The 72089-nt window shown below is 38.8% G+C and overlaps 1 long non-coding RNA gene across 1 annotated transcript; it reads right to left on the reverse strand.

Moving 5' to 3' along the window:
• Positions 1 to 19937: 19937 nt before the first annotated feature.
• Positions 19938 to 43414, reverse strand: LOC104969595 (uncharacterized). Its single transcript, XR_808874.4, has 4 exons — positions 43229 to 43414; positions 37199 to 37336; positions 29836 to 29978; positions 19938 to 23061 (listed from the first exon to the last, which is right to left on the reverse strand). It is a non-coding gene; the product is annotated as an uncharacterized lncRNA (long non-coding RNA).
• Between the last annotated feature and the right edge of the window lie 28675 nt (positions 43415 to 72089).

The following is a 72089-nucleotide window of genomic DNA, read 5'->3' on the forward strand; positions in this document are numbered from 1 at the left end:
AAGTCTGTTGCTCTTCTTGAGGTCTAGATTAAATCAATGTGCAAGTGGTCACTACTATAATTTGTGTCTTCTGTAGAATATAGTTTTTTGCTCAGATTCTCCCTATAATTGCCAAAGCAGTAAACCCTTTAATTACAAATACACAATAATGCCTCAAAGTATAGTGCTGTAGTTAGAATAAATTTTAAGATGGCCTAATGGAATGCATGTTAGAAAAAGGGCAGGGGGAGTTTAACATTGTCATGTTCATACAGGCTTAAAGGTAACATGGATGATATTTTTCCTCTGGCAATAAAGAAAAAGAGGTCTTTCCCCATCTTTTTTGGTGCTTCTTGAATTCCTGCCAATACACGTGAATTATATAAAAACAAGTTCTCTCTCCCTCTTTTTCACATGAGTGTTTGTGTGTGTGTGTGTGTGTGTACACACACACACACACATCCATGGGAACATCAGTGGAAAGTACGAGCATTTCTCCTGTAGAGGCTGACTGATCACTGGGAACTGTGACTATGGAACTAGGCTTCTCTATGCACTAAGGAAGGCTGATTTTAAATATGGGCTCATGCTGGAGTTTTGAGAGGCTGGTTTGAGGGAACATAGAAGGGGATCAGTATTACTCTGGACAGCATGGTACTTGCTCTCGTAGCACCATAACTTATAGCTGTGCAGTCTCAGAAAAGCACAATATCCTATTCTGTAATGGGAACATACACATTTTGCCTTCATTATGGAATTGTCAGTAATAAATTAAAATATTCACTTCTGTGCTCTGTAGAGTCTCAGAAAGTAATCTATTTATTTTATTTTTGAAGGTGGGTGGGTCGATAGTTTTTTATCAAATGAAGATAAGGGAATATTTGAATGAGTAAAAGTGAAAAAAGCAAGTGGGAATCATTTACAAGGATAATAGGAGAGATTTTTGAATTCTAGATTAACAGACGTTAGAATTAGAGTATAGGAATTAGTAAAAGTCAAGTCATGTAAAAATAACCCTTTTATCCTCATAAAGCAAAACATAAATAATTAATTCTCTAAGGATTGTATTTACATAGGAATCGAGAAAAATAACTATCAATGAGACTAAAACAGATTTATAGAAGCAGTGCTAACAAAGGCTGGTACCTCTGTTCCCTTAAAGAGTTTACAAAATCAAAACAGTCCCCTGGTGCAATGACATCTACTTAAAATATTATTTTTTTTGTCAGGTGTTTTCACTGGGACAAATTTCTTTCTTATTAGTTTTCCCAGCCAACATTGGCAGTGTGTTAGTTGCTCAGTCCTGTCTGACTCTGGGAATCCGTGGACTGAGCCCACCAGGCTCCAGTGTCTATGGAATTCTCCAGGCAATATTAAAAGCATCTAGTGTCTGCTAACATTAAAAGAATCAACCAGAGTCACAAAAAACATTAGGTGATGGCAGATGACAGTTAAGTAAAGGGACCTTATGTGTTTTATCTCCAGGGTGGCCCAGAAGGGTATCATAGTGGAGGTGAAGGACCTGGGTCCGTGAAGACTCCTGTTTTCCACTCACTGTCATTTCTGAAGCCTCAGTAACTGCAAGACCCCAGGGTAGGGGAATAAGGCAGTGGTTCAGGATTAGTGAACTTCCAGTGGCAGCAGGGAACCTGGCTGGTCTTCAACAGTAGATGTACATGGAGAACAGGTACATGTCTTGCTTAAGGCAGTTGAAAAGGTGGAAATTCCACCATGACATAGGGAAAAGGGCCCATGATATGATTAAGAGCCCTTTCTACAATATCTTTCAGCTGTGGGACTTCTTAAAAATATCTTGGCCCTGTATTTTTACTAATCTTTAACATGAGGGTGCATACACGCCTGTGTATGTTTTAACAAGCCAAGAAGCCACTTTGATGAATTCAAATGTTGCATAATTAAACTTTCTTTTTCCACATAAAAATTATTTTCACATGGAAAACATGGCTATAGACAGAAGATTAGTCTCTGAAAAATCAGTTTCTTGAGTACCTTAAAACAGTGGAAAAAATACAAGAAATTGGTAGAAGTGTAAGTTTTATATTTATTTTTGGATGCATATTAACAAATATCTACTTTTTCAATTTGCTTCTAGGGTGCTGATTAAATTAATTCTGCTATATAATGTTTGACTTTTAAAAAGAGGCCATAGGTTTAAAAATATAAAACCTATATTCCTTCTATATTACAAATTATAATTTCCACAAAATGATTATTATCTTTGCCTTTCTCCACAACATATACAGCCATTAGGGAACATAGATAAGAAAATATAGTATATTGATTTATAAAACCCTCCTTTATTTGGATTTATTTAATGCATACCAGAAACACGAATTATAAAGCCAATTTATATATATTGTATATAAACAAAAAAATAAAAGCAGATACACTGAAGGAAGAAATAATAAAAATGTTACAGCACTTACCATTTTCAGTACTGTTGTTTTCATTTTTTTTTGATAATATTTTCCAAAATGTATAGTACCAAACTTGGGATATTGCATTGAAGGGAATTTGTTTCAAGTAAACGCTTAAGAAGCAGGAAATATCCTTTAGTTTGTTGTCACACCACAATAAGAATAGTTATTTACCTAAAGCATAAATAAATACAGGTTTCTCCATTATTCAAAAGTAGAGAGTTGAGTTGAACCCTTCCATAAAACGAAAGTGAAGAAGCAATTACCTTAAGACCCATCTTGCTAAAGCATGCACAAAATAAATCAAGATAAAGCAGAGAGCCTCCTTGACACGGTTCAAAGCTATGGTGGCTTGATGCTGAGATGCTAGGGGTAGTTCCCAGGGAAGGAACTTGGGAGAGTCACTGTCGAGGCCTCTGTAACAGCTTGGGGCAAAACAAACTGACCACTATTTTCACTTTTTTTCATAAAAGCAAAAATCTTCTTTGTATTTCTTTTAGTTAGTGAAGATATGTATTAATGTAGGTCTTTTGTGAAAGTGGGGCTTCCCTGGTGGCTCAGATGGTAAAGAATCTACCTGCAATGTAGGAGACCTGGGTTTGATCCCTGGGTCAGGAAGATCCCCTGGAGAAGGTAATGGCAACCCACTTCAGTATACTTGCCTGGAAAATTCCATGGATAGAGGAGCCAGAAGACTACAGTCCATAGGGTAGCAAAGAGTTGGACACGACTGAGCAACTAACACTATCTTTTTTTTGTGAAAGTGAAGTAGTCTAAAGAGAACTTTTGAAGAGTAGAGGATACCTGTAATTCTTAGACCCCTCCTTTTGGACCTCCATTTTACTAATACAGACATGATGAGAGCATTTTTTTTTATTAAAATAAAATGCAAAACCTTGGACTTACACTCTAAATCATTTACTCATTCTTGCTTTATATGTTGTGTTGTGGGGTTGGAAAATCAGGAGCATATGGGCACACATCTTAGAGGGAACCCTGAGGGCAGAAGGTGGACTAGGCTCCCGACTGATAGCAGGAACTGACAATGGGAGTGTCCATGTGGCTGTCCTAATGGAAAATTAATTTATTGCATCTTTCTTTTCATGTTCTGGTTGTTCTCTTTCCTCTCTAATATTTCTGCTTTTGTGTGTGTGTGTGTGTATGTTTTTTAAGCCTGTATTGGTTGTGTTCATGAGAGAGGGAATTGATACTTATCAGAGGAAGGACTCTGAAGAGTTTTAAAGAGAATAACTAACGTTTTTTGAATGCTAGGTATCAGGTACTTCATTGAATCCTTCATCTGTAATGGCACTCACTCTTTTCTTTATTCAATGCCTTGGGCAAAGAAGGAAGTTTTATCAAAATTGCAAGTGATACAAAATAAAAAGGATTAGCTAATGACTTGGAAAGCAAAAAGAAATGTGCCAACAGTATTTTATAAGGAAGATTTTTAAGAACAAAGAAGCTGAAATGTAACAGTATAAAGGACAAAAAACTTACATTTAAATTCAGATCATCAATCTCTGGGTTTACAGTGATAAAAATCTGATTTGGTAATAAGTGTAAAAATATTTTAGGTTTTAACACAAGTTCATGTAACCCAAGAGCGTGGCTTAATGCTAAACACCGAACTCAGTCATATCCTCTATTAATTGCAACATAGTGTACACATTAAGGGAATTATTAGCCTAACCTCCTTCACTGCCAGGCACACAGGAAGTGCTATATGGAGTCCTGGACACCACATTTTAGTGGAGAAGCTGACAGCAAACTGGACTGTGTTCAAAGGAAGGATGGTAAAGTGTCTGGAAACCATATCATATAAGGAATACCTGGAGGAATGTGTTCATTTAACCTGAAAAATGACAAGTTGCGTTAAAATTTCAAAGTCTGTTCTACAGAAGAGGAGGTTGATTTTTCAGCAGAGTTCCAGAACTAAAGATGAATGGGGTTAGTCACAGGGTGGTAAGTTTGGGCTCACAGAATAAAATACTTTTCTGACAATTAAAATGGTCACCCACAGGCTGAGACAATAATAGCCAGCTGCTGGCTGCTGGGGGTGTGGGCAGGTTTGTGTGCCCACTTGTCAGAGCAGTAAAATAAGCTGGTCAGGGCTGCAAAGTCCTTTGGAATCAAGGTAGAATCTATAGCAATATTTTTTGGTTACTTCCTCTAAGAAACATAGGGTCTCAGGCAAAATTTTTTCTTTAGTAATGAAAGTCCTTCTTCGTTCTGATGATAACCCACTCAGAATAATTTTATTCCTTTGCGGAGAGAGTTCAGTTCAGTCACTCAGTCGTGTCCGACTCTTTGCGACCCCATGAACCGCAGCATGCCTGGCTTCCCTGTTCATCACCAACTTCCGGAGTCCACCCAAACCCATGTCCATCGAGTCAGTGATGCCATCCAACCATCTCATCCTCTGTCGTCCCCTTCTCCTCCTGCCCTCAATCTTTCCCAGCATCAGGTTCTTTTCCAATGAGTCAGCTCTTCGCATCAGGTGGCCAAAGTATTGGAGTTTCAGCTTCAACATCAGTCCTTCCAATGAACACCCAGGACTAATCTCCTTTAGGAGGGACTGGTTGGATCTCCTTGCAGTCCAAGGGACTCTCAAGAGTCTTCTCCAACATTACAGTTCAAAAGCATCAATTCTTCGGCACTCAGCCTTCTTCACAGTCCAACTCTCACATCCATACATGACCACTGGAAAAACCATAGCCTTGACTAGACGGACCTTTGTTGGCAAAGTAATGTCTCTGCTTTTTAATATGCTGTCTAGGTTAGTCATAACTTTCCTTCCAAGTTCAGTTCAGTTCAGTCGCTCAGTCGTGTCCGATTCTTTGCGACCCCATGAATCACAGCACGCCTGTCCATCACCAACTCCCAGAGTTCACTGAGACTCACGTCCATCGAGTCAGTGATGCCATCCAGTCATCTCATCCTCTGTCGTCCCCTTCTCCTCCTGCCCCCAATCCCTCCCAGCATCAGAGTCTTTTCCAATGAGTCAACTCTTCACATGAGGTGAGCGTCTTTTAATTTCATGGCTGCAATACCCATCTGTAGTGATTTTGGAGCCCAGAAAAATAAAGTCAGTCACTGTTTCCACTGTTTCACCATCTATTTGCCATGAAGTGATGGGACCAGATGCCATGATCTTAGTTTTCTGAATGTTGAGCTTTAAGCCAACTTTTTCACTCTCCTCTTTGACTTTCATCAAGAGGCTCTTCAGTTCTTCTTCGCTTTCTGTGGTGTCATAGGTTCCCTAAAGGTGAGGCTCCCTCCAATACACACAGACACACACTCACACACACACTCCCACTCTACACTTAGATTTTTACATCTTACATCCTTTTTCCTTTGCCATCTCTCTCTTATCTTTTCTAAAAGAGTTGCAAGTTAAGTTTTATTTGGGGGCGAAATGAGGACTGCAGTCTGGGAGACAGCACCTCAGATAGCTCTGAGAGACTGCTTCCTGATATCTCTTAATTTTTAAAAATAGGGACAAAGTCAGTAGATGAGTAACAGTAGAACACGTTTAAATCAAAGTCGCATTCAACAACTGTAGCAGAAATATTTCTCCCAGGTGTATTTCTGGTTCTCACTGCAATGGTTCACAATCTAGAGTGACACACATCAGCCAGACTGTTGCCTTGTGCTCTGTGTGGGAAAAGGTGTCCTGGAGACAGAGTAAGATGTGAAGGTTAACGTTTGTTCTATACCAAAATTATGAAGGTGTAACATTCAGTTCGGAGAAGGCAATGGCACCCCACTCCAGTACTCTTGCCTGGAAAACCCCATGGACGGAGGAGCCTGGTGGGCTGCAGTCCATGGGGTTGCTGAGGGTCGGACAGGACTGAGTGACGTCATTTTCACTTTTCACTTTCGTGCATTGGAGAAGGAAATGGCAACCCAGTCCAGTGTTCTTGCCTGGAGAATCCCAGGGATGGGGGAGCCAGGTGGGCTGCCATCTATGGGGTCGCACAGAGTCGGACACGATTGAAGTGACAGCAGCAGCAGCAGTAGCAACATTCAGTTCAGTTCAGTCGCTCAGTCGTGTCCGACTCTTTGCAACTCCATGACTCGCAGAACTCCAGGCCTCCCTGTCCATTACCAACTCCCAGAGTTCACTCAAAATCACGTCCATTGAGTCCGTGATGCCATCCAGCCATCTCATCCTCTGTTGTCTCCTTCTCCTCCTGCCCCCAATCCCTCCCAGCATCAGAGTCTTTTGCAATGAGTCAACTCTTTGCATGAGGTGGCCAAAGTATTGGAGCTTCAGCTTTAGCATCATTCCTTCCAAAGAACACCCAGGACTGATCTCCTTTAGGATGGACTGGTTGGATGTCATTGAAGTCCAAGGGACTCTCAAGAGACTTCTCCAACACCACAGTTCACAAGCATCAATTCTTCGGCACTCAGCTTTCTTCACGATCCAACTCTGACTACTGGAAAAACCATAGCCTTGACTAGATGGATCTTTGTTGGTAAAGTAATGTCTCTGCTTTTGAATATGCTATCTAGATTGGTCATAACTTTCCTTCCAAGGAGTAAGCGTCTTTTAATTTCATGGCTGCAATCACCATCTGCAGTGATTTTGGAGCCCAAAAACACAAAGTCTGCCACTGTTTCCACATCTATTTCCCATGAAGAGGTGTAATATTAGATCACAGCAAATAACTGTTGCAGATGCATGTGTATTTCCTTGGGGATTGTACAGTAGAAACAATGTTTAAAAAGATTAAAATGCCAATATGAAATAAAAATTGTAAAATACTAAAATGCACTTTTGTCAGCCTCTATCTTTATCCAGTTCTCTGAGGCTTGGAGGCATGTGTTCACTGACTATTGTGTTCTTCAGTGTAAACCCTGCATTCATGCTTTACCAGGTCATGTATTTATGAATTGAGAAACAGACACTGTGGAGTTGAGATTGTCTCTTGATTCCTCCCTCCCTCCTTCTTCTTCTCTTATTTTTCTTCTTCTAACAGAGTGGCACAATTTTTTTTTTTAAGTCCCCGCACCACCCGCAGCTGATCTTCAGTCCAGAGCTTAAGGTTTTTTGGGGTTAGGTCTGGCCTTTTAACTTTTTTCTGTGCATTGCTCTTTGCTGACTCCGCAGCTTTACAGTGTCTTTTCTTTTTGTAAAACAAACAGGAGAGCATAAACTATGGAGAAATTATTAATAAAGCTTCAAAAAAATCAGCTCAGCACGAATTGGATAATGAACACAGAATGTTTTCCTATTGTTGTGCTGTTCCGCCGGGCAGCCCTGGCCTGAGTGGCTCAGCTCAGCTTGCCCGGTGTGGTTTGGGGCCTTTAACCACGGGGCAAGTCATTAACCGGCTGGTGAAGCAGCAGCACATTGTTCTGTTATTTTCAAACCACAACAGCCTCTGTGGAATCCAAGAGCCATAAAGACATAGTTCTGATGCTGCCTGACACAGGCATAATTCATGAACTCTATAATTTAAAGGGATTTCAATGCAATTGTGAAACTAATAAAAAATGAAGTGCACTGGGGGAACACTGGTATCTTTTTTAATCAGTTGATGCTACTCATTTAAAAAAAAAAAATGCTGTCAACCTGGTAGGTGAGTGTGTGTAAGTGTGTGTGTGTGTGTGTGTGTGTGTAAGGTAAGTCAGATTAAATCTGATAGCAGTAGTTTCAAGTAAGTTCATAACATGGCTGTCAGACCCTAGAGAAAAAGCAGAAAAGAAAGAAAAATCCCAGAACAATTTATGGCCTGGAGCCAGTAACAAAGTGTTTCTCCCTGTACCTTTTTATCATTTCCCCCTCAAATGTTGATTATCCCGGAGTTAAAAAAATTGGATGGGGGGTGGGTAACTTTCTAGAAGGTTTAGATTTCAGTCTGGATTTTTTTTTAAAGCCTCAAATGAAAGACTCTCTTTAATCAGAATATTGAATAGCCAGTAATTTTAGCCCGTCTGTGACACACCAGTTGGCAGGTACAGAGGTATGCAGTCCCGAGTCCTCGCCTCCTTTCCCCCTTCTCTGCCCCCTGGGACTGTCACTCAGCTTCCCTGTCTTACTGCCAGTCCCCAGAGACTGTCCCCAAACATTTTGATGTTCAAAAAGGGAGCGCCAGCTGTCAGAGGTGACCAAGCAGATGGCACAAAGGGGACTCCATCACCCACCTGGGGAGACAGTAGGGCCTCACCAAACAGCTGTCTTACATCCACAGCACCCACCTTTCAAACTGATCCCCAGTTTCCTGAAAGCCTGGTTCTGAAGTTGTTTGGGAGGCTTTGGTGGGGCTTTAGATACAAGCACATTATTACCTCCTCTATTTTAAGTCTCCACTGTGAGTAATGGCAGCTCAAAAATGCCCTCTATAATGTCACGTCACAAAAGCCTCAGAAAATTATCCCTTAGCCCCATTGTCTGCCTGTTTTCTTTTATTCCTTCTCTACTCATCACGTTCCCTGGCAGCCATGAATGAAATGTAACATGCTAAATGACTGACATCCATTAAAGCTCCTCGACAAACCTTGGACTGGGTTTTGAAAGGCCCTTGGAAGAAAAAGGATTGTGTGCTCTTTGAATCTTGGTCTGCTGAACGGCTGCCAAGTGAGTGCTGCTCCATTCAAAGGGCTGAGTGAATAAATGAGAATAACATCCTTGGGGACCTGCAGGATCGGTTTACTCTGAAAATGCTCAGCTTCACAAAGGGTCAGAGTCACAAGGTAAATGAAAATGGCTAGGAGGGGACTTTGATGGCCGAAATACGGTAACAGTAGAGGACTTGAAAGAAAACTTTACTTAAAAAAATAAAAAAGAGGAAAAGAAAGAAGAGGGGGTGGGGAAATTGCAGAACTGCAAACTCGATTGATAAGAGCAAACACTTTGACGACAACATCCAGGAATATGTGTTTGTAAGTTGTACACGAGACGTATGCAAACACGAATGTATGCTTATAAAATTGTATAAACTCCCAATCTGCCCACATATGTAAGAAGCATGAATTAATTTTATTTTTCACAAGAATAAAAACTGGGTCAAAGTTTGTTAGTTTGATTTCTTGATGGGCTATGGCCTAAGTGCTCGAACTTTACTCTTAGCTGTAAGCAACAAAATCGGGGGCTTCCCAGGTGGCGCTAGTGGTAAAGAACCCACCTGCCAATGCAGGAGACATAAGTGACGTAGGTTAGATCCCTGAGTCTGAAAGATCCCCCGGAGGAGAAAATGGCAACCTACTCCAGTATTCTTGTCTGGCGAATCCCATGGACAGAGGGGCCTGGGGTTTACAGTCCATGGGATTGAAAAGAGTTGGACATGACTGAAGCGACTTAGCACGTGCATGCACAACAAAATCTAGTGAGCCATCAAACATACCATTTGTTTGGATCACTCCTTGTTTTATTCTCCAAACTCGACTTCTCAATTAGAATAATTTCTGTGAGAGCACTTCAATGAAGGTGCATTAAAAGCAGTTTCTAGGCAAGGAAGTAAAAAATACCACAGAAATTCTTGACGCATATTCCATCCTAACCTGCCACAGGGTTACTCCTAGGAAAGCTCTTTGGCCCCTGACTTTCATTTTTAGAGATGTAGGCTGTGGTGGCATAAAGAAATCTTACAGAATAAGTTACATCAAATTGTCTGCAGTGAAGATGTAAATGGAGTTCTGTTCCCTCCCTTTATTCAGCAGATGACAATCGTGATGGAGGCAGTGGCTGAAGACATGTGGCCAATGGCTGCCCAGCCCCAGTAATTGTGATAGCCAGCAGGGCTGAGATGTTACCATACAAGCTCAGAGGATACAGTGGATTGAACGGTGACCCCCATTGCTCAAGAAAGATATGTCCACCCAGTATCTAGGAATCTGAATTTATTTGGGAAAAGGGTTTTTGAATCTGTAGTTAAGTTAAGGAATTCATGATACGGTCATCATGGATTAGGGTGTGCTCTAAATCCAATGACAACTGTCCTTTGAAGAGAAGAGAAGGGAAGAGGGAATGTAAAGACAGCAGCAGAGATGAAGCAGCTGTGTCTGTAAAGGGATGCTAAGAGTTGCCAGCAGCCACCAGAAACTGCCCAGGTGGCACTAGTGGTAAAGAGCTTGCCTGCCAATGCAGGAGATTAAGAGATATGGGTTCAATCTCTGGGTGGGGAAGATCCCCTGGAGAAGGAAATGGCAGCTTACTCTAGAATCCTTGCCTGGAGAATCCCACAGACAGAGGAGCCTGGCGGGCTACGGTCCTTAGGGTTGCAAAGAGTCGGACGCGACAGAAGTGACTTAGCACACACACCAGAAACTAGGAGGGAAAGTAGAACAGATTCTCTGTAGAGCCTCAGAAGGACCTACCCTGCTGACACCTTGATTTCAGACTCCTGGCTTCCAGAACTGTGAGAAAATAATATTTTCTTGTTAAGCCACCATGCTTGTGGTAATTTGTTACTGCAGCTTCAGAAAACTAAGACAGATGGCAGTGGCCATGTGCTATCACAATCACAAAGTTGTCCAGCTTGGGCTTGCTGCTCTCCAGTAAAAGGGAAATAAGTTCCCAGTGAGGCAGCCTATGGAGTTATTGGGTCACTCTGCCCAAGTTCTCCCATTAGCATTTTCTCACAATGCTTCCTGGCTTTCAATAACAAAATATGCTCATTTCCTTGGTTCAAGGTTACTTAGATATATTCCTAAAGGAAAAAAAAATGTTCCCCCAAACTCATGTGTGTGAGGAAAGATTCATGTTATATTTCAAATATAATTGTTATATATCCAAATATAATTGATGTATAAAGGTGGTGGTGTTAAGGAAAGTCATGGTAATCTAAAAAGCAACTGTGTATTAACAACAAAGTTAACTGTTCAGTAATTAGGAAGTGATGTTTTCAACATATTATATTCTACTGTACTAGTTTTTTTACTTATATATAGGAATTATTGCACTTTAATAATTTAACTGATGGGTGGGGGTTATAGCATGTTTTAATTTTTTCCATTTTAAATAAGGGGAAATTGGCTTTAGTTACTATTTTTTCCCCCCAGAATGTCTGATTCTAAAGAATGGATAATGCACATTATCCAAGAGAGATTGATACTTCCTTTGTTTTTTATTGACAGATTTTAAAGGAATATAACTGTACTCTTGGGGAAAATCTTTTGTTAGATTCAGGTTACTATATTTACCTAATTATCTGAATTCACAACTTTAAAGAGTGGCCAATTTAATTTAGATTTAGGATCTTTCAGTATTTTCAAATTCTAGTAGATTATTCTTCAGTTTTCATTTATGATACTGGCTAAAAGAAACTTTTGAATAAAGGTAATTTATTTAAAATAGACTGCTTTTAGAACATGAAAATGTTAAGCTTGAGTTTTGGAGAATTAGACTGATAGCCCCAAAATGCTTTCTAATAGAAAAGTCTAAAGGAATGCAATATTTGAGGAAGAGTTTCAAATATGCCTAATTATCAGAAAAAAGTGTTTAGATTTCAGTGTCCTGAAGAAGTTAATCTGTCTTCCTACTTCACTAATTCCCAAGGAGTAAGATATTGGAAAAAGTAGCCAAAACTGTAAATTTGTAAAGCAGGACTTACAACCAACAGTGGATATGTAAATACTCATTTGTTTAAAATTTGTATGCGGAAGGGCTCCTAGTTAAAAAAAAAAAAAAGAAAAAGAAAAACATAAATTATCCAGAGTGGATTTATCACAATTATGTGTTCTAAAAACCCCATCTTTAAAAAAAAATGCCAAAGAAGACTGACACATGGAATTCATTACATTCTAGCTAATGGTTTCAATCAAGTTTATAACAGAGCTGAGTAGGCAGCAAGCATTTTTGGACCTGTGTCTCCAATCACCAGGGCACCCAGAGACACAGGCATTCACACACAGGGGAAATTCAGTGCCCAGACTACTGAAGGCCTCCGCCACCCACACTTTTTACTCCATGGATAAAATAAGTTTCTCTTTTTAAATTTGGGCTCTATGAAAGGCCAAAATAAGTCGGTAGGATATATTTTTTTTAAGCATAGCACTATGATAAGTTCATAGAATTAGATGGAATGGAGGGAGAATATTACATTTCTTTTTCTGGAATGGCATGGTATATTTTTCAAAACTTGGTAATTTACACATAGAGGAAATTAGAAAAATTTATTGACACTGGGAGTGCAAATGCATGTTCATTCTTTTTTATGCATTCAAATATGATTTAACATTGACATTTATCTAGATAGTCTTTGAATTCTAATTTTTAGTCTGTTTTGTGAATTCTTCATGTATTATTTAACATACTTTGTTAACTTAGACAAATGAGTTATCCTTTTTATTTCCTTTGGGGTATGGGGGTTGGTGAAAAGGAGAACTCTATGTGAATGCTTTATTTTGTTAATTTCTTTTCACAAGGATACTTTGAAAGGAATCAGCGTTTGAAACTTACGGTCAGCTATGGGTTTTGTTGGTGTGATGAGGGAATTCTCTGCCTGTGTGTTCAGTTTGGGCCTTCAGGGGGCAGCCAAGTGCAGCAAAGTAACTGAACTGGCATGCACTGCCCTGTTTTCATGCTACCTGAGTAACCCTAGTTCAAAAAAATGCAGCAAAAGCCAAAGTAAGCACTCCTTCTCCATCTGTCACTGTGTGGAAGAGAGCTGAGGCAGCCATATTTAATCAACGCTGAAGTCTCCCCTTGGGTGATGTTCGTGCCCTTCTGTAATATTTTATTCTAAGCCATTTCCCAGACAGCATTATTGATTCGTGTCATTATTCTCTCTCAGCTCCGGGAGCTTGTGCAATGTGATACCAACTGCAGTTCTCTTCATGAACATAACCTCAGAACCAAAAAGAAAGGTGACTGCCTGAAACATTCAGATTTGCCCAGATGGCATATTATGCAGTGTATCATAGGCATTCTAAGCTCTTTCATTCTGACATCAGTTGATTATAATGCATTTGCAAAAATAGAAAATTACCAAAAAAAAGGAGTTTGGTATTTGTTTCTTATTTCTGCTTTTTTTACTTCTTAACTCGTAGACTTATGCTCATAGTGATAAGATACTGTATTTTAGGTATTTTGTGTGGGTAGTTGGGATGAGAAACTCCTTTCCCCTGGAAAGCTTATTAAAACTAATAATACACTTGATATTTATCTCAACTAGAGTTCTGAAATTCTTTCCTCTCTCTTCTGTCAGAAACAAAGGATGATGGTAAATATTTTCTATTTTCTTAATGACAGATAGTGGGTTGTCAGAGGAAGCCCTACTTGTTGAATGAATAAGTGAGAAAAAGAGGGAAGGAAGACAGAAAGCAAGATAGGAAGGGAGGAAAGAAGGAAAATCTAGTAATTTTCATTATTCCTGAGATCTCTTACTCTCAGGAAATGGCTCCTTGATCGATTTTCTCAAAGTCATTTCAATTTTTAATCCATCCTTAAAACTGTGCATACTTTCATTTACCTTTCAGGCTGTAGTATCCTAAAAGGTCACAAACCGTCACATCATCCTTCATCTGTGCCCCTACACACATACCCTAATGTGAAAGATCTGTAAAACACTACTGAGATGTTTGCAGTTTCAGCACCAAGGTTTTATTTTGTCTTGGACCCAATGGAGTAATGGAAGCTGCAATGCCCATTCTTTCCCTTCTCTGCCAGAAATGTTTCTCTAATTATTGTATAAAAGACAGCCCCTGTACTACTAGCCCTGCATTTCTGGTTGTATACACTTTAAGAGTCTTTTGGTTTAATTCAGTTTAAGCTTACTATTAGAGTATATTTCTATACAATAGTCATTGTCAATCCAGCATTTTGTCTGCCACTTTCTAAAGCATGAGGTCTTTATAATTTGCCTGAATATCATGACAGATGATAGGTCAAGATTACAATAATCACAATATTATCAACCATGGACCACCTATGCTTCAGACACTGTATTAGGCAATTTGTTTACATTAACACCTAACCCTCGCAAAAAATATAAGTAGGGATTATACCCAATTTGTATATGTTTAAGTGGAAGCTCAGAGAAATTAAGTAATTACTATTGTTTTAATTATAACATTCAAGTTACTACAAGGAAGGTAACTATTTTCTAAAGAATAATTATGTAATAAGTCCAGGGTAATTCTAAGAAAAGAATTAATGCAAGACACTTGCTTTGATGGATATGAAACTATATAATAAAGACATAATCATTAAAATTAAGATTCTGGCACAAGAATATGCTGATTGATAGGACTGAAAAGAAAATTCAGTAATAAACCCAAGTAGAACTAGTAACTAATTTTACTGAAACTTTCTTAATAAGAGGTGCTTGGCTAAGTTTTCTGCATACTATTTTTTTTTTTTTTATAATTTTATTTTACTTGGCCCTGCCACTTGGAGTGAGGGATTTTAGTTCCCTGACCAGGGATCAAACCCATGTCCCGTGCAGTAAAAGCATGAGGTCTTAACCACTGGACCACCAGGGAAGTCCTTGTATACTTTTTAATCACTTAATTTTCACATGGTCCTAGGAGGCATTATTATCTCCACATTTTAGACAAGGAAACTGAGGTGTAGACAAATAGATTTAGTAAGCTGTCCAAAGTTATACAGTTTTAGTTAATGTGAACATAAGTTTTTATAATTCCAGAATCAAACTGCTTTACCATTAAGTCCACAGTTTCTCCAATGTTTCATGGAATTTAGTACATGATAAAAAGTAGCATTTTAGGTCAACCAGTGGAAAAACAATACATTATTTAGTAAGTGGTGCTAAGATAACTCTATCAGTGTGGTATCTAGTGTAATCATATCAAAATAAATTCCATATGCCTCAAATATATAAACAGTGAATGTGTAAGTACACTAAGAGAAGTTAAAATGAATATTTTTATATTCTTGGAAAGGCTATTTTAAGTAGCCAGGAATCATAAAATAAAATGTTGATAGCTCTGAGTATACATTCTTTATGACTTCCCTGGTGGCTCAGACGGTAAAGCGTCTACCTACAATGCGGGAGACCTGGGTTCAATCCCTGGGTCAGGAAGATCCCCTGGAGAAGGAAATGGCAACCCACTCCAGTACTCTTGCCTGAAGAATCCCATGGATGGAGGAGCCTGATGGGCTTCAGTCCACGGGGTCGCAAAAAGTCGGACACGACTGAGCGACTTCACTTTCACTTTCATACATTCTTTTAAACTTTTGACTGTAAACATAGTTTAAAAGGCAAACAAGTTACTTGAAAAATATTTGCAACATATATGCTAGGCAAAGTGTTAATGATCTTAATTTGTAAATGACTCTTCAAATCAGTATTAAAAGTCAACAATTTAATAGTAAAGTAGGAAAAGTTTATGAACAAATACTTCACAAGAGGAGAAATACAAATGGTCAAAAATATCTGTAATGATCAAAGAAAATGATCATTTAATGATAATTTAAATGAAATTTAATGATCAAATTAAAACAGGAATGAGATAGCATTCTTTGCCTTATTTGATTGGAAACAGATCAATGCTTTTTGTTAACAATGATTTAAGAAAAATCTGAATCTTATGAAATGTAATTTGCTATTAATAATGCTATTACTGAAGCAAAAGTAAAAGCATATATCACTTGTCCCAATGTTCCAGTAATTCCACTTTTAAAATTTTAAGAAAATAATTAGACAATTAAATAAAACTATGTTATAAGATATTTAGAACGTTCAAGCAGATTTATTGCCCCATTACTTATTGTAGAGTTAAATTGGAAACAATATAAATGTCTATCATGAGGGCATTTCTGCTAGAGGTTATGGAATACGGACACAATGGAATACTATGAGCCAGGAGAAGTAATGCTACAAAGCTATATTTATGAGCATGAAAATGTGTTCATGACATTTAAGTTAAAAAAATGCAAGCTACAAGCCATCCATGAAAAATCATTAATACATGTGTAAGGAGACGTCTAATAGTTACTCAACAACACATTATTAGTGTTGCAGTGTTTTTTAAAAAAACTTTATTGTATTTAAATATTTAGTTTGTTTTATGATGTTTTATTTTTACTATTAGGAAAGCAGCAAACTTCTTTATTTTCCTTTTGGGAAACGGTTGGGAGGACATACATGGGCTGGTGCCGAATGAAGCAGTATGGAAAAGTTATTCTGAGACTCCTCAGGCTTCCCACAGGCTTTACAGCCTCACTGGAACATCTTTGCTCCTGCGGGGCAACCACTGTCTTCTCCCTTTTAATGCTAATGTGTTGCCATGATTTTGGTTTGCTCGTGAATTTGGCACATGTCATGGTGCCATTTCTGCATTTATGGTAACTGGCCTTCCTACTCTCTGGGTATTTACTCCTTAAGATCATGGGGAAAAGGAATCTGATTGACCCAAGGTATCTATTCTTTCCTTCCACTTAGACTCTGTCAAAATGTCATTGACAGGCTTGTGACTTGGTTTTCCTTGAGTTAGGTGCTCACTTTGTATAATTACAGGGGCTGATTGGACTATTACATGACACCTAGGCCAGTTCCTCAAAAAGTTTGGGAGCAAAGTAATTTCCTTTACAAGAGTGTTCTGGTGGAGAGGTAGAGATTAGCCATTTGGCAGTTAAAATTGTAGTATAGTGACTATCCTATTTACTTCCTATGACTGTTCATTTAATAATTTGGAGAGTTGGTGGGGAAGAAGATATCAGAATTTCCTTTTATGTAACTGGATAATCTTGGAAATCTGGAAAAAAGAGATAACAGAATCATATTTAGTAGGAAAACTGGTTTTGTTAAGTTTAGGAAAGTTTGGCATTGAAATAATCAGATACCATTAGCAAATTTGAACTCTAGGTTCAAATACACAGATTACTGAGCACTCTACTGTACATTTTTGAGAACCACTCAGAAATTTTTCATAGTTTGTGATAAATTTTTGCTTCAAGAGATGTAAAACTCTTTACAAAATAAAAAATAGAAAAATAATGATTAAGATGACAATTTAAGTAGTTTGGTCTAAATCTCTATAATAGCAATTTATGGCAACATTAATTAGTCCATGTTGTACCAATTTAAAATTTTAATTTCTTTTAAGTTCTAAATGTCAATGGTTTATTCTGGCCAATTACTATGATTTACTCTCTGTAAATGTCTTATTACAAGTCACAAACTTTACTGACTCATAAGCTAAGATAAGAAATTTAAGTAATGACTTTGTCCAAAGTTATATATTTACTTATTTGCTTGGACAAGGCACGATCAAATCTTGTGCAATTATTCTGGGGGGTAATTTGCTTGGTCAATGTTAATAATACTGTGAAAATTCCCTAAGAAAATAGAAAAAATATTGATATTAGTTATAAGGCCAGTGTTTCAGCCCACATCTGAGGATTAGATTCCATGACATTACTTCTTTCAGATTATATTTATGAAAAGTTTTAATGCAAGTAAGCATAATCCTTTTATTATACCATTCCATTATTTCAAAACCATGATTAAAATTCCCAGTGTGTCTTAGCATATGCTAGCACTTGGGATAGAGTTTTAAAAGGCTACAACTCTTAATATAAAGGAATTTAAAGTTTAGTAGAGGAGACAGACAAATAAAAAGATTATAGCATTATAGCATGTACTTTCCTAGAAAAGTGCGCAGGATGTTATGGGAAGCCGAGACATTATTCCCTTTCTCATTCTTGTTAGGAGTCATCTATATATTAATATTCTCATGAACATTCAAGTGTTGCAATATCCTGGTTTTGAGTCTCTTTTCAAGGGAGAGCTGTAACACATTTTTGGAGTTAATACATAGTCTACACATATGCACACAAGCCCTTAGGCATAATTTCTACTGATATGAAACATGACTTTAAATTCTTGCCAAACAATACTTCTGTAGTGTTTTTTTACTCGATGAGAACTGTTGTATTGAGTTCTGACAGCAATAAAGGTGTTTCATCAATCCATCTCATGAAGTAGTGGTACCCATCTAATGCAACCAACCAAACACTTTATAAAGTTTAATATTCTCATTTCATTTCCAAACACTCACTAAATACATGGTAGATATATATATATATATATATATATATATATATATATATTTAACATACACATTGTTGATTTTCTATGTAGGATAAAAAGTATGTGCCTTATTTAAGTAATTGGTATTCAACCTCCTATACTTATCTCATTTAAAATTCCTTTTTTTTCCTGCTCTCTACTATCAACTTTCAAGTCATTTTGTAGTGCCCTAGGTCATCTTATTTTGTGGATAAAAATCACTTAATACAAAAGGAAAAAAAAAAAGGGAAAAAGTGAATTGGTACATGAGCTAAACATTTCCTTGATGGACAGTGCAAAAGACCTAAGGAATTTCCTTGATGATCCGTTTCATTTCCTAGCTATACAACTGAGAAAAAGATAGCCTTCCAAAGAATCCTTTGAGAAAGTCCTCATCTAACCTAATTGTGGGATTTCAATTTCAATTAAACTAGGACTTTTCTCCTCACAGTCTGAAATTGAGAGCGAGACTGGAATCTTTCTATTTCAGTGAAGGCTGTGAGCCAGCCAAATGGCCATGAAGGATAGGAAAATGGATAGAATAAAAATGCTGAATCTTCAAAAATTGTGTTACTACATGTTGAGATAAATATCATGTAGCAGAGGAAAGAGATAGGGTGTTTTTCAGATATTTAAAACTCAATTTACAGCCACTTGCTAATAGAAATAGACTGTAGAAAATGAACAGATTTTTTTCAGAGATCAAGATGCTAAAAGATATGTGAATTGTTAGATAATTGAAAGCTGAATGGTCATATTATATCCATATTTTGACTTGTGCAGTACTTAAAATGCTCCTGATTTGAATTTTTTTTTTCTTTCTCCTTCTCTCCCTTCTTTTGCCCCTCCCTCCCTTCCTTCCTTTCTCTTTTTTCTTCATTTTACTTTTTCAATCTGTTGAGATAATAAGAGAGTGGATGTATGTTTTCACCTGTGCCTCATGTCTGCCTCTATTTCATTTTTAAGCCTGGGGCAATACCCATCTACCCATCTGGAGGTTCCTGCCTGAAATAAAAAGTCTCATTGCTGAAGCTTCCTCTTAGAGTGTTAGAGGCGTTCCTATAATCTTTAGGTTTAATTCATTCTAACATATGCTGATTGGAGACCAACTAAAGTGAAATAAAACTGTTTTTGACCTTCATGTTTCTTTGCAACATTTTCAATTGAACTAAGAGAAAATGCAATAATAAATGGAATCAGCAAATAAGTTTTCTTACAAGGAGTTTACAAAGCTTTACTCAAACTCCTGAGAGGATCTGTGGCCTGTTGTTAGCCCCACAGTTAACTTTTCCAGGAGTCTGCTCCTGATTTTGACCCTTGCGAGCTACATTTCCCAGACTCTGTCGGCCAGCTTGTGGTTGGATTTGACCAGTTTGAGGCTCTAGTGGGAGACTAGAGGGTGGGAGAAGAGAGAAGCTAACTCTCTGACTTTGGTGGCATCCCAGCAATGACTGCTTCTCCTCCATGGCTCCAGCTCCTATCAGACTTACTTGCCACTGCTTGAGCTTCTTCTGAGTAATCGTGTCCCCTGGCTTTTATAATAGCATCTTCAATCTTTGTCTAAGCAGCCTAGAGATGGCAACGCATTCCTTTTTTGTTCTCAGGCTCTGGGTTTCCTTACTATCACGTATGTAACCAATTTTCTGCTTTAAAATCACCTGAACTATTTCTTTCTTCCTGGTTAGACCTTTTCTGATCTGTCTTATTTTTGTAAGTCATTGTTGAAAAAACATTCGAAGAGTTACAAATTTCAGGGGGAAAAAGGCTAGGTTATGCCAATAATACTGGCTGAATATTGCAAAAGGCACGAAATAAATCAATAGCTATTATTTCTATAAGAGACCTAAAAGCTAGTTGAATAGATTTATTTTCTTCCATAATTGAGTAATTTTTTGGATTTCTGTTGGTGTAATTTTATCCCATAGTTGCTGTCTCCCATATGGTTACTTAGAGAAAAGCTACTCAAAGCATAACATTTGGAACTGAATGCCCAATTGGTTGTCTACAGCTTCCTGGGGACATTTTGGTCTCACTCATAGCATTGGATATGTTGCATAAAAAATGGGTATTGACTGTTAGAAGAATTTGAGATGATCATATTTACTGTGAGTTTAGTTAAGTAAAGGAAAGAGAGAAGAGGAGAGAAGAAGGGAAGAGGGGGAAGAAAACCTACCTGAAATGCATGGTGTTGCTACAAACTGCTACTTTGGGCAAGTCATTTAACTCCTTTGAGCCTCAATTTAACAGAAAGGGATCTTCAAGCATTCAGATACTCCTCCATGAATAGTAGAACAATAAACTCATCTAGTTTAAACAATAAGGGTCATTTATTATTGCAGATAGGAGAAGGCAATGGCACCCCACTCCAGTACTCTTGCCTGGAAAATCCCATGGGCGGAGGAGCCTGGTAGGCTGCAGTCCATGGGGTCGCTAAGGGTCAGGCACAACTGAGTGACTTCACTTTCACTTTTCACTTTTCACTTTCATGCATTGGAGAAGGAAATGGCAACCCACTCCAGTGTTCTTGCCTGGAGAATCCCAGGGACGGGGGAGCCTGGTGGACTGCCGTCGATGGGGTCGCACAGAGTAGGACACGACTGAAGCGACTAAGCAGCAGCAGCAGCAGCATTATTGCAAATGACAAAGGTTCTTAGGTGGAGCTTCTCCAAGTCATGCAGGAAGAAAGCTCATGTCATCTCCTGCTCCCTGCCTCCCAGTCAGGCTCCTTCCCCCCTTCTCTCTGTCATTCAGGACTTCCCTGTGGTCACAGAGTTCACAACAGCATCTGCACGTGAGACAAAACGAAGCAGAAGACAGCTTCTCTTCTTTGGTCTCTTTTTAAAGAATGCAAGACACTTTCCCAGAAGAATCCCAGGTGACTTCTAAGGTTGGAATGAATCACTCTGAAATTTGGACATATTTTAGAAATAATTGTAATTGTTATATTTTCTTATGAGTCTTAGGGAACAAGAATAATATAAAAGTTACGGATCAAAATCAAGTTTTAGATGATGTAGTGAGAAAAACAGTTCATAATTCTTATTTTAAACATGTTTGAGGGTTGATGCATAGAGAATGGTTTGGAACTTTTTCCCCTTAAGGAAAAAGTAATAATTACTAAAGTTTAATGAGCATTCATTATGTACCAGGAGGTTGTGTAAGTACTTTAATCTCACAGTTCATTACAATCACTCAATGAAGTAGGTGCTATTACTATCACCCCACTTTACAGATAAGATATTTAAGGTACAAAGTGGTTAAATCATTTTCCCACTGTTCCTCTCCTGGAAAATTTTGCAGAAAGCTAGGATTTGAACTCAAAGGTTTTAACAGCAGAATCCCTGCCTCCCAAATCTACAGCAATGACAACACGCATTGTATTCGAAATTACCTGAACAAGAATCTTGGAACATTATGGGTTTTGCAACAGTTCTTTGCAGTAGCTTTGAAACATCATGATGATTGGCGGTTTTGTCTAAAAGGCTTTTGTTTTTAGCCTTTTAAAAAGTGAAGGTGTGTATATATTTTCCTTCTCTACTATGTAACTTTGCATCCTCTCAAGTTGTTCATCAGCTCAGTGGTTCTCAAACTTTAATGTGTGCAAGAGTCACCTGGGGGTTTTATTAAATGCAGAAGCTGATTCTGGAAGAGGGGTGGGGTAGGGGGCTACCAGTGTGATGCTGTTGCTACTGGACGGAGGACCACAGACAGAGTAGAAAAGTATTAAGTGGTCATTCATAATGTGCTGGTGGACCGTATGTGCTGGAGCCAGTATCTACCAGCTTGTAAGAGCCAATTGTTAAATTTTCAGAAATATTGGAAGCTGGTTGTTAAGCACAGTCGTTATCAACAAATTATATAAATGTCCAGTTAACATAACTGTCATCGTTCAGTTCAGTCGCTCAGTCATGTCCAACTTTTGTGACCCCTTGTCCTTCACCATCTCCCAGAGCTTGCTCAAACTCAAGTCCCTTGAGTTGGTGATGCCATCTCGTCCTTTGTTGTCCCCTTCTCCTCCTGCCTTCAATCTTTCCCAGTATCAGGGTCTTTTCTAATCAGTTGACTCTTCACACCAGGTGGCCAAAGTACTGGAGTTTCAGCTTCAGCATCAGTCCTTCCAATGAATATTCAGGATTCATTTCATTTAGGATTTATTGGTTTGATCTTCTTGTAGTCCAAGTGACTCTCAAGAGTCTTCTCCAACACCACAGTTCAAAAGCATCCGTTCTTTGGTGCTCAGCTTTCTTTATGGTCCAACTCTCACATTCATAAATGACTACTGGAAAAACCATAGCTTTAACTATATGGACATTTATCATAAAGTAATGTCTCTGCTTTTTAATATGCTGTCTAGGTTGGTCATAGATTTTCTTCCAAAGAGTAAGCATCTTTTAATTTCATGGCTGAAGTCATCATCTGCAGTGATTTTGGAGCCCAAGAAAATAAAGTCTGTTACCATTTCCATTGTTTCTCCATCTTTTTGCCATGAAGTAATGGGACCGCATGCCATGATCTTATTTTTTTGAATGTTGAGTTTTAAGCCAGCTTTGTCACTCTCCTCTTTCATCTTCATCAAGAGGCTCTTCACTTTCTGCCATAAGGCTGGTATCATCTGCGTATCTGAGGTTATTGACATTTCTCCCAGCAATCAAACATAGCTGTAAACAAAGGCAATAAATATGCATAACTCACGTTTTGATAATCATTTTTCACCATTTCTCAATTACTGATGCTCTTGACATTTTTATGTTGACTGTGGAATTATTCTATAATGATGTGACACTCCTCACCTCTTCCCTTCTCTGCATTCAGTAATGTCACATGGAAAGCTTGAAATTGATCATGGTGGGGATACTGACACGGTGGAAACTGGGACATATTACATATCAGGGCTGTTTCCCCCAGAGAACCTGTTGTTAAAACATTTACCAGCATACCACTCTGGTAAATATTACATTTACAGTTAGGATTACTGATTTTTTTTTTTAAAAATCGAGTTGTCATTTCAAACCTGAAACTAGTTCACACGGAGATAAAATTTACAGCTTGCTGGAGCTTGCAGGTTGGGTGAGAGTGTGAGGGAGGAGGGTCTTTTGGTTTCACATTGTGAGTTAGCGGGACGATAGTTCCTGAGAGTATGTGTCTGTGTTCTTGCTTTGGGAAGGGGTAGACTTGTACTTCATTCTGTACTTGCCCTTCAAGTTAGTTATTCATGAGTGGGAAGAGGGCACAAGAAGAGTGATGTTGGATGTGTTCTGTCTATGATCACCCAGAAGTTGCTACATGTCTGAAGTGTCAGCTTTCTCGATTGTTTGTAATAAGCACCCCGTCTTCACAGTCATTTGCTCTGTGTGGACCGGGCACAGTTTTATATTTTGCCTTTGGCAGCTGAGAGCTATTATGGGGGCCCACAACATCTGTTTCAACAACAGTGGGTCCCTGGTCAGAAAAACCAATTAAAAGAGAAGTCCAAAACAAAATGTCGTAACTTGTATGTTGTACGTCTGCAGTAAACATGGTTACTGGAAAAAGAAAGAGAATCCTTTCATACGGCTGGGGTTATTTACAAAACTATGATGGGTGATGAAAGGGCTGAGCTGTGTTTTGAGTTGGAGGCTGCAGGAGAGGAAGCTAAGTGGCCAGCCTTCCTGATGTGAGATGCTTCGTAAAGGCTGCGCTAATCGGCAGGATCGTTCTCCAGCATGATCAACTGAATAACAACATATAATGGGCCTCCAAACATTTGCTCAGTCTTTCTGGTTCGTTCTGCCATCAAATTTTCACTCATCAAGAGTACAAAGTGCCGGTGATTTCCTGGAAGGCTAACTAGCCTTTCCTAACCTGGCAGCATCAAGAGCGGTGATGTTTACATTGAGCTGATGAGTACTAGACAAAACATAGCGAGACATGGAACGGGGAACCTGTAAAAATTCCATCACTTTTTCTTTGTTTACTGCTTAAGAGGTGGTGGGAAAAAACTCAAAATCTCTCCTTTTTCCTCCTTTCATATCTGTAGGAACATGCTTCTTATTCTTTTATTACGAACAGAGACTCAGTAATGTTGAGAATGCTGTGTGTGTGTGTGTGTGTGCACGCGTGCACACACACAAGCTTTTCAGAGAAGTACAACTTTCTTCTTAAGATTTTGAGCTTTTAGAAGCAAACCAACAACTAATGCCAACGGGAGAGTTTTTAAAAAACAATCAGTAAATGTCCCAGCTATAAACATTTTCTTTCCTACCGGAGCTGAGGCAGGATTGGGTCATGCTGACAATTATGCCTAGTTGTATTTTAAGCCTCCTTAGCCCCACAGGACAGCTGCATGAGTGTGGGGACCCCTGGGGAGTACAGCCCACCTGGTTCTGTTCTTTTCCTCCCACTCAGATGAAATTTTTAGTTTTTTTTTTTTAGTTGCTAAGAAGGCAACTACCCGTTTCCATGGCTGATTGCCTTTAGCCCAGATAGTTTTGAAACTGGTGATGCTTTACCCTAGTGGGTGTTTCTCACACTCATTTTGTGTTTAATGGTGTGAATCAGCATGACTTGGAGGCAGTGGCGCATACAGGGGTGAAGACTACAGCTACAGTTAAACTGCATGGGCTGAAATCCCCTTGAAACACTGATTTTTTTTTGTTGTTTTTAAACAATTGCTCATATAGAACTTCCTGTATGTCAGGCACGATTGGAGAACTTTACAAATGTAAACTCATTTAGCTTTCACAACCTGGGGAGAGTATTTTCATTGTACTCCACTTTTCAGATGGGATCACTGAGGTAGGGAAAGCTCGTGGGGCAAACTGATTCACAGCATGGGCTCTGGAGTGGCCTTGCCTGAGTTTGGATTTCAGATTTGCCGCTTTTGGGCTGTGTGTGACCTTAGGCAATGAAACAGTACATCTTATCCATCCCATCACCATTATGACGTTCTTAGAGATATTTTTTAATACCAAGAGAATGGGAATGACACAGTATCAGACTAAACAACAGTCTCGTAAATAGGATAGATTTGGTGTTTTAAACGAACTACTACGCTCTCCTTGTTTTGTAATGTACCAGTCAGGATTTCAGCGCGGTCTTGCACCAGTATGGACTGGTGTGTGGGAACCTATCTCACTACTCTATCTTTGGCATATCACTGTTACTATAATTAATACTATAGCACGTACAGAGTTGATCATTGCATTGTTATCATTATTGGACCAGTCTGCTAAAAAAAAAAAAAAAAAAAAAAAGAGAGAGAAGGCAATATCCTTCAGACAAAGAAACACAAAAACGCACTGACACTTGTTTGGAAAGTAATAGTACATATTCCATAACCTCCCTAATATAGATGGAAAATTCTAAATTTAGTCAGCCCAGAAAGTACACATTCACACTGTAAATTATACCTCCCTTAATTTCTGGATACCACAGAGCATGTCTTTGAGCGAACACAGCGTATCTGGGATTCGAGGTGGTTCTGCTCTGTAGGTGTGTGCCAATCTGTAATGATCCATGGCTGCACTGTAATAGCCCAGCTGTCAGCCAACCAGAAAGCCGCAGAGACTCCCCTGGACATCTGAAAACGCTGCTGTGAGGGGAGGCCCTTCCTGGCCATTTGCCTTTCTTCCTGGGAAACAGGGCCAGTTTATTGCTGTCTTATTCTAAGGCCACAGAACTGTGGTCATCTATTCTTCTAATGGATCTTCCATAACATTTCTCACCAAGAATTACCAAATACTCTCAACCTTCATCAAAGAGTGTCTTTTCCCTCAGTCATCTTTCACCAACTAAAAACATGTCAAGATAGGAGGGAGATTGTAGAGCTTTTGTTTTTCTTTTAGGAATTGACTGGGATGCAGGACTTATCTCTTGGGCAAACATACTTAGCAACGGAGCTGACTTGATAGATGTTGCATGTTAAGTAAGTGGCATTTTTATTGTCTGATTTAGAAATTGTGAAAAACAGCAGATCATTTGTTGTTGTCATTCCTCTAATGTTTTTTAGGTTTTTTAAAATTAATTCTTTTTGGGAATTTCTTAGATTGTGCATTTATTCATAGAGCCCTTTAAACGTATACATTGAAAGGAAATGAGTGGGTGGCTCTTAAGCTCCCACTGTGGACATAGATGGACATTAAGACAAATTCCGTTCATAGCTTAATATTAATGGAAAAATCAGTGCTTTTAAAAAGCATTTTATTTCCAAGATGTTTGCCTGCCAAAACTGAGTATGATTTAGTGTAGGTAATTCAGTTATGTGTAGAGGGAGTTAGGGGAAATGGTTTATCAGACTCACACTCCGGTAGTCTGAAACTTTTGGTTTGTGTGCTGTGAAAATGCGTTGGCAAGCATCGCGGTCAGAAACCATTCTGGTACACATTTTCCGTTTCTATGTTGAGTGTAGATAGTAGAGAATGCAGCAGTCATTTTAGATTCTCTTTAGTGTTTTACTTTTTACTTTTCCTGCAATTTATGAACACTTTTGTTTCATTTCTTTGTGAAGCTCAATAAAATACATTTAAATAGGAGGGCATTCTGGATCTTTCTTCAGGATCTTAGGTCACACAGGTTCCAGTGCTGGTCTATGATTATGGCTTTAGTTTTCTAAAGTTCTGTTTTACTTCTATTATTCTCAGTAGAGAAAATTCTAATCAAGGAGCAAACTGGAAAACCTGGATGGAATAATCTGAACAAAACACAAGATAGTAAATCAATGCATGTTCATAATTCCCTTCATAATTTTTGACACCAGGCGTGTTTTGAGTTTAGGATTATACGGCTTCATGGGAGAACTTAGAAACCAAACATTTCTGTAGCAGAACATTCATAAAATGTGAAATCAATAAAGATTGTGCTGTGCTTGGTCACTCAGTCGTATCTGACTCTTTGCGACCCCATGGACTGTAGCCTGCCAGGCTCCTCTGCCCATGGGATTCTCCAGGCAAGAATACTGGAGTGGGTTGCCATTTCCTTCTCCAGGGGATAATCCTGACCAATAATCACATTCCTTTCTGTGAACCTAGAGAACCAAACGTATAACAGACATGTGCATGCTAAGTTGCTTCAGTCGTATGTGACTCTTTTCGACCTTATGGACTACAGCCCTCCAGGCTCCTCTGTCCATGGGGCTTCTCCAGGTAAGAATACAGGAGCAGGTTGCCATAACCAACCCAGGGATTGAACCCAAGTCTCCCTCATTGCAAGTGGATTCTTTACCAGCTGAACTACCAGGGAAACCCCGATACTAATGACGTTGATACTTCTGCAACAAAACATGAATCCTTACAAAGTAGGATAAAGACCAAAACATCATGTTAGTTTGATCTAGTTTGCTGCCAATACTTATGAAAATTTTTCACTTTTCAGACTTCAAAAAAATTTTTGAATTTCAGACTTATAAATAAGGGATTATAGGCCTATATTAGAAAATTGATTGGGGTATAGATAGTGGAGATCAACATTAGTCTTCTTTACAGATTTTTATTTCTTACCAGGACATGATACGGGAAATCAGGCATGATACATACTCACTTGATTCTATAAAATTATCTTAAATTTTCAAATGAAATAAACATGGATAATATCCACTGATGCCTCTCCAAGTATAACTGACTATTTTAATTTCTGCTCCCATTATGCTACACAAATTCTTCCATTCAATAGGTATCTATTGAACTCATACTGGGTGCCAAGTACCTGAATTAGGTAAATGGGGATATAAAAATAAATATGTCACTTTCTTTATCACTGTCCTTATTAAACACATCACTGAAGTAAGGAAAAGAGGGATTATGCAAATGTTTGCTAAATTAGCAGGGAGATTTAAACTTAACTTCCTGAGAAGAGGCATTTAGACTGAAATCTGAAGGATGACGTGGTGCCAGCCAGGGTAAGGGAGAGGCAGTGTTCCAGAACATGAACATATGCAATAGACACTGATGGGAGAAACAATATAGGGATTGCCCCAAATCTAGGCAAGCTTGGAGTGCAGCACGCAGAGAGAGATGGAGAGTAGCTAGAGAGGTGGGTTAGGGGCCAGACAGGAGAGGGTCATAAGCCATATAAACGAGTTGGAATTCATTGGTTACCATGTTGATCTTCTCTACAAATGAGACGGTCTTTGAGTCATGGACCATATTCTGTTCTTTGTATCCCGGAGCTGATCACAATGACTAGCATGTTGTAAAACAATCTTTGTTGAAGGAAAGAAGGAAGGAAGGAGAGAACAGAGGAAGGGAACAAAGGAGAAAGGAACAGGAATGAATTTAAGAGTGGAAGACCAAACATAAACATTAAAGAAAACTTGAGTGTGAGACAGAGTGTCAACCGTTTTTAAAAGGAAGAGTGGTCGTCTCTAGACTAAGGATTCAGAATCTGGATTTTTAAATCAAACTTTAGCACATTCTGCATCTTCAGGCAATTATCTTTGCTCTCAGGACCTGTTTCCTCTTCTGCAAAATGAGATATTTCACATACCATCTCTAGCTCAGAAATTCAATAATTCTATAAAAAGAGCTTTCAAATGAGGGTGGGGGCAGCTTTCTGTTGTTCAGAGCACAATTGGGTGCAAATTGCAGTGTGATTCTTATGGATGCCACGTCATAAGGCAGGGATCACGGAAAGAGTCTGCTTTCAGAAAGGTATATGCCCACGTACAATCCAAATGTTTTGATTCATCTCTGATTGAATATTTATCCTGCTTCTAACAATATAGTTCGAAGAGCTATTTTTTTTCAAATTTATATTCAGTAACGCCCTCAACATTTCTTAAATTACTAGTGTCAGTTAAGACAAGAACAAAACAAGAAAGTTAAAAATACATTGTGTCTCTATGCCATTGCCACAAAAAATGAACGGCCAACTTGCCAACAAAGACTTTCTTTTCAGGGAAGATAATTTGCATGTGGGGCTTCATTCAAGTACTTTGAAAATGTGTCCAAGGAAACGTAGCAATTGAAATGATTATCAGAAACTGGTTGTATTTCATTCTAAATCACTATTTCCAAGACACTTTTGGTAAGCTAGAGGAGGATCAATGGAGAGTATTTGGAACCTACTCTTGTCCTTGATCATCCAGGAAACTTTTGATTATTCCCTAGTTTGGTCTGCGGTGACTTGATCTATTTCCTGTTTTGTTTGTCCAGTGTTTGTAGGTACAATTCACATTATTAGGCTTAGAACTGAGAAGACATATGGGCATCTATGTGTAAGGCAATGTTGGTATTTAGTAGATATTACAGCAAATGGTTTGGAAAACAAGGCTGGAAGTCAATGGAGCCAGTGGGCTAGAACATAGTTTGTTTGAGTTGGGTTTTCCACGAAGAAAATGCAAGAGAAGAGGCCATATCAGTGACATTACAGGTGCATGCAAATCTCAATATCTTAGAGTTTATGATATTGTTGAAATAGTGAGCTACTGAGGCAAGAATAGAGAGGTTGAAATCAGTCACCTGTGAGGTCTTGACTCCAGTTTCATGATCTCAAGGAGTTTACTCCATCTCTCTGGCTCTCATTGTACTCGTCTATATGAGGAATGAATCAGACCACAAGAAGCTCAAGATGTTTCCATTTTAAGATTTTCAAGTCTTATTTCCTACAAATGCAGAAAGACGAATTTATTTACATATGAAAATTTTACCATAGTCTATTTTGCTTCTGAGATAAAAATCTTAGAGAGTCAAGCTTATTCAGATAAAAATATTTACACATTTTATTTAAGAAAAGACTGTCAATTTCAGTCAAAAAAGGTATAATAGCTTCTAGATGGTTAATTATCTTTTTACTTTGAGATAAGTTTCATGTACTTTTCCCAGTGAGTATGCTTTTAATCCCAAAGCCCAAATACGATAAATCAATCAATAATTACAAACATATTTAACTGTTTTCCTTCACACATACACACACACACACACATTGTGTGTGTGTGTGTATACATAGTATGTATATATGTAATTATATTTATATATTTATATTTGGTTCACTATTTGAAATATTTTTTACTGTTAAGAGTTTTACAAATACTTTATGGTTTAAGGAATAATGTTTTTCAGACACAAGTATAAAAAACAATGCTATTAATTTATGAGAAATGGAAAAGAGAGATTGGCACAATCTGGAGTTTCTAGGAAATTTAGGAATTCAGCATTCCCTAGAGCAAATTTCTACCTGTCCACATTCACACTTCACCAGAGACACATCATCCAAGTCTACTAGACTCAATTCAAGAGTAGAAGCATCAACATATCATGACAATATTAGTAGCAGTGAATTATTTTCTGATTTTGTTTGTTTGCTTGTTTCTACCCTGTACTTCTGGTGTAATCTTTTGCTTTGCATTGGGCTACTCCAGAGTAGGTGCATAGATTCCTATTCTATAAAATGAGAGGAAAATGGGATTCTGCCCACAAAAGAAAGTGGCTCTAAGAAGCAGTTCTGAAGTTTTCTTCATTCTCAGGGGAAGGCAGTACATAAACGTAACTTGTAATTAAAAATGCTGAGTTTCCATTGATGACCAAAAAAAATGTATGTGCCTTTTAGTAAAAAATGCAAGTGCAAGAAAAGAGAAAAAGTATTAATACAAGAGTAAGAAGAACTGATCTGTAGGAGAGAAAAGAACAGGAGTCCTTTATTCGCTTTTCAGTATTGATCTGCTTGTTTTGTTTGTTTGCTTGTTTTTGAAGAACTGAAAATCAAACACTGAATTATTACCCTAGGGAATTTTTACATACTGACAGAAAGTCCACCTCCCTGTGGGATAGGCCTGTTCAGTGGCCTTACTACGGGATGTGAGTCTCTGGCTTGGAGGCTGCTGAACCTGGCAAGTAGTAACTATCAGCAGTTACCATCTGACAGTTATTCTGTGGCTTAAGAAAAAATGGCTTGTGGTCACAGTCCAATCCCTGCTGGACAGGTATCCACATCATAAGAAACCACCACTAAATCTGGCACCGAGATGGACTATTATTGGCAGCAAAGACAGAAGGGCCTGAATCAGCATTTAGACTTGAGAGCTCTGACCATCTAACCTGGTCACTCCGGGTCAGGGCTGAGGGAGGCAGGTCTGCGGGGTAAAATGGGAACAGAGAACAGCTCATTGCCTGGGAGCCTTTGACAGTCTACAGATAAAACGATTGTGCTGATTTCTAGACTTTCTTAGCTGGCACATTTTATGTGCTTAATTTCATAAAGACAAGGAAATCCCCTCTCCTTTTATAAGGAGTGTGATTTTTATCAGCCAGTTGAAAAATACAAGCAGATCCTACAGACACTATTACCATAGATTAGTGTATCTAAGCACTCACGATTGTTTTCAACATAGTCACTGTGCGGAGGGAGCTCATCTTTTTACAGAAGAGCAAAGTGATGATGAAGAAAAGCAAAGAAATCCATGCCCAATGTTTGCTCAGCCATGAAAGCGTGTCTTTCAGTGAGCTGGCAAATTCACGAGCAGTTCCTGCTGCCCATCTCAAGGGCAATAGAAGAGTCATGGTGGGTCTATTCAGAGAGCAGAATTCTCAAGGCCTTATTTTTCTTAAACTTGATGGCCTTATAGGCCCTGGTATCTATTGCAGAGAAGTATAAATGGCTTATTCTTCCAGTAGGAGCTCCCTTTGCCTCCTCCACTTCTCCATATCTGTTTATTTTTAATCAACACACAGTTAAATACATCCCTGAATGGAGAAAGTGGACAGATGGATCAAAGGTGTTTCAAGGGCACTGCCACCAACATGTCAACAGTAGAATTTACCTGGCCCAAGGGGCCCAACAGTCATTAAACAGGGGAGCAGTCTGGGGTGCCAATGAACTCCCTGGCATTATAGTTAGCATTGACCCCAGTAGGGTGGGTGCACCTCCTGCTGGTCAGTAAATGAGGTAAATTTAATGGTAGCCTTTGAGGTGAACCAATGTTTTATTCCTTGGCCAAGGCTGAAAAACGTGGCTGGCTTGTAGGGAGCAGAGGGTGATATTTAGGAGTGTGGAGAGGCAGGCAAAATGCTCGTAAAGAGCTTGGAAAATGCTTATAAATGGGGCTGAGAAGAGAGGAGGCATTGGAAACAAAAGCAGGTTTTCCAAACCAAATCTCTGAGATGCAATTATATTTCTTTTTTTTTTTTTTTTATTCTGGAGACAAGCTCTGGTTGAATTGTGTGGTGCAACTGCTAACAGCCTTTTGCCAGAAGGAGTCAAGAAAACATGGCAAAGCAATGTTTTTCTCCTTTAGGGAATATTGACTTTTCTCTTTCCTGTGACTGTGTTTTTTTTTTTTTTTAACCCTACCTGGAAACAGTCATAGTTGTAATCATAACCAACTAAATGCATGGAAATGTATTAGCCTTGAAAGAACTTTCCATTAGCACATAGTGGAGTCGATGGAGTTAACACAGAATAATTAAAGTTTCATAAGGTTTCCCCTTTTCCTTCACACTGTATTTGCTTAATTGATTTGGATAGTCCTAACTTTTGGCATTTGACTTAGAGATGTTGTATCTGCTTTCACACTAAATCAAAGACAATTTTTTACTAAGTTTCAGTATTGTTTTGAAGCAAAGGGAACAGAATGCAATTGTAAACCAAAGAGGTAGGACAGACACGATGAAGGCAAATAGAATCTAATTACCAGCTTAAATGTAAATTATCATGATTGAGGGAAGAAGTTTATTTCCAATGGCTTGTGATGCTTAAAATATATTTACCTGTCTTTCCAAAACAAAAATATGATTTTCTTTACTTTTTCATCTTACTTAACTTTTGATTCTCGGAGTTTTTCATGTAAATGATTTTTAAACTGAAGGACATTATGGGGAAAGCCTCAGTAAACTTACAGTGCTTTCTCATTACCAAAATATATATTTGGGAAACATTGGAGCATCATTATCTAATGATGGTAATTTAAATTTTTGGTAATTTAAATTAGTCATGTGCAAAAGAACACTTGGCCTCTACTAACTACATAAATATTTCTTATTTTATCAGTCTATTTTCTCACAATAATGAAAGTAGAAGTCTTTACCACTTCTAAATCCTTCAACTTGAAGTGGGTTAGGAGTTGATACTGTTTATGTCAATAAAGCATCTGAAGAATACCACTTCTTTAAAAAAAAATTAGCCTGCTTCCTTAAGCCTCAAAAAAGCAGTGTGTTAAAGCTCTAATGCAGCAACGGTGAAGGTTTGGATTGTTTTTCCCCTTGGTGAACAGCAGACTGGGTTCTACCAGGGATGGTTCCCACGGTTAGCATTTTTATCTTCAAGGCCACGTGTGAAAGTGGGAAGTAAAAGCTCCAGACACCACCAGGGGGCGCCAAAGGACAGCAACTGTTTGCATAATAGGTTAAAGAGCATTGCAGAAAGAGTAGCCGAGAATGACCCCTAGATGGAAACTTGGATCCACCTTGGGCCATGGTGGAGAAGCTTCTTATTTGTGCAAAGTGTCTTCAGTCACTAGAGATAGAGGCGGCCATTGCAATGATCTGAAAAACTTCCGTATTTTATAAAGGACTCGACTGAGATCTAGAGAAATTAAGGAACGTGTTCCAAGTCCCCACTGGTGGGCTGTGGCAGAATTGGGACCTGTACTGGGATGAGAACTGAGGTGTCCAGATTGTTCCTTCAGAACTTCTTCAACTCTCCCATGCTATGTCCTCACAATGAAGATGCTGCAAGGGAAGTTTAAACATTGCACTTGACCTGGTTCCACTGATCTTTGCAACACTTCGGAGGATGGAAAACCATCTTTTTTCCTGAACCTCCAGATTTAAATGAAAAGATATTAAGTTTTCCTTCCCTACCCTTTCTGTGTTCTATTTAGGGAAGTCATATTCCTACTGGAGTGTGTTCTAATTCTTTCCTCACTTTTTATCTCTACTTTTTCGTGAGGACCAGCTGCAGGATCTTTCTTACTTCTCTAGTCAGGACCCTGTTGGCTTCTTGTCAAAACTAACAAAATTTCTCATGCCAAAAAATACATTAGGAACTAATATTTGAAAATATATGAAAATGTCTCTGTTATAATGCATGCTAAAAACCCATTTTCAACTGATACACATCTCTCCAGATAAAAATCTATGTTCTTGCTTTATGATAGAGCCTCTGCTTTCTCCATAAACAACCAATTTCAGGCCCATATTCTGGATCGAGGTGAAAAGCCCACCGCATAGCATAATTGAATTAGAATCATAACGGAAAGCTTTTAGAGCATCTATTGATTTTAACATGCCTGGTCCATAGGCGACTTCAGCAAGTCCACTTCTTCCTAATTTGACAGCTGCTTTGCTCTGGCCAGAGCTCGGACTAATGAGGTTACAGCTGTCAGGGTTAATCAACACAGCCAAATATGAAGTAGGAATGGGTAGCTGGTTTCAGTTAATTTGTGCAAATGTACAGATTGGGTGGGCAATATTTACACTGGTGACTCAAAACAAACTTTCAGGAATGGAGCCAAGTATGATCTCACGTTTTCAGCTCTACCCAGGGGAGATAAGGCACAAATGACAGAAACAGGAGATGGCATACTAAAAAGTTCAGAGCTCCGAACTACCCATGAAAAGCCCATTTATCTCCAGCATATTTTCCTCTTAATTGAGGATCTAATTTAATTTCCAGTCCTTGAGTCTGGTCATTCCTGAACAAGTTCTCAAACCGTCCTGATGATTCAGCTTGGGATTTGTGCGTCTTTTCCCCTTGCCATGGGGCTTTATGTAAGAGCTCCCCCTCCCCCAACCTGTATTCTTGTGAGAGCATCCAGAGTGAGTCCCTGATGGCTGCACATCCATTTTGTTATGAAAACATCATTCTATTAATATAAATACAGGCTGCATTTGCCAGGGCTAACTAGAACAGGTGCAAAGTCTTCAGATGCTTGCTGGTACCGAGAAATGAAAAGGGTGGACAAACAATTTTCGGTGGTGGCAATGTTGGTGTCAATGTAACATTCATCTATGTTGCATTCCTTGATGTTCATGGAAGGTAGCCCAGGAAACTCAATATGACCCGCTTGTAGCGTGGTGAGGGAGGAAGGAGGAAGAGAAAGATAGTGATGACACGGTCTCTAGGATTCTGTTTATGCAAATACTCTCCTCTTGATCTGGGGCTTGCATGGGTTATGTATAGACTGCCTCTGTCAAACCTCCTGCTGCGAGATACGGGATGCTGCCAACATAAATATTCTGCTGATGCTGAATTTAGAAAACAGCTTAAAGGCTCCTGATGTTTCTGTTCTTCCTCTTTTTTTTTTTTTTAATCTTATCCATGTGACTGCCACTGTGTTGCTTGTGGTTTCAAATTCACTTTGTAGTTTTCCAGGCCAGAGAAAGTCATTGCTGAAAGGCACATCTGGGCTCCTGTTCCTATCATTAGACTTATCTCAAGATTTCACTTGGTTTCATGGAGTGAAAGCTTTAAATGCATATGCCATTCATGGAATAGTCTTAATAACTAAGCAATAAATTAACTATGTTGTGAATCTTAAGTGTGGGATTTTACACTTTGGGGGAACCCATCCTCAGAAGTGAGTTCCTAAGGATATATGAGTGTGTCACACACATATACATACATACATAGATAAATGTATAAACACATATGCATAGAGTAGTTTGGGGTTAATTGTTGACATTTCCATCACGGGATTCTCTCCCACAGTGGTAGGCAGAATTCTAAGTTGACTCTTAGAATTCCTGATCTTTGGGGTACACACCCTCACCTTGAGTATGGGTAAGACCTGTGAAGTTCTTATGGGTAAGAACTCACTCATTGGAAAAGACCCTGATGCTGGCAAAGATTGAAGGCAGGAGGAGAAGGGGACAAGAGAGGATGAGATGGTTGGATGGCATCACTGGCTTGATGGACAAGAGTTTGAGCAAGCTCTGGGAGTTGCTGATGGACAGGGAATCCCTGCGTACTGCAGTCCATGGGATCACAAAGGGTTGGACACAACTGACTGATTGAACTGAAGGCCTGTGAATTTGATGGAGTGTCAACTCTGGGATTATCTTTTGTTATGTGGCAGAGGGGAAAACATTTAAAAGATGTAGTTCAGGTTCTTAATCGGTTGACTTTAAATTAACTAAAAGAGAGATTATTTTAGTGATCTGACCTAATTAAGTGAGCCCTTTAAAAGAGGGATTGGAGCCCCCCCTGAGGTCAGAGATTCTCCTGCTGGCTTTCAAGGAATCAGCCACCACTCAACCCCTGAGAGCTAGGTGGCAAGAACTTCTGGGACCTGCTGGAGCTCAGACTGACCCCCAGCTCCTATCTAGAAAGAAGACAAGGACCTCAGCCCTACAGCAGCAAGGAACTGAATTCAGTCACAACCTTGTGAGCTTAGAAGATCCTGAGCCCTAAATGGGATCACAGCCCTGACAGACACTTTGATTTGGGCCTGGTGAGGCCATGAGCAGAGAAATCAGTTAAGCTGTAAAATGATAAATGAGTGTTACTTGAAGCAGCTAAGTTTATGGTAATTTGTCGCACAGTGATAGAAAATAGGGCTTCCCAGGTGGCATTAGTGCTAAAGAACCTGCCTGCCAATGCAGGAGATCTAAGAGATGTGGGTTTGATCCCTGGGTTGGGAAGATTCCCCTGGAGGAGGGCATGGCAACCCACTCCCATATTATTGCCTTGAGAATCCCATGGACCGGAGCTTGGCAGGCTACTGTCTATAGGATCGCAGAGTCGGACACAAATGAAGCAACTTAGCACGCATGATAGAAAACAAATACACCCAAATTCAGTACAAATTGCATGCAGACTTTGAACATCAACAGGACTGGCATTCTCAAGAAAGGGAAAAGTGTCCCCGCACTGCAGGCCACAAATTACCTGCTACAAAGAACATCCAATTATGTATGGTGGCAGTGGTTGTTACATACTTCTCGTCAAACGTCTCATTTTCTTCTCTGCCTTAGGGTTAGGAGTTACTCTTTCATTTCTCAGAAGGGAGAGGAGCTTGTTTGAATTCTGATTGAAGGTTTCAAAACACAACATCATAATCAAGATGCATCATAGTTTTGTTATGGGATTAAATAATTATTCATGAGGACTCCTAGCTTTTTCTCTGTGCTGCCTTCCAAGAACAGTGTGGCTTATCTCTAGACTGATCTTTCAGCTTTATGACAAAGAGTCAGAAGAAAAGGGAAAGGAGAGCATGGCAAGAGACACACACGGCAGGGAATTTTGTTTGAGGGAATTTGTCAAGTCAGGGACCAGACCATGAAACCGAGAATCCCATGCCCTGGTCCAAGAGGCACTGTCTAGAGTGTAGTGGGATTAGTAAACAACTTTTAATTAACCTCATTAAACAAGGATATAGATGGCAGACAAAAAGGGAGATTTTAAACAGATATTCTTTGTTTGGCAACCCATCGTGGTATTAAAAACTGAAATAAATGACTGAAAAATTTTTGAAGTGACTTTTGTGAACTATTCTTTGAACTGTGATACCACTCAAAGTCTGGACTGTGGAGATCAGAGGTTTGTAAACATAAATTGGGCACAACATCCTGAGCGCTTATGACATTCCTGGCATTGGGCCCTTATGATCACGACAAGATGTATAAGCTGCAGGTCCTTAAGGTATGGCACATGGAACTCTGCTCAATGTCATGCGGCAGCCTGGATGGGAGGGAAGTTTGGGGGAGAATGGATACGTGTGTATGTATGGCTGAATCCTTTCACTGTTCACCTGAAACCATCACAAAATTGTTAATCGGTGGGTAGTGGTTTAGTCGCTAAATCATGTCTAACTTTTGTAACCCCATGGACCTAGCCCACTAGGCTCCTCTGTGCATGGGATTTCTCAGGCAAGAAGACTGGAGTGAGTTGCCATTTCCTCCTCCAGAGGATCTTCCTGATCCAAGAATCGAATCTGCGTCTCCCATGTCTCATGCATTGGCAGGCAGATTCTTTATGGACTGAGCCAACAGGGAAGCTGGTTAATTGGTGCTCCAATACAAAATAAGAAGTTTAAAAGTGAAAAAAAAAAAAAAAAAACAAAACCAGTAAAAAAAGATGCAGGTCCTGCTTTAATGCTTCTGATGTCGTGGGAGGTCATATCAAGAGAGTCCCCCTTCACTGGTTTTTGCTAAGAGCAGCAGAAGGATGGATTCAGACACTCCCACAGGCTCCAGCACAGTCTCCCCCAGCCACACTCTGGGGTCAACGTGCATAGGCCTGCAGCTCACGCAGGTCCAACTTGTACACCTGAGCAGAAGTGATACAGAAGAACTACCCAACATTTTCTTTACTACAATGAATCGTTGATGTTCTCAGTCCTGATTCCATCCCATGATTTCCAAGCCCAGTGTAATTACTATTAATCTAAATTGTATACAGGGATGCAAAACTTTGAGGAGAAAGGAGAGAGCATGGTTTATATATGTAGTTATTTTTAAATAAGTCACCAGCATGCAAAGCTTGGCTAGAGACATATGAAAATGGAAAGTTGCTCATTCTTTTGAGAATAAATGTTAACAAAACCACAGCTTGTGGGCCAAACCCAACCTGGATACTACTTTTGTAAATAAAGTTTTATTGGAACCAAGCCATGTTCATTTGGTGACACAGTGCTATGGCTGTCTCTTTTTTACATTCAAGTACAGTTGATTTACAATGTTGTGGTAGTTTCAGGTGTACAGCACAGTGATGCAGTTATTCAAATATATTTATACCTACTTTTTCAGATTCTTTTCCCTTATAGATTATTACAAAATATTGAGCATAGTTCCCTGAGCTATACAGTATGTCCTTGTTGGTTATCTATTTTATATATAGTTCTATGTATATGTTAATCCCAAACTCCTAATTTATCCTTCCCCACTTTCTCCTTTGGTAACCAAAAGTTTGTTTTCTATGTCTGTGGCTCTATTTCTGTTTTGTTAATAAGTTCATTTGCATCTATTTCTTTCTTTTTTAAGACTCCACAAATAAGCAATTTTATATGACATTGGTCTTTTTCTGTCTGGCTTACTTCACTTAGTATGATAATCTCAAGTCGATCCACGGTGCTGCAAATGGGATTTTTTCATTCTTTTTTTTATGACTGAGTGATATTCATGCTATAATGGCAGAGGTGAGTAGTTGAAACACAGATCATCTAGCAAAGCCCAAAGTATTTCTACGAGTTCCTTTACAGGAAAGTTTGCTGACCTTTATTTTAGAAAGACATCTCTTATTTTTCCTGCCATGAAAAACAATAGGAAAAAATCTTTGTGGTAAAAGAGTATAGTCATTTAGGAAGATTTAGGGAAAGAAGACGTTTATGTGGATCAATTTGGAAAATGTCTAACTCTGAAAAAATAATCAACAGTAACCATGCTTTCTTATAACTAAGCTAAGTATTCTGCAAGCATTGCTCTATTGGATCCCATAATAGCTCTATCAGGTCATATTATTCCCATTTTACAGATTAAAAAAAGCTGAAGCTGGGGTGGGACAAGGAACGGTAAAGGATTGTTGCATCTGGGATTCAAACTCATGTATTCATGTCTGTTTGAATCCAGAGCCTGTGAGCTGAACATCATGCTACCATAAAGTGTCAAGGCAATAAATACTGGTATCTCCAATACAGGCAGCCAAGAGAGAAGAAAATCTTCCTATTTTTAATCCAAATGCATATCTTGGGATTAAAAATGAGTAATATAAAAATAGTGTAGAGTAAAAAGACTCATTTCACGCACTAAACGTGCCCTTAACAATATAGCAGCTTTTCAGTATGTCTTGTCTGAAGCTTCCTATTTTTATTCCCTGTCTTTGAGGAGTAAAAGCCATTCATTGATGCAATAAACATTTACTGAGTATTTACTGTGGCAAGGTGCCTGACAGCCATTGAAGACAGTCCTTTTCTCCAAATGAATTGATGTTTACTCACATTAACTTCTGTTTCCACCTTCAGGACAAGAAGATGGGACTTGCCAAATGGACATATTTGTTAGGCAAAAACTTCCAGCTACAAAAAGGAAGATATCTTTTGGAGGCCAATTTTGTAAGGTTCATGTGTCAAGGAGTCTCCTCTTTCACGTGTGTTAGCCTCCTCCACCCAACCTAGGAGGTCAAGGTGAAGTTCTCAGTGAATGGTCCTAGAATTGAATAGGATTGGTTTGCCTGGGAATAAAACAAGGCTTTTGTTACTAAGGTTTGGAAAAAGTCTTTGAAGGCCATTGAAAACCAGGGATCAGGGAATACAAATTATAATTTATTTTTATTGTTTTGCATTCCAAGATTGCAACTGGTCCCTGAAAACATATTTAGAGTAGTCATTTTCATGGGAGTGAGGTAGGTGGTTTTGCCTCCCAGGGGATATTTGAAAATGTCTGCAGACCTTGTCACGTGCCCAGGGAGAGGGCTACTGGCATCTAGTGAGTAGAGACCAGAAATGCTATATCCTACAACACACAGGATGGCCCCCAGCAGAGAATTATCTAGCTGATAATAGGGCAGAGGTTAAGAAATTGCAGCTTAGAGGTTTTTTGCTTTGGAGGGCCCTAGAACACTTCTCCAGTTTAATAGTCACATAGAGTGAAAGTAAAAGTCGATCCGTTGTGTCCAACTCTCTGCAACCCCATGGACTACACAATCCATGAAATTCTCCAGGCCAGAATACTGGAGTGGGTAGCCGTTCCCTTCTCCAGTGGATTTTCCTGATCCAGGAATTGAACTGGGGTCTGCTGTATTGCAGGTGGATTCTTTACCAATTGAGCTATGAGAGAAGCCCACATAGACAGAAGGAGAGATCAATTCTAGTTTGCTTAAGAAGATGCTTATATAACAGCAGACTCTAGCCCATTAATGGTTTTACTACCACTGACTTATTTGTTGAGATAGAATGAGTTTTCAGATCCATCTACTGTATATTTTTAATAGCTTGGAACTTATCGTTAGACTCATCTTCCTCTCTTAGTGTTGGTTTAACAAAGTACTACAAATGGATGGCTGAAACAACAGAGATGTGTGGTCCACAGTTCTGGAGGCTGAAAGTTCAGGATCACAGCATTAGCAGATCACAGCAGCCCTTTCTAAGCCTGTTCTGTGCTTGTTTCTGAGCTTCGGTGGAGTGCTGGTCATCTTTGACTTCTGCGGCACCCTGATCTCTGCCTCTACTTCACGTGGCATTCTCCCTGTGTGTGTGTCTGTGGCCAGTTTCCTCTTTTTATAAGGACACTGGTCATGCTGGATTAAAGCTCATCCTAATGACCTTATTTTAACTTGATGACCTCTGTAAAACACTCTATTACCAAATAAGGTCACGTTCTGAGGCACGGGGAGTTAGGACGCCAATCTTTCTTTTTTTGGTGGGGTAACAATTCAACCTGTATAGCACCATAGGCCAGCCGTATTTTTTTTTTTTTCCTGTGTTGTTCAGGGTCAAACTGTAATATATTTTATTTATCCATTCACAGATGGACACTTGGATTGTTTTTACCTTTGGCAATTGAGAATAATGCTTGATGTGGTCAGCCGTATTTTAGAAATAGCCAGTTCGGTTGTTACGCATGTCCAAACTTACTGAGTGTCCACTTGCCTTTTGAGACTCAAGAAAGGCAGATGTTTCGAGGAGATCCAGTGGGAGAGACTAAAAGATGATTCCATGGTCAAATGGTACAATTAAGATGAAAAGGAATCATCATTCAGTCCACTCATGGCACCTTTCTTTACCACAATAAGTGATTTAAAAGCTCCATGTAAGATGTATGGCGAAACCAATACAATATTGTAAAGTAATTAACCTCCAATTAAAATAAATTAATTAAAAATAAATAAATAAAAGCTCCATGTAAAAAGCAACGTCTAGTATACAAGCGATAAAGAAGAGGTTTGATTGTAGAAAAGCTGTATTTCTCCTGAAACTGAATCTGAGCAATTTCATCTGTGCTTAAAGAGAGCCGGAGCCAGGCAGACTTGCTGCCCTCATCACCCACTTTCCTAAATGGTGTCCCCGCAGCTTGCGGTCCCCTTCGGTGGTCAGCAAGAGGCTTCAAGAAAAGAGCACAATGTGCTCACTGCCACCCTGAAGCGACTAGCCCAAATTACCTGTGACCTTTCCCAGGAGTGGGAGCAGTAAAACCTTCTGGAAAGAGGGAGCGATAAAGAAATTTCGACTTCATTCTTTCATGGGTTTGCTCATAGGAATGTTTATGGGTGAGACACTAAGAATAAACCCAGTTATTGAAGAGGGAGCTGGGAAGTTGACAAGCATGGCTAAACTCAGCAGAGAAATTTGATGAGGAAATTAGATGCTGTGTAGATGGTGTGTAGTGATTAGTCTTCTGAAAGCCAGGATTATTATATAAGTAAGTGGGGGAAGGGCAGTTTATTGTGTCCGGCAGATCCCGTTTATACAGGTATTCTTCCAGCTAATTAGACCCATCATGCTGCCTTTGTACATAAATTTCTCACAGACCCTTTTCCATGGTGTACTTTAGTGAGGTGAAACACCAAACGTGGCATATTCCCTTTCAAAAGTAGATCTCAGAAAAACTAAGATTAGTGAAAATGTACAGCTAAAATCTATTCCTATAATAAGTAAGCCAAAGCATTTAAACTTTGTATATGCATTGTTAATTAAGCCAATGCATTTTAAACTTTATGTATTTGTTGATACTTGGATTTGAGTGTTCCTATGGCAATGAAGAATCCTGGTCCTATAAACATATACTACAGAGGAAAAGAGATACATTAAAAACCCTCCTCAAAAGAGCATTTAAAAGTCTTATTCTGTGACTTCTATCCCAACCAGCACAGACAGAAAGCTAACCCTCGAAATCCTCAATCCTCATATAATTGTTCATTCTGAAAGGCTTTTCTAATTTCGCTTTTATTCAGGCCATCTAATGAGATAATACGTAACAAGCTTACCTCTCACAGTACCTGGCACATAATAAATGCTCAATAAATTGGATTATCCTCTCCTCATTTTAATTCCGGTCGTCACCCCGGCTCCCAGTCCTGTGATCACACTCAGAGAGCAAAGATACCATTTGTTGGCGAGAAATGGTGTAAAAACTCGCCTCTGGGCTGTGCACACGGGGTGGCTGTGCTGGTGCTTTGCTCAGCACCCTCTGCACTGTCACAGGCGGCCAGACCAGCTGCAGATTAAATGGCTTGTTTAAACTGCGGTAAACAAATTTTATATGTGGATTTCTTTGACAGCCATTATGACCCTTTTGTGGGAAAAACTCAACCTTAGCAAAGTAAAAATTCAAGTGACTGCAAATGTGGTCCATGTTTCAGATTGTGCAGACAGATTTTTCTGTCCCAAGTTGCAAGATGCAGGGAGAAAGCATTTTCCTGCCTAACAACAAGCATGAAACTAGCAAAAAAACTTCTTGAGGTGTCTCCTAAAACTGTTTCATCTTGAATTTTTTTTAATTATGCATTTCATCTGACCATGTAGTTATTGCTTTAAATGAACTACAGCTAATCCTCTGTATCTGGGGGTTCCTCCATTCAGAAATTCCACGCAGCCAAATGTTTGAAAAAAAATTCCAGGAGTCCCCAAAAGCAAAACTTAAAATTGCCATGATCCAGGCAATTATTTACATGGCATTTACATTGTATTTGTAATTATTTGCTTAGCATTTACATTGTGTTACGTATTATAGGTAATCTAAAGTAGATTTAAATTATGCTAGAGGAGATGCGTAAGTTATATGCAAATGCAGTGCCATTTCATACAAGGGACTTGAGCATCTGTGGATTTTGGTACATGTGGGTGTCCTGGAACCAGGGGATAACTGTATTTGTTTTTGCATGATGTTTGTTTAAACATATATCCTCCAGGTCACCCGAAAGAGAAGGAATATGACTAGTAATGAATTAATTTTCTAGAGCTTAATTAACTAATAAGGACAATTATACTGAATTAACTCTTATTATAAGCAAGACATGCCACAGAGACTTCTCCAGGTCTGTCTATGTTGAAATTGCACACAATTGACATAGAGACCATCACTGGGTCTCATCATGCTATCACCATCACAAACAGATTTTTCTCTTCTTTCCTAAATATAACCCAATATTTTTGTATACACTAAGAAGTAAGGCATACACCAAAAAACGAGGGATTACTTAGTAATGCTGACGTGTTATTTAAATGAAGTTAAGCTTATTTAATGTACAGTATACTTGGTGGTGCTGGTGGTAAATTTTCTTTGGAGGAGGGCATGAGAAGCTACTCCAGTATTCTTGCCTGGAGAATCCCCATGGACAGAGGAGCCCGGCAGGCTACAGTCCATGGAGTCACAGTGGTAAAGAACCCGCCTGTTAATGCATGAGACATAAGAAATATGGGTTTGATCCCTGGGTCAGGAAGATCCCTTGGAGGAGGGCATGGCAATACACTCCAGTATTCTTGCTGGGAAAAGCCTCATGGACAGAAGAGCCTGGTGGGCTACAGTTCATAGAGTTGCAGAGTTGGATACTACTGAAACGACTTAGCACATATACATGATATATGCTCTATATACTTTATGAATGCATGCCACTAATAATGGCACTCAAATTGCACATATTGCAAAGAAATTCTTAGTTCTTTACTTACCTTTACTCACTTTTTCTCTAATAATCTGATGGGCAGAAACTATTTTTAGTTCCATTTTACAGACTAGGAAACTGAGGCACAGAGAGCTTAAATAATTTTCCTAAGATTACACAGCTATCAAGTGGAAGAGTTCAGGCTCCAGATCTCATGCTCTTAAACATCACACTACCTCTTAATGAAAAAGAAAGAAAGAAAGATAGGGAAGAAAGAAAGAAAGAATTCATACCGGAGGAAAGAATTCAAAAGAAGAACAGTCTCAAATCAACTAAGCTTTTCACTTCAAGGCATTAGAAAAAAGAAGTGTCTAATAAACCCAAAAGTAAAAGAGTAATTAAAAGAAAAAGACATTGGAAGCAGAAAACAATAAAGAAAATCAACAGACCAACTTAGACATGCACAAAATTAGTCAAAAGAATTTGGGCCTATTTATGCATTGCATTCAAATAACTGATTCTATTTTTTAATTCATAAGGTATAAAATTCGTTTTGGGGATCTTAATATAACGTTAGCCCTTATACTAAACCATAATATCAAGTCACTGTATTTATAAAGTACTTAGAAGTTTATATTTTAAACCTCACTGTTAGAATGAATGTTTTGTAGCTCAACAATTTTATATTTAAATAAAAAGCACGTGCTTTGAATATGTATTAACATTTTGTGCACATCCATTCTCCATTTCACAGTGTTTTCACATATTGCTGAATTAATTGTTTTAGGCATAAAAATAATCAGCCTTTGCTGAAATGAACATCTTGCTTCACAAAAGATGCGGAAGAAGTACAGTGCCATTGAATTAGTCACGAATGCTTGCTTTGTTTTTCTTGCAAACTCTGCCAAACCAAAAGTGTTTCAGGGGTTTATTTTACCTTTAAATGGAAGAACCAGTTCCTCAGAGGGAAATTATGTTTTGCACATTACAGTTAAAAATTGTGTTTATTTTATTTTATTTTTGCAGCCGAAGTATTGTGACAAAACAGTTTTCTCTTTACAGTCATTATTTGCCAAGATAGCCTTGAAAATGTTGTTCATTTTCCTTTCTGAGGACTCTGTTATTTCAAGTATGTTTTCTCTCTCTCTCTCTTTTTTTTTTTTTTTTGCCAGCTGTGCAAATTTTTATAAAACAACTTCAGTATGAATCTTTTATGACTGTTCTTCAGTTATCTGAGTTATACGAAGCACAAAAGGCATAAGAGATACCCACTTTGGATACTGGCTGAGAGAGAGAGCAGCATGCAATCTACACAAAGGAAACACAATCCTCTAACAGCTAATTAAAAAAGCATTACTTTCCACCAGGGCTGACCTCTAGCCATATAAAGGATAAAGATGGCTGTCTGTCAATCATGTTTACCTAACAAATTCTGGCACGGGATCATGATGAATGGACAGATCTAAAAAGGGACGATATTGCTCAGAACTCCTAGGTACTCTTAATACCACCTTTAAAGAGGCAGAAGACCTCATCAGTAATTTGAAACCCCTGCCTCAGTGCTAGAGCTACACCAGGGCTAAATTTGCCGAGGACAGCAGATACTAGATACAAGAAGGAGAAACATATTTTCACATCTGCAGGAATTTTCATGGAAGTGCACTTAAGATATTCTAATCAGTTCATGTACCCGAAAGTTTTTATTCAGTATGTTTAAATCTTTTCAATCACTTCCTTGGCGGTCAACCAAAGGCCTAGTGAGCTGATTTGTTTTTCTGTGCAATTATCTCCAAATCAACCAGCAGGAAGGAGTCCTTGAAATCATTTAGTTCATCCTCCTGTTTCCCTGCTGGCCAGCAACATCCTCTTCTCCTTCAGTCATAAAAGTGCTAGGAAAAAGTTGAGTCCTTGATTTACTTTGCTGTACTACTACAGAGACTGTAGGTTTTTACAGCCCAGCTATTTCTTCTAAGGCTAAACTAAATTCTACCATTTTCAAAGCAGCATTTTATTTTGCCCTTCCTAAAAACAAAAACAGAAACAGGCAGCATATCTTTACCATCAGCCATAAAATATCCCTTCAACTACTTTCCACTATGGAGACTACTTCAAAGAAAATGCTGGGAAGGAAAAAGTTCACTCTGGGGAATGGTAGTCAACCTTGATTCTCTCTGTTCAGTAAAGGTATGACTGTCTCCATAGGCTTTCTTTTTTTTCCTCCCCTGACTTCCTCAGGTTTTCTGACCTGTGTCTTTCAACACAGTCCATACTCCATCCAATCTGCCCTTTCATTCTTGCTGAGTTTACCTTATCTGCTTTAATGTCTGCCTTATCTGCTTTGATTTTGAACCTCAACAGGGAAAGTTGCTTTTTCATCATTAATCATAAAAATAGAAATAGCAATAATACTTCCAATAAAGCACAGATCCTGGAACTTTACTAACAATTTGGATGGTTTTTATCTTACAATTTTGAGCTCCAGGTGCTTATGGCAAAGAATAATCTGATAAAGGATGTTGGTAGGATATCCTTATGTTCTGAGTTCTTGGTGTTCTATTTATACTTTTTGAATTTCATTTATTTGGTTGAGTCTGTGATCTATCATATCTCTTTTCTGTATCAGCTTTGTGTAGATGATTATTATTTTATTTGTCCCCTGAATCAGATGACAGATATGAAAGTATCTTTGCAATTCAATGCTTACTTTGCAATTAAAGACTATGAATTCTTTTCGTTTTTTGATTATGCTTCTTCTCTAATACATGCATACTCATTTTCCATGTTACCTTGGTTTGTACATGTTCCTCTACTGCATTTGTAATTGTTTTCTAACTATTTAATATGTTAGTCTTGCCTTTTCAAAGACAAGAAACAGTAAAGAGTGGTGGCTTTAGTTCAGCCATTTCTTGGGGCAAGTTATGTAACCTCTCAGTGCTTCAGTTTATCACAAGTAATACTGTTGTAATAGCAGTACTTCCTCACAGGATTGTTGTGAAGATTGCAAGGATTGATGTAGTGCTTTGGGCAATTTCAAATACATAATAAGCACTGTAAAGATAGTTATCGAGAACTAACCAGCCATTTAATGTTGTAGCAATATCATTTGAAAGTCCAAACAATTGATAAAAATACAAAATTCTATGAAGTTAATTTCTATTTTTTTCTCCATTGCATTTGTCATATGTGTGCCTTTTTTCCTCCCCTCTGGTTGATATTCTAGAATAAGAAATTATTCCTTGGTCAAGCACCCTCTCAAGTATATGCTCCTTTATCATCTGCAAACTACATTATCCTAGTTCTTGCAGTGCATTTATGGGACACATTTAAATAATTGTTTTTCAAAGTCAACTTATCATGTCCATTTTTTTCTGATTTCTTATATTTGCAGTTCTATGAAAAACATCATAAGGCTAATTTGGTTTATTGATCTCACTCATTACATTAAAATTTTACTTAATTCAATGGTTTTGATCATCACAAATAAATTTTAGGTGATGAGTTTTAATATAGTTCCAACTTTTTGTTTATAATTTTAATGGCCAAGACCTGTTACATGTCCATTCTCCTTTAACTGGAGAATTTATCTGTGGTCTTTTTTCCAATTGCTAATAAAAGATTACCTGATTATCTAAGTATTCTGATTGATGAGATTGTAGATTCTTGCATACCCCCAAACCCATTATTTTAGTGTGCAAGGAAATGAAGATATTGGGAAATTCTACTTAGTGAATTAAATTCAGTGTCATCTTGGGGCTATGTGTGTGTGAGATTTCCTTGCTGCTTCTAAGAAAGGAAACAGATTTTATATAATTTATGACATATTAATGATGCCTCATTGAAATACATCTGTAACTTGTAATATTTAATAGTGGTGAGAAAGTTTAATTTGCCCTTTCTTTTACTCATATTATAAAAAAAAGAACATCTGAGTTGAGAGAAAGTGAAATGCTAAGTAGGGAATATTATGTGGCTCCCTCTTTTTATTTGCTTTCCATGAGCTTTACCCTAAAATTCCTCTAAATGTCTGTCTTCATAACAGCTTTTGGCACTGTTATTTTTGGGTGACCTAATAAAGAATGCAACACAAGAGAAGAAGTGTAAGGGCTTTGGGCCCTGCAGACAAGTATCTGCAATCAATCATGAAATTTACAACAGATACTAAAAGGAGAAGCGATTTTACAGAGAAATGATCTAGAATGGCATAATGTCATCATAGGGAAAGACTCTATAAACAGCATTTAATTCCAGTGTACTCCAAAAATGCAACTGATATTTCTCAAATTATCTGTGTTAAGATATTATGTTAAAGGGCTATAAAAATTGAGGCATCAATGCATGTAATTCAAAGTGCTCAGCTTCAAAATGAAGCCACTCCCTTGACAGTAGTAAGAAACTAGCTGTGTGTGTGTGTGTGTGTGTGTGTACACGCTCTCAGTTGCTCAGTCGTGTCTGACTCTTTGTGACCTCATGGACTGTAGCCTGCCAGGCTTCTCTGTCCATGGGATTTCCCAGGTAAGAATACTGAAGTGGATTGCCATTTCCTCCTCTAGGGGAATCTGCTTGACCCAGGGATCGAACCCAGGTCTCTTGCATCTTATGCATTGGTAGTGTATGCTTTACCACTAGCACCACCTGGGAAGTTAGAAAACATCTCCTACACAAAACTTTGTGATAGAACTTGTGGTAGCTTAGCTAGTAAAGAATCTGCCTGCAATGCAGGAGATCCCGGTTGATTTCCTGGGTTGGTAAGATACCCTGGAGAAGGGGTAGGCTACCCACTGCAGTATTCTGGGGCTTCCCTGGTGGCTGAGATGGTAAAGAATGCTTCTGCAATATGGGAGACCTGAGTTTCATCTGTGGGTTGGGAAGATTCCCTGGAGGAGGACATGGCAACCCGCTACAATATCTTGCCTGGAGAATTCCCATGGATGAGGAGCCTGGCGGGCTACAGTCCATGGGGTAACAAAGAGTCAGACATGACTGAGCAACTAAGCACAGCACAGCAACCTCGAATAGCCATGGTAGAAGACACTTCGAAGTTTTTGATCAGTGACTTGTAGACTTAAAAATCCAAAGAGTTTCTTTCCATCCATGTAGCTCCTGCATGATGTGATCATCCAACACCATTTTGCAGGGATCAGGGCAGGTCCAGGTAAACTTCCAAGAAGGGGGAGTACAGTATGGTGGAAAGTGAACTTTCCAACACCAACACATAAGTTGGCCATACAGAAGTATGTGATGTGTTATATGAAAAATATTGAGTGAATATTTCAGTTGAAGCCTCAAGACAATGCTACAATTCAAAAGAAACTGTGAAAATATGAAACAACATTTTCCTTTTTTAATTTCCTGGAAAATTCCAAATACTGACAAGTTGACTGAATAGCATAATGAATCCTTAGTATCTGTCACTTGGCTTCAAGACAGGACCAGTCTTTCTTCATCTCTAATTTCATTCTTGAAACATCCAGATATCATAGCACTTCATCTTTAGATACCTACTTACTAACATGTAAGGACGCTTTGATGTTTAACATTGCCACAATACCACTATCCCTCTGAAAATTTTAACCTCATTTCCTTAATGTCATCAAGTACACAGCCAGTGCTTACAGTCTCTGGTTGTCTCATAAGTTTTTTATAGATAACATGTTTGAATTGGGAGTCAAAGTCCATGAATCATATTTGGTTAATATGTCTCCTCAGTTTTTTAAAATTTATAGTTTTTCCCCTCCTTATTGTCCCCTTTTGTAAATATTGCTCAAAAAACTGAGATATTTGTCCTGTAGTTTCCCACATTCTGGATTTTTCTGATTTTGTTCCTGTTTAATAATTCTTCTGTTCCCCTTGTAAATTGACAATATAGTTTAAAGGCTTGAGTAACACCACATTTTCAAAGAAGATGGCCCAAAACTATCCTCTTAACCCTTCACTCACAAAGAGGGTAGAAAGAGTAAGAGCTAGAAATGGAGATGATAGTTGAAGAGAGGGATTGTTATGCTGTCGGTATTTTCACCTCAAATCAAGAGAAAAGGACCTGTTAGCTACAAACAATGAAAAAAGGTACAAAACAAATGATCCCATTAATATTAACATCAAAAAATTGTTTATAAGAATATGTTTAATGAAAGATATGTAATATCTCTACACTGAAAATTATAAAACACGTCAGTGTTAAACAGATGGTTATCAAATTAACACCAAATACTTGTATCTAGAAAATATGCTCCAGTAATTTTTGGAGGTGTTATATATACTTAAATCAAAGTAGAAGCACAAAAGGTGGTGTCAATTTACTTGCACATACAAACGTGCTTTGCTCATCCTCAGTAAAATAGACTCATACTCTTATGGGGATTTCACATCATTTTAAAATATCTTAGTAACAGTCCACACATTAAATTTTCTTTTCTTTTGTCTCCATAAAGAGTAAACGCGTGATGAAGTAAAGCTAAGGCCAGGGGTGCATTTCCATATATTTGAGTAAGTGTGTAGAAAAACAAGCCTTGGAGTCAAAGAATTATTTATATTTCTGCAACATGCTTGCTTCATCAATAACTGTAAGTTGAGTACCTGAATAAACATGGGTCAATTATGGAATTCTGTCATTTTTGTCAAATGGCAAAATCATCAAATTAAATCAAAGTTTTAGAAGTTACATGAAACAAGTTTTGTTTGCCTTTTCTTTGAATGGGGCCTTGTCGAGCACTTGGTCGCATCCAACATTGCTGAAAGTTTGCCCTTGATTGTGACTGCCCTCTACAAATGCAGGAGAGCAGCCAGCTTCAACACATGACTCTCAGATTTCACTTGGGGTTTTGATGGCAGAGTGCAAATAAAAACATATATTTGCTGTTGGTGGTTAAACATCTCAGTTGGCATCTTTCTAGATGTTGTCTGACTATACAAATTATATTAGGATATTAAGTCGTTGGTAGAAGCGTTTCTTATTTTGAAGAAACTAATTAGGTCGAAATGACTAATTCCTAGTTGCAGAGTCATGAACACAAAATATGATTCATGGAAGTAGGCATGACTTCACATCCAGGACATGGTAACGCTTTATTTGTGTGCATTTAAGGAAGACAGGGCAGAAGTTCATTTGCTGCACCTGTTACAAAAAGTTGTGAAGGCAAGTAATAGTCTGGAATGGTCAGTACATCATGCCCAGTGGCACTTCAAGAATGACCGTATCTGCCAGCCACACGCTGGCAACCTTCCTTCTTCAGTCTTACCATGACTCACATGCAGTTAGTACAGAAGCAGGAAGAAACTGAGAGGAAGGACTCAAAACCTCCCATAGAACCAGGGTTAAAAGAGAAGGCCATCAAGGTGGAGCTGAAACAATATTTTTTCCTCTCAGCTTTATAACCTGTGGTAGGTTTATATTTGTTGATTTAAGAATATGTATGAAGTGTATACTTTATTCTCATTAGTTATGCTTCTGAATTTGAATCAGGGGTTTTCTGCATCACACACACACACACACACACATTTGTTTTTTAAGCACTGGCAATTCTCTAAGAAATCCAAAGCCTAGGATTTTAAACAAAGCTTTGGTTCCTGGTATTTTGTAACTTTTATCTTCTCTTCTCTGTAACCAAGAAAATGTAGAGCATATAACCACTGCTTACTAAAACTTCTATATATGCGGTAGGTCTTCTCAGCTGAGATCCATGTGCTTAGGGGACATGCATGGAGCCGTACAGGTTGCAGATTACATGAAATTCCAGGATGCAAGCTGCATGAACATTGGTTTTACTTTGTTTTATTTTATTTGATATTCATATTTTAATTGAGATATAATAATTGCCATATAGCATTGTGTTAGGTTTAGGTGTATAACACAATAATTTGACATATGTATATATTGAAAAATAATCACCACAGTAAGTTTAGCTCACATCTGTTACTATGCGTAGTTAACATTTTCCACCCTGCTGCCCCCCCCACCCCGCCCCGTGATGAGACCCTTTAAGATCTACTCTCTTAGCAGCTTTCAAATGTACAACACAATCTTGTTAACTATAATCACCATGTTGTACATTACATCCCCACAACTTAGTTATCTTATTACTGGAATTTTGTATCATTTGACAATCTTCACCTATTTCCTTTCCTTTAGTTTTCTTTTTATAAGCAGCATTCTCACTGCTATCATCAGTGACCTGATGTCTTCCAGCCGAAGACAAAGTTAGATCAATCACATGCTCCATTTTAGAATTTTAATCTTGAGTAGAAGAACAAATAGACCAAAATACTTAGGTTTCTGCCCCTTGCTGATGATATCCTCACCATCTTTCCTCACCTATGAGGCTACTGTGGTTTTTCCTGCTTCCTAGTTTTGGGAATTGACTTGTTTCCTTTGTATGCTCAAGCTTTATTCTTTATCCCCTGTTAAACTGTGAATGCTTCCTCTCCATCCCTCAATATTGTTCCAATAAATTCTATGTCTTTATACCAATGGCACCCCACTCCAGTACTCTTGCCTGGAAAATCCCATGGATGGAGGAGCCTGGTAGGCTGCGGTCCATGGGGTCGCTAAGAGTCGGACATGACTGAGCGACTTCACTTTCACTTTTCACTTTCATGCATTGGAGAAGGAAATGGCAACCCACTCCAGTGTTCTTGCCTGGAGAATCCCAGGGGCAGGGGAGCCTGGTAGGCTGAGGTCTATGGGGTCGCACAGAGTCGGGCACAACTGAAGCGACTTAGCAGCAGTAGCAGCAGCATACTTCAACCAAAGTGATTTCACTGATATATTCTTTATAATTTTGTTTTTACAATTTACATGAAATACAAACAATCATAATACAAATTACATTATGAAATAAGAAGGAAATAACTTTTAAATATTTTACAGTTATTGTTAATAGACAAGTGTAATTATCCCACAATTATTGACACAAATATGCATTGGAACACAGTGGTTGAAAATTCTGATATTCGGTCTTAGAAGCTACTGCCTAATGGCAACCTGCTTCTCATTAACTTTGAGTAGAAAAGGTCTCTAAAATACTTTATAGGTCTTGGGCTCTGAGAATTTGTTGACAACATAATCTTACCATTTGGAGGAGCATACTAAAGTTGGGGGAGGATACTTGGGGTGCCTTTGGCTAAGCTAAAGTGGGGATGGAAGAGGGAGGGTAGAGTGTATCTGGTAAAGGCAGGAAGGTCAGGGCACCAGACTGAAGTAGGTAGATACATAATAAACAACTTTATTAGATCAACTTGGGGATTTCTCCCTCGATGTATGTTATATTATTAGGTTTTCCAACAGTGGGAATATACTACATAGGTAATTCACAATTATTTTCAAAATTATAGCCCTTGTATAAAAGAACTGCCTCACTGACAGAGCCTGCTAAGATAGCATCCATTGTCTCCCAGAATGGCTGCACTCCATGCTCTGATGCCTGGACTGAGGGGAAAGTGATGGGCAACTATCATGGGGCCCCAGTCCACAGTCGGACTAGTAGCCTGTAGAAACGGTCTGGTATGTCTGCCTAAACAAAGAATAATGGTCATCAGCAAGAACAACCCCTCTTTTTTTTCAGGAATATAAATAGAGAAATTCATGAAAAGAGGTAAAGAGAATGGTTAAGAGAATGTATTTGTTAGCATAGCCATGAAAAGTCAAAGCTCTGTATAAGCTGAAATTAGAAGTTAGTAGAAACCATAAAGTTAAAAAAAAAAAAAAAGTAAAGTAGACCAGAAGACTTCCATTTCTGGCAACATGCTGACAACCTGAAAAATCTTCTGTACTACCTGGAAATACAAAACAACAAATATTAACTTCTATATATTTGTATATCAACTTGTGTATATACAAGTATACACATATGCATACATAAAAGCAATTTCTGGAACCTAGAACCCAAGGGGAAAATGAAAACTAGAGCATTAAGAGGGAATTTTTGTAGGAGTTGTCTGGGATATTTGCCAATTTTAGTAGCCAAGGATTTGGCTTTTATATACCCTTGGAAATAGGCTATTAAGCTTTGAGGCTCCTTGAGATAAAGGTTTAAGTCTTCTGTTTAAAGCCAGGGCTGCTACTTCAGTGAAAAGGTGGACTCCAAACAAACTGCCTGCCAGCACTGGGGAATGACAAGGGAGTCTGTCAGACTTGCCTTGGGGTCAGGGTGGGAAAAGAAGATTCTCTTCTGCTCTGTGATTTTGAGATTTGAATTTATCCTTCCTATAGGGTCTGAAGGGCTTCCCAGGAGGCACTTAGTGGTAAAGAAACTGCCTGTCAATGCAGGGAACATAAGAAATACGGGCTTGATCCCTGGGTTGGGAGGATCCCCTGGAGGAGGTCAAGGCAATCCGCTCTAGGATTTTTGCCTGGAGAATCCCACGGACAGAGGAGCTTGGCGGGCTACAGCCCAGAGGGTTGCAAAGGTCGGATATGACTAATGCACCCCAAACTATACAACTATCTTTTAAAGTAGTAATATCCACTTTCTAGAGTAATTTTATGATAGTGTTATAATAATATAAACATAACTCTAAAGGAAAACAAGTTCTTTTTTTTTTTTTTTCTGAAGACCACAATCCAAATTACAAACTCAAAGAAACAATCCAGTAGAGGGAAAATGGGCAGATCACAATAAAAATCAAGATTAGACAAATAAGAAGTCCAGATAAGAAAATTTTTAAACAAAGATACATGTGTTTTTAAAAAACAAAGATAAAAGGAAGATATAAAAAATGAAATAAGAATCAGAGTTCATCCAAAAAGAAGTATGGAAACGTCAGATTTGTTGTTAAATAATGTTCCAGAAGCAGCAACAGAAAAGGGCAAGAAGAGAATGCTTTTGTGATGTTTTGATAATTACTGTGCAGGAAAATGAGCATTCATCACTCAAAAAGCCTTCAGGGCAAGAGAATGATTTTAGTGCAAGACAAGATTCTCAAATGAGTGAGTTTTGGAGAATGCAATGTAGAATTTATTTTAATGGGAAAATGTTTTCAAAAGGCATATGAAAAGAATTAAGAGAAAAGTTAATAGAAGAAATAATACTTGGAAATGTAAATCTATAATCATACAAAAATAATAGTTTCTGAGTGTATTTAGTTGGCCAGAGGGTTCTGCATCCTGTTGGTGCTCAGAATGACTGGTTGTCCTTTGTATTTGAAATAACATGCTTACATGTGAAGTTTCAAGTGATGCCCAGAGTTAATTGATATATTTTCTCCTTTCCACATTACCATAGGTGGCAATGTTGCTAAACTTTCTACCACTACATAATAAGGATCCCCCTTCCTCCAGTTTCCAATAACATTTATCTTGCTTTTCTTTAAGCCTTCATTGGCAGTTTCCTCAAAAGCTATTAGAATCCTGCCAAGAATATCTCCATAGCCTCTTAGGCTTTCCCTAATACTCTCCTCAGAGTTCTTTCAGCTTCTGGTTGCTGTCCAGGTATATGGCTTCTTCAGCCTTTTATGTTTTCTTATATAAGTACTGCATGCCCAGTTATGAAATCTGTAGTAGTTGCTGTGAAATAAATTACTTCAAACTTAGGAACTTAAAACAACAAACATTTATCATTCACAGAGTTTCTGTGGGTCAGTAAAGTGGTAGCAGCTTAGCTGAATGGTTCTGTCAAGATTTCAGCCAGGGCTATAGTCATCTGAATAATATATGGAATTAAACAATTTGATTCTCACTTGTGTGGCTGGCAAGTTGGGGCTAGCTATGTCACATGGATGTCTCTATAGGACTCAAGAAGAGTTTTCTCATAGCATAGCACCTGACTCACAGAATGAGTGATTCAAGAGAGCAAAGTTGAAGCTGTGATGTCTTTTATGACCGAGCCCTGGAAATCATGTTCTGCCATTTCCACGTTATGCTTCTAATTATACAGATCAACCTTGTTCAGAGTGGAAAAGCACTATACAAGGACAAAGATACTTGGAGTGGTAATCACTTGAGGTCTACACTGGAGGCTACTGCAGGAGACCTGGGTTCAATCCCTGGGCCAGGAAGATCCCCTGGAGAAGGGAATGGCTACCTACTCCAGTATTCTTGCCTGGAGAATTCCACAGATAGAGGACCTTCGTGGGCTACAGTCCGTGAGCTGCAAAAGTCGGGCAGGACTGAGCAACTAACACTTTCACAATAATTTAAACTCTATTGTGTATTCAAATTTTGCCAATCTTTGTCAACTTAAGACTTTTCCTTCCCCTTACTTTTGTGAAACTGCCAGTATTAGCCATGTTGAAATCATCAATATTTAAATATTTAAGACCAACTACCCATCTAAGTTCTGGTGTAGTCCACATCGATATAGTCTCCCTTTTCGGAAAGGGGGTCTGTTTTTCACCTGTTGTCATCTATTGATAAATATACAAATATCATTTGTCTTTCTTATCCTTAATTATTGTGTTTTTCTCCATAAAGACACAGTCCAAGTGATTCCCATCAGATGAGGGTCCTTTTTGGCAATACTGTTGAGTCCTCCTTTTCTCAGCTCAGGGCTTCTTTAATCTCCCTTTCTTTCTCTGAGCTACTTCCATATTCTTGAGAGAGAGACAGAAAGCTGTTCAAATGCAGGGCTGCAAAATTACTCAGCAGGGCTATTTCAGGTCCTCTCATTCTAGAAGTGTTAGATGAAGGGGATACAATGTGACCACTTACCTGCTTTATCAGTGAGGGACTGGCAGCAAACAGCTGGCACACTGCACATTCTAATTTGTATTCTGACTTTTACCAAGTTAAGAATTTTAAAACTACTTGTCAATTTTTAGGTAGAAAATGTGAATCCTGTAGAAAACTGGCTAACTGATTTCCAAAGGTCTCAGAGAAGCAAAGTCTTGGATAATTCAACCATTCTAGGCTCCTGCATTCTCAGCTCCCTAAACCTTTCACTATTAAATTATTTCCAAGTCTTATTTCCATTTTTAAAGCACTGTAGTTTTTTTGAAAATATCTTGAAGACTTGGGAAAGATATGTCTGTTTTAAGAGGAGATAATAAATATTTATTTCTCATTATTTTCAGGTAAAGGAAAAAAGTTGAATCTTCTGGTCCAAATCTAGAAGCCATAATTCAATATCTATAAACTTCTTTGATTTGTTTTTTGCAAGAAATGATACAGCAATCTTCTTTCTCTACATAACATGTTTTTAAAAGTACAAAAGACTTCAGTAGTTTGGTTTTATTCAGTTTAGATAAGCAGCCAAAAAGTCAGAAGCCCCATCCAAAATTATTCTTAGTTTTCCTTGCCAAAAGATCAGATTAAATATCGCTTAAGAATAGGCTTTCTTGGAAGATTTCTGGTTCAGGACTTCCTGGCTTTGGCATGAAACAAGAACACCACAATACTACCAGTAGTTGACTCAGATTGGAGTTTAGTGGTACCTAGAAGTCTAGAATCGAAATACTATTTGCATCTTCTATCTGAGTAACTCATAAATCTTCATTTTATATCTATCTCTATACTGCAGATTTAAATAACATCTCGCTACTTAGTGATCTTAATGGTAACGAAAAAATTTAATGACTTGAATATACTTGTCATTTGTCGAAAAATGCCGTTTTTTAAGCAACAATCGGTGTCCTTGAGTAGAATACATACCCTTTAACCGCTTGATCATTACATTTCTTTTTTCATGCTTCTGTGTGGTATAATTTTTGCACTTTAAATAGTACACTATTAAGACATGTGGAGGCTATTTTTAACTGTATCATACCTATGGGTATTTGGTTTTTCAACATAATATGGTCTCTTAAAACAACAAATTTAGAATAAAATTGCTCTCTTAACCATATCCCTGAAATGGCTTGAATTCTAGCTGTGGATAAATCCTAGTTCCTTCAGAGGTTACCTCTCCCCCTTAGACCAGCCATTCCCAGCAATTAGACTGCCAGTGCACTCTTGCTGAACCTTCCCGCATCAATTTACAGGGTTTAGAATTAAGGAATTTTTCATGAAAGGTGATTGCTAAAAGTTTCCTAATGCCTCCAAGTGCTACAAAGACTGTATATTTTAAATTTCATGTTTATAAATTTTAATCTATACTTTTTTCCTATGCTTTAAGTCAATTGTTTGCTAATTATTTGCTTTAGTTTTTTACCCTAAATGAAGCAAACCAATCTGAAAAGGCTATATGTAGCATGATGCCAATTATATGACATTCTGGAAAAAGCAAAATTATAGAGACAATAAAATAATCAGTGGTTGCTAGGGGTTTAAGAGAAGGAGAAGGGATGAATACATGAATTTCTAGGGCAGCTAAACTATTTTGTATGATACTGTAAGGAGATGCATGATATTTTGCAATTGACAGAACTCATAGAAGTTTACAGCTCAAAGGATAAACATTTATGTATGAAAATTAAAAAAAAATATTTAAGAGGTTGGGGGAATCCCAGAAAGGAATACAGACTGTAAAAGAGAAAGTCTATATTACAAATGTATTATACAATGTCAGCGAAGGGAATGGGGGTAAAAGATGCTGGCCTAAATAACTTTGGAAATGAATAGTCTATAATACTAAGGGTAAAAGGCAGATGGTGGGAATTAGATTTTTTCCCTGTGGGAGTGGAATCCACAGGTAAACTAGCAGAAGAGGCTAGAGTGATCTATGGGGGAATGGCTTAGCATTAAAGACAATTATGTTTAGCTTTGTATAGACATGAACGGTTACACATAGGAATATTTATAGATATTTGTATATACAGGGTTTAGTATACATTTACATGTATTTCTTTGCTCTCTTAGCTGAGAGAGACAAAAGCAATATCCCAGAGCATATCTAGTGCCCAGATATTGGTTTCTAATACCATTCTCCAGTAAAAGGAACCAGAGAGAAATGATTGACTCTAAAGCTGAGGCAGGAAAGATTCAAGATAAGCCTAGACATCTTGTAATGCCGAAAAGTTATGAAAAAAATGTAGAGCACAAAAACAAAAAATAAACAATACTAATGGAAGAAATGAGAAGAGGTAGAGGAAAACAATAGACTGGGAAAGACTATATCTCTTCAAGAAAATTAGAGATACAAAGGGAACATTTCATGCAAAGATGGGCTCGATAAAGGACAGAAATGATACGGACCTAACAGAAGCAGAAGATATTAAGAGGAGGTGGCAAGAATACACAGAAGAACTGTACTAAAAAGATCTTCATGACCCAGATAATAACGATGGTGTGATCACTCACCTAGAGCCAGATATTGTGGAATGTGAAGTCAAGTGGGCCTTAGAAAGCATCACTACAAACAAAGCTAGTGGAGGTGATGGAATTCCAGTTGAGCTCTTTCAAATCCTGAAAGATGATGCTGTGAAAGTGCTACACTCAATATGCCAGCAAATTTGGGAAACTCAGCAGTGGCCACAGAACTGGAAAAGGTCAGTTTACATTCCAATCCAAAAGAAAGGCAATGTCAAAGAATGCTTAAACTACCACACAATTGCACTCATCTCACACGCTAGTAAAGTAATGCTCAAAATTCTCCAAGCCAGGCTTCAGCAATACATTAACCATAAACTTCCAGATGTTCAAGCTGGTTTTAGAAAAGGAAGAGGAACCAAAGATCAAATTGCCAATATCTGCTAGATCATCAAAAAGCAAGAGAGTTTCAGAAAAATATCTATTTCTGCTTTATTGACTATGCTAGAGCCTTTGACTGTGTGGATCACAATAAACTCTGGAAAATTCTGCAGGAGATGGGAGTACCAGACCACCTGACCTGCCTCTTGAGAATCCTATATGCAGGTGCGGAGGCAACAGTTAGAACTGGACATGGAATAACAGACTGGTTTCAAACAGGAAAAGGTGTAAGTCAAGGCTGTGTATTGTCACCTTGCTTATTTAACTTATGTGCAGAGTACATCATGAGAAATGCTGTGCTGGAAGAAGCACAAGCCAGAATCAAGATTGCTGGGAGAAATATCAATAACGTCAGATATGCAGATGACACCACCCTTATGGCAGAAAGTGAAGAGGAACTAAAAAGCCTCTTGATGAAAGTGAAAGAGGAGAGTGAAAAAACTGGCTTAAAGCTCAACATTCAGAAAACGAAGATCATGGCATCTGGTCCCATCACTTCATGAGAAATAGATGGAGAACAGTGGAAACAGTAGCAGAATATATTTTTGGGCTCCAAAATCACTGCAGATGGTGATTCAGTTCAGTTCAGTTCAGTTGCTCAGTCGTGTCTGACTCTTTGCGACCCCATGAATCGCAGCACGCCAGGCCTCCCTGTCCAACACTAACTCGCAGAGTTCACTCAGACTCACGTCCATCGAGTCAGTGATGCCATCCAGCCATCTCATCCTCTGTCGTCCCCTTCACCTCCTGCCCCCAATCCCTCCCAGCATCAGAGTCTTTTCCAATGAGTCAACTCTTTGCATGAGGTGGCCAAAGTACTGGAGTTTCAGCCTTAGCATCATTCCTTCCAAAGAAATCCCAGGGCTGATCTCCTTCAGAATGGACTGGTTGGATCTCTTTGCAGTCCAAGGGACTCTCAAGAGTCTTCTCCAACACCACAGTTCAAAAGCACCAATTCTTCGTTGCTCAGCCTTCTTCACAGTCCAACTCTCACATCCATACACGACCACAGGAAAAACCGTTGCCTTGACTAGACGGACCTGTGTTGGCAAAGTAATGTCTCTGCTTTTGAATATGCTATCTAGGTTGGTCATAACTTTCCTTCCAAGGAGTAAGCGTCTTTTAATTTCATGGCTGCAGTCACCATCTGCAGTGATTATGGAGCCCCAAAAAATAAAGTCTGCAACTGTTTCCCCATCTATTTCCCATGAAGTGATGGGACCGGATGCCATGATCTTCGTTTTCTGAATGTTGAGCTTTAAGCCAGTTTTTTCACTCTCCTCTTTCACTTTCATCAAGAGGCTTTTTAGTTCCTCTTCACTTTCTGCCATAAGGGTGGTGTCATCTGCATATCTGACGTTATTGATATTTCTCCCAGCAATCTTGATTCCAGCTTGTGTTTCTTCCAGTCCAGCGTTTCTCATGATGTACTCTGCATATAAGTTAAATAAGCAAGGTGACAATATACAGCCTTGACGAACTCCTTTTCAAAGGGTTTGGCATAGTCAGTAAAGCAGAAATAGATGTTTTTCTGGAACTCTCTTGCTTTTTTCCATGGTCCAGCGGATGTTGGCAATTTGATCTCTGGTTCCTCTTCCTTTGCTAAAACAAGCTTTAACATCAGGAAGTTCATGGTTCACGTATTGCTGAAGCCTGGCTTGGAGAATTTTGAGCCTTACTTTATTAGCATGTGAGATGAGTGCAATTGTGCAGTAGTTTGAGCATTCTTTGGCATTGCCTTTCTTAGGGATTGGAATGATAACTGACCTTTTCCAGTCCTGTGGCCACTGCTGAGTTTCCCAAATTTGCTGGCATATTGAGTGCAGCACTTTCACAGCATCATATTTCAGGATTTGAAAGAGCTCAACTGGAATTCCATCACCTCCACTAGCTTTGTTTGTAGTGATGCTTTCTAAGGCCCACTGATTTCACATTCCAGGATGTCTGGCTCTAGGTCAGTGATCACACCATTGTAATTATCTGGGTCGTGAAGATCTTTTTTTACAGTTCTTCTGTGTATTCTTGCCACCTCTTGTTAATATCTTCTGCTTCTGTTAGGTCCATATCATTTCTGTCCTTTATCGAGCCCATCTTTGCATGAAATGTTCCCTTTGTATCTCTAATTTTCTTGAAGAGATCTTTGATCTTTCCCATTCTGTTGTTTTCCTCTATTTCTTTGCACTGATCACTGAGGAAGGCTTTCTTATCTCTTCTTGCTATACTTTGGAACTCTGCATTCAGATGCTTATATTTTTCCTTTTCCTTTGCTTTTCACCTCTCTTCTTTTCACAGCTATTTGTGAGGCTTCCCCAGACAGCCATTTTGCTTTTTTGCATTTTTTTTCCATGGGGATGATCTTGATCCCTGTCTCCTGTACAATGTCACGAACCTCATTCCATAGTTCATCAGGCACTCTATCTATCATATCTAGGCCCTTAAATCTATTTCTCACTTCCACTGTATAATTGATTTAGGTCATACCCGAATGGTCTAGTGGTTTTCCCTACTTTCTTCAATTTAAGTCCGATTTTGGTAATAAGGAGTTCATGGTCTGAGCCACAGTCAGCTCCTGGTCTTGTTTTTGTTGACTGTATAGAGCTTCTCCATCTTTGGCTGCAAAGAATATAATCAATCTGATTTCGGTGTTGACCATCTGGTAATGTCCATGTGTAGAGTCTTCTCTTGTGTTGTTGGAAGAGGGTATTTGTTATGACCAGTGCATTTTCTTGACAAAACTCTATTAGCCTTTTCCCTGCTTCATTCTGTATTCCAAGGCCAAATTTGCCTGTTACTCCAGGTGTTTCTTGACTTCCTACTTTCGCATTCCAGTCCCCTATAATGAAAAGGACATCTTTTTTGGGTGTTAGTTCTAAAAGGTCTTGTAGGTCTTCATAGAACCATTCGACTTCAGCTTCTTCAGCATTACTGGTTGGGGCATAGACCTGGATTACTGTGATATTGAATGGTTTGCCTTGGAAACGAACAGAGATCATTCTGTCATTTTTGAGAATTGCATCCAAGTACTGCCTTTCAGACTCTTTTGTTGACCATGATGGCTACTCCATTTCTTCTGAGGAATTCCTGCCTGCAGTAGGAGATATAATGGTCATCTGAGTTAAATTCACTCATTCCAGTCCATTTTAGTTCGCTGATTCCTAGAATGTCGACATTCACTCTTGCCATCTCTTGTTTGACCACTTCCAATTTGCCTTGATTCATGGACCTGACATTCCAGGTTCCTATGCAATATTGCTCTTTACAGCATCAGACCTTGCTTCTATCACCAGTCACATCCACACCTGGGTATTGTTTTTGCTTTGGCTCCATCCCTTCATTCTTTCTGGAGTTATTTCTCCACTGATCTCCAGTAGCATATTGGGCACCTACTGACCTGGGAAGTTCCTCTTTCAGTGTCCTATCATTTTGCCTTTTCATACTGTTCCTGGGGTTCTCAAGGCAAGAATACTGAAGTGGTTTGCCATTCCCTTCTCCAGTGGACCACATTCTGTCAGATCTCTCCACCACGACCCTTCTGTCTTGGGTTGCCCCATGGGCATGGCTTAGTTTCATTGAGTTAGACAAGTCTGTGGTTCTAGTGTGATTAGATTGGCTAGTTTTCTGTGAGTATGGTTTCAGTGTGTCTTCCCTCTGATGCCCTCTTGCAACACCTACTGTCTTACTTGGGTTTCTCTTACCTTCGTTGTGGGGTATCTCTTCACGGCTGCTCCAGCAAAGCGCAACCGCTGCTCCTTACCTTGGATGAAGGCTATCTCCTCACCGCTGCCCCTCCTGACCTTCAACGTGGGATAGCTCCTCTAGGCCCTCCTGTGTCTGCGCAGCCACCGCTCCTTGGAGGTGGGGTAGCTCCTCTTGGCCGCTGCCCCTGACCTCGGACTTGGGTAGCTCCTCTCAGCCGTTCCTGCGCCGTCGCAGCATAGCACTCTTGGCTGCTGCCCCTGACCTGGGACGTGGAGTAACTCCTCTTGGACACCACCCTTCGGGCATGGGGTCCTCCCGGCTTCTGCCCCTGACCTCGGACTTGGGGTAGCTCCTCTCGGCCACACTTAGTGCATGCAGTCGCAGCCGCTCGCGGTTAGTGGTGATTGCAGCCATGAAATTAAAAGACGCTTACTCCTTGGAAGGAAAGTTATGCCCAACCCAGACAGCATATTAAAAAGCAGAGACATTACTTTGTCAACAAAGGTCTGTCTAGTCAAGGCTATGGTTTTTCCAGTAGTCATGTATGGATGTAAGAGTTGGACTATAAAGAAATTTGAGCATTGAAGAATTGATGCTTTTGAACTGGGTGAGAAGATTCTTGAGAGTCCCTTGGACTGCAAAGAGATCCAACCAGTCCATCTCATGTCCGACTCTTTGCGACCCCATGGACTGTAGCCCACCAGGCTCCTCTGTCCATGGGATTCTCCAGGCAAGAATACTGGAGTGGGTTGCCATTTCCTTCTCCAGGGAATCCTAAAGGAAGTCAGTCCTAAATATTCATTGGAAGGACTGATGTTGAAGTTGAAACTCAATACTTTGGCCACCTGATATGAAGAACTGACCCATTTGAAAAGACCCTGATGTTGGGAAACATTGAAGAAGGGAGGAGAAGGGGACAACAGAGGATGAGAAGGTTGGAAGACATCACTGACTCAATGGACATGAGTTTGAGTAAACTCCAGGAGTTCGTGATGGACACGGAGTCCTGGTGTGCTGCAGTCCATGGGGTTGCAAAAAAGTTGGACACGACTGAGCAAGTGAACTGAATTGAACTGAATGGAAGTGTATCTAAGAACTACAGGAACCAAATAAAGGTATCCCCAATGGCCAAAGTGAGAGAATTTGAGTAGTAGAATAAATAAAACAGTATTGCTTATAACCCAAAGTATACACTAAATATCTATGTGTACATACTTACACATATAAATAATTGAATAAATTAATAAATGTGAAGAAGAGATAAATCTCTTGTGTAGAGTAATTCAAATAATTTATGGAGATACTCTTCCTCAAGAAGGGAATTATAACACTTCTTAAAGTGTGGTCTGTGCATAGTGATTTTCTTCCAAAGAGTATAGGATAAAGGGAGGAAAGGCAGTATAACTTTACAGTGGAGAAACTTGACAAATACTACTTCAGCCAGGTGATGAAGGTCAACATCAACAGTCATAAATCATGTTGATAATATTTACCTTTGACATAAAGTGATGAAAATGACACTTAACCTTTGTGATCTTCCTCCTCCTAATCCAAAACTTCAGTCTTATTATGAGAAATTATCCAGCAAAAACCCAAGAGGAGCATTCTGCAAATACCTGACCAATAATTCTCAGGAGTGTCAAGGCCATCAAAAACAAGGAAAGTCTGAGAAACTGTCAGAGTTCAGGAGATGTGTCAATTAAATGTCATGGATGGGATCCTGGAACAGGGAAAGGACATTCAGTTCAGTTGCTCAGTCATGTCTGACTCTTTGCGACCCCGTGAATTACAGCACACCAGTCCTCCCTGTCCATCACCAACTCCCGGAGTTCACCCAAACTCATCAAGTTGGTGATGCCATCCAGCCATCTCATCCTCTGTCATCTCCTTCTCCTCCTGCCCCCAATCACTCCCAGCATCAGGGTCTTTTCCAGTGAGTCAGCTCTTTGCATGAGGTGGACAAAGTATTAGAGTTTCAGTCTCAGCATCAGTCCTTCCAAAGAACACCCAGGACTGAGCTCTTTTAGGATGGACTGGTTGGATCTCCTTGCAGTCCAAGGGACTCTCAAGAGTCTTCTCCAACACCACAGTTCAAAAGCATCAATTCTTCAGTGCTCAGCTTTCTTCACAGTCCAACTCTCACATCCACACATGACCACTGGAAAACACATAGCCTTGACTAGACGAACCTTTGTTGGCAAAGTAATGTCTCTGCTTTTGAATATGCTATCTAGGTTGGGCATAACTTTCCTTCCAAGGAGTAAGCGTCTTGTAATTTCATGGCTACAATCACCATCTTCAGTGATTTTGGAGCCCCCCCAAAATAAAGTTTGACACTGTTTCCCCATCTATTTCCCATGAAGTGATGGGACCAGATGCCATGATCTTTGTTTTCTGAATGTTGAGCTTTAAGCCAACTTTTTCACTCTCCTCTTTCACTTTCATCAAGAGGCTTTTTAGTTCCTCTTCACTTTCAGCCATAAGGGTGGTTTCATCTGCATATCTGACATTATTGATATTTCCCCCAGCAATCTTGATTCTGGCTTGTGCTTCTTCCAGCCCAGCATTTCTCATGATGTACTCTGCACATAAGTTAAATAAGCAAGGTGACAATATACAGCCTTGACTTAACTCCTTTTCCTGTTTGAAACCAGTCTGTTATTCCATGTCCAATTCTAACTGTTGCTTCCTCACCTGCATATAGGCTTCTCAAGAGGCAGGTCAGGTGGTCTGGTACTCCCATCTCCTGCAGAATTTTCCAGAGTTTATTGTGATCCACACAGTCAAAGGCTTTGGCATGGTCAATAAACCAGAAATAGATGTTTTTCTAGAACTCTCTTGCTTTTTCGATGATCCAGCAGATGTTGGCAATTTGACGTCTGGTTCCTTTTCCTTTTCTAAAACCAGCTTGAACATCTGGAAGTTTATGGTTCATGTATTGCTGAAGCCTGGCTTGGAGAATTTTGAGCATTACTTTACTAGCATGTGAGATGAGTGCAATTGTGCAGTAGTTTGAGCATTCTTTGGCATTGCCTGTCTTTGGGATTGGAATGTAAACTGACCTTTTCCGGTCCTGTGGCCACTGCTGAGTTTTCCAAATTTGCTGGCATATTGAGTGTAGCACTTTCATAGCATCATCTTTCAGGATTTGAAAGAGCTCAACTGGAATTCCATCACCTCCACTAGCTTTGTTTGTAGTGATGCTTTCTAAGGCTCACTTGACTTTGCATTCCAGGATGTCTGGCTTTAGGTGAGTGATCATACCATTGTTATTATCTGGGTCGTGAAGATCTTTTTTGTACAGTTCTTCTGTGTATTCTTGCCACCTCTTCTTAATATCTTCTGCTTCTGTTAGGTCCATAGCATTATTGGCCTTTATTGTGCCTATCTTTGCATGAAATGTCCCTTTGTATCTGTAATTTTCTTGAAGAGACCTCTAGGCTTTCCCATTCTATTGTTTTCCTCTATTTCTTTGCATTGATCACTGAGGAAGGCTTTCTTATCTCTCCTTGCTATTCTTGGAACTCTGCATTCAGATGCTTATACCTTTCCTTTTCTATTTTGCTTTTCACTTCTCTTTTTTTTTTTTTTCACTTCTCTTCTTTTCACAGCTATTTATAAGGCCTCCTCAGACAGCCATTTTGCTTTTTTGCATTTCCTTTCCATGGGGATACTCTTGATCCCTATGCAATATAATGAACCTCCATCCATAGTTCATCAGGCACTCTATCTATCAGATCTAGGCCCTTAAATCTATTTTTCACTTCCACTGTATAATCATAAGGGATTTGATTTAGGTCGTACCTGAATTGTCTCATGGTTTTCCCTACTTTCTTCAGTTTAAGTCTGAAATTGGCAATAAGGAGTTCATGATCTGAGCCACAGTCAGCTTCTGGTCTTGTTTTTGCTGACTGTATAGAGCTTCTCCATCTTTGGCTGCAAAGTATATAATCAATCTGATTTCGGTGTTGACCATCTGGTGATGTCCATGTGCAGAGTCTTCTCTTGTGTTATTGGAAGAGGGTGTTTGCTATGAGCAGTGCAGTTTCTTGGGAAAGTCTATTAGCCTTTTCCCTGCTTCATTCCGTATTCCAAGGCCAAATTTGCCTGTTATTCCACAGAGATCATTGTGTCATTTTTGAGATTGCATGCAAGTTCTGCATTTTCTACTCTTTTTTTGACCATGATGGCTATTCCATTTCTTCTAAGGGATTCCTGCCCACAGTAATAGATATAATGGTCATCTGAGTTGAATTCACCCATTCCAGTCCATTTTAGTTTGCTGATTTCCTAGAATGTTGACGTTCACTCTTGCCATCTCTTGTTTGACCACTTCCAGTTTGCCTTGATTCATGGACCTAACATTCCAGGTTCCTATGCAATATTGCTCTTTACAGCATCGGACCTTGCTTCTGTCACCAGTCACATCCACACCTGGGTATTGTTTTTGCTTTGGCTCCATCCCTTCATTCTTTCTGGAGTTATTTCTCCACTGATCTCCAGTAGCATATTGGGCACCTACTGACCTGGGAAGTTCCTCTTTCAGTGTCCTATCATTTTGCCTTTTCATACTGTTCCTGGGGTTCTCAAGGCAAGAATACTGAAGTGGTTTGCCATTCCCTTCTCCAGTGGACCACATTCTGTCAGAATTCAAGAGATGTGTCAATTAAGTGTCATGGATGGGATCCTGGAACAGGGAAAGGACATTAGATAAAACTAAAGAAACCTGAAGAAACTATGTATATCATTTAATGATAATGTATCAATATTGATTCATTAACTGTAACAAATACATGAAACTAATGTTCACAAGGGGAAACTTGGTGTGGGATTACAGGAATTCTGTACCATCTTCGTTTTTTAAATCTAAAACTATTGTAAAGCAATTGGCATGTTTGTACTAAGTTGCTTCAGTCATGTCTAGCTCTTTGAAACTCCATGGACTGTAGACTGTCAGTCTCTTTTGTTCATGGGATCCGTCTCACATGGATACTGGTGTGGTTTGCCATGCCCTGCTCTAGGGGATCTTCCCAACCCAGTGATTGAATCTGTGTCTCTTGTGTCTCCTGCATTGATTGGCAGGTTCTTTACTACTAGAGAGACTTCCCTGGTGGCTCAGATGGTAAAGCGTCTGCCTACAATTCGGGAGACCCGGGTTCGATCCCTGAGTGTGAAAGATCCTCTAGAGAAGGAAATGGCAACCCACTCCAGTACTCTTGCCTGGAAAATCTCATGGGAAGAGCCTGGTAGGCTACAGTTCATGGGGCCGCAAAGAGTTGGACATGACTGAGCGACTTTACTTACCACTAGTGCCACCTCAGAAGCCACTGAGATGTTTGTAAGGCTGCTGTTTAAATGAAAACTGCTTAGCCTGTTTTTTAGTTTTGATCACTAGTGATCACAATATTAACAATTTGCTTAGTATATTATCTACTTTTTCTAAAAATTTTTGGTTAGATATAAATGTCTGTGTGTGTTTAGATATGTGTGTTGCTTTTCTTATAGAAGTGGAATCTTCTTTGGAGAAATGTCTGTTTAGTTCTTTGGCCCATTTTTTGATTGGGTCATTTATTTTTCTGGAATTGAGCTGTAGGAGTTGCTTGTATATTTTTGAGATTAGTTCTTTGTCAGTTGCTTCTTTTGCTATTATTTTCTCCCATTCTGAAGGCTGTCTTTTCACCTTGCTTATAGTTTCCTTTGTTGTGCAGAAGCTTTTAATTTTAATTAGGTCTCATTTGTTTATTTTTCCTTTTATATCCAATATTCTGGGAGGTGGGTCATAGAGGATCCTGCTGTGATGTATGTTGGAGAGTGTTTTGCCTATGTTCTCCTCTAAGAGTTTTATAGTTTCTGGTCTTATGTTTAGATCTTTAATCCATTTTGAGTTTATTTTTGTGTATTGTGTTAGAAAGTGTTCTAGTTTCATTCTTTTACAAGTGGTTGACCAGTTTTCCCAGCACCACTTGTTAAAGAGGTTGTCTTTAATCCATTGTATATTCTTGCCTCCTTTGTCAAAGATAAGGTGTCCATATGTGTGTGGATTTATCTCTGGGCTTTCTATTTTGTTCCATTGATCTATATTTCTGTCTTTGTGCCAGTACCATACTGTCTTGATGACTGTGGCTTTGTAATAGAGCCTGAAGTCAGGCAGATTGATTCCTCTAGTTCCATTCTTCTTTCTCAAGATTGCTTTGGCTATTCAAGGTTTTTTGTATTTCCACACAAATTGTGAAATTATTTGTTCTAGCTCTGTGAAAAATACCATTGGTAGCTTGATAAGGATTGCATTGAAGCTATAGATTGCTTTGGGTAATATACTCATTTTCACTATATTGATTCTTCTGATCCATGAACATGGTATATTTCTCCATCTATTAGTGTCCTCTTTGATTTCTTTTACCAGTGATTTATAGTTTTCTATATATAGGTCTAGTTTCTTTAGGTAGATATATTCCTAAGTATTTCATTCTTTTTGTTGCAATGGTGAATGAAATTGTTTCCTAATTTCTCTTTCTAATTTCTCCAAAGAAGACAAACAGATGGCTAACAAACACATGAAAAGATGCTCAACATCACTCATTATCAGAGAAATGCAACTCAAAACCACTATGAGGTACCATTTCACGCCAGTCAGAATGGCTGCGATCATAAAGTCTATAAGCAATAAATGCTGAAGAGGGTGTGGAGAAAAGGGAACCCTCTTACACTGTTGGTGGGAATGCAAACTAGTACAGCCACTATGGAGAACAGTGTGGAGATTCCTTAAAAATCTGGAAATAGAACTGCCTTATGACCCAGCAATCCCACTACTGGGCATACACACCAAGGAAACCAGAATTGAAAAAGACACGTGTACCCCAATGTTCATCGCAGCACTGTTTATGATAGCCAGGACATGGAAGCAACCTAGATGTCCATCAGCAGACGAATGGATAAAAAAGCTATGGTACATATACACAATGGTGTATTACTCAGCCATTAAAAAGAATACATTTGAATCAGTTCTAATGAGGTGGATGAAACTGGAGCTTATTATACAGAGTGAAGTAAGCCAGAAAGAAAAACACCAATACAGTATACTAACACATATATATGGAATTTAGAAAGATGGTAACAATAACCCTGTGTACAAGACAGCAAAAGAGACACAGATGTATAGAACAGTCTTTTGGACTCTATGGGAGATGGCAAGGGTGGGACGATTTGGGGGAATGGCACTGAAACATGTATAATATCATATAAGCAATGAATCACCAGTCCAGGTTCCATACAGGGTTCTTGGGGCTGGTGCACTGGGATGACCCAGAGGGAGGGTACAGGAAGGGAGGTGGGAGGGGGGTTCAGGATGGGGAACACGTGTATGCCCGTGGCAGATTCATGTTGATGTGTGGCAGAACCAATACAATATTGTAAAGTAATTAGCCTCCAATTAAAATAAATAAATTTAAATTAAAAAAAAAAGAAGTGGAATCATATTAGGACATATTTTTTAGTTTGCTGGTTTAATTTGATAACATAAAATGAACATTGCTCTATGACGTGTGTGAATATTTATTTTGCTCCTTTAATGCCAGCATAATATTCTATGTTATGGATGTACTATCCATATATCTTAAGGATATATTCTTACCCATATTTGCCACATTAGTCTGTAAAAGGATACAAAAATTCTTTCATTTCTTTGTATTATGATTTTGGGATTTTATGTCATGATTAGGTAGATTATAGAAATAGCTTTAATATATTATTTTCTGCTATTCATTACTTTTAATATTCATGTTAGCAACTTTACTCCATCTGGAAAATATTATTTGCAATTTCTTTTTCTCCTAAATGAAGAGTATTTTAAATATCCTTTATTGAATAGTCCATTTCCCCCTGGGATTTGAAATGCTACATTTTAAAATATACTAACCTCTTTTATAGGCATGGAATTGAATTCTGTCATCATTTTATCCTATCCTATTTGTCTATTCCAATATGTAGACT

Source organism: Bos taurus, chromosome 9, assembly GCF_002263795.3.
Source record: "Bos taurus isolate L1 Dominette 01449 registration number 42190680 breed Hereford chromosome 9, ARS-UCD2.0, whole genome shotgun sequence".
NCBI lineage: Eukaryota > Metazoa > Chordata > Mammalia > Artiodactyla > Bovidae > Bos > Bos taurus.